The sequence below is a fragment of the Pagrus pagrus genome (assembly GCF_965226575.1).
Source record: "Pagrus pagrus genome assembly, chromosome: 1".
In the NCBI taxonomy this organism is placed as follows: Eukaryota; Metazoa; Chordata; class Actinopteri; order Spariformes; family Sparidae; genus Pagrus; species Pagrus pagrus.
In genome coordinates this window covers 26,702,148-26,773,852 of record NC_140185.1, presented here as the reverse complement: position 1 = coordinate 26,773,852, position 71,705 = coordinate 26,702,148, and the positions used below count along the sequence as shown (strand labels likewise).

The following is a 71,705-nucleotide window of genomic DNA, read 5'->3' as shown; positions in this document are numbered from 1 at the left end:
ATTCAACAAACAATAATTCTGAGAGAATCAAATGTAGCCCAGCTTTGTACATTTATTTTAGCCAAGTTTGGTTCTGGTCTGTTTCCACTACCTGGAACTGCTCACTGACCAAACACATAATATCTTTTCCATTTTTGGGTCAGTAGCAGTGGTCAGATGGTTTGCCACAAGGCAATCTGGGTTTCCAGCCAAACCTCATTATGCTGTAGTATATTCAGGGACTTAACAGAATCTTTTCTATGGGAAAAAAAAATATTGGGCTTTGTAATAACTGGGTAAGGTCTGTCGGAGCAGCATGGGAGGACCAGAGGTCAGCCACAGGACCAGATGGCTGAGGGAACTCTGTGCTCCTCTTGGCATGTTGATGCTCAATCAAAAGGGCAACAGGGTGTCACTTGTTTCAATGTGTTCGTAAAATCTTGTGCTTAAATGTCTCTCTTTGAATGTTAATTAGAGAAGGGATTTGGACAGTTTCCACTCTGCATGCACTGTTTAGTGTTTGGGAGTTTCAATTGATTTTTCTAAATGGATTTGCAGAATTCAGTATGTGGGGTTTTTTCGCTTTGGCCCAATTAGCCGAAAGACCCAGAAGGATCTCTGCTACCTGACGGCTTCTATTTTTAACATTGATTTTTATCTCAAATTATAATAGGCTGGACTTTTTCAGACAGCGAGGCGTGGGGTTTGTGGACCCACTGTAGTTTTTGAAATGTTGAAATGTTCAGTTTGTCGATGGAGAGCAGCCTTTGCTGAAGCTGTTGTGACCGTCCATACATTGAAATGCAGCACTTTTAGCTTAAAGGTTTACTGATACATCAAATGCAAACATTCAGGCTCACATCAGCCACAGACTAGTACTTACATAACAAATCTAATACAATAAGCTCAGCAACTTTTATTGTATGGGTGGACTTGACTGGGAAAGGGAGTCAAGTACATTTACTTGAGTACAAAGTCTGATTACGTCTTTCACCTCTAAAGAGAGTAGTACTGATTCTTTAAATTGATCGTCTCATTGGAAAGGGTGTGTTTTATCGACATGTTTGTAGAAGCTCAGCTCAAGTCTGTCTGCAGTCGTCGCTCCATTAATTCTGACAAACAACAAAAGTTTTAAATACGTAGATTAAAAGTGATCAATCAGTTTGATTTCTCAGAGATGTTATTTTTTATGATAAAATGTCATCAAAACCCCACAGTCAAAAAATAGAATTTATTAATGGTAAACGTGTATCGCATTTTTTTTTTAATGCGAGCATGTTTTTAAGCGTATGAACATAAAGTATCTGTATGTATGTGAAGGATTAGGTGATTCATCATTAGCAGAGTTATTAGTCCGACTCCAATATACACAAAGGGACAAAAAAGAGATGAGCGTGCATTTCTTACTTGAGTTTCTGGAACTCGGCGAAGGCCTTCTCATATACTGCAAAAGGCAAAAACAGAGTTTCACTGCCACTTTGTCACCTCACATTTTAGTTTAAAGTCACACTCCACTGGAAATCCACATTTTAGGTGTAACAACACTCAACCCCAGCCTCAAAAGGTGGCTTTAAAACTGTGTCTGTTGTTTACTCCTTCATGAGTAATGCAAGCTGTGCCCAGCTTCAATGAACGTCTCTTGAAAGAAAATATTTTGATACACTACTTCAGAATTGAGGAAGGGAATAATGTTACGTGAAAGCAATGCACTTATCAAATAGGTGTCAAAAATATAACTGTTGATAACACAATGAGCGTAACGAGAGGGCAGAGAAGAGGTTAGTTATGTTCAAGGACTGTTTGACTATTGAGGAGTTTCTGTGGATATTTTGTCACGCTCCCTATTGGCATCCATCGTAACCAAAATGTATTCAAGGACCGGAAAAAAGCAAACTGTAGACTTTTTACAGCCAGTTTTCAAGCCAACAGCGATGAGTGTCTCATACATAAAAAGGTTGGGGTATCATTTCAAAGTCTTAAACTACAAATTGAAGCCAAGAGCTCCATAAAAGAAAACAAGTGACTGTGTTGTTTCCACCTCTCATTTTAACTGCATTATCAATAAAAAAAAAGACTGAAGAAAGAATGAGAGTGACACTGAGAGAGCGAGAGAAAGAGAGAGGGTACTAACCATCACCACTGAGGTCCAGTGTGCGTTTATGTGAGTTTTCAGGGTCGGTGATAATGATGGAGTACTTTCCTTTATCCTTCTCTGTTGGCTCAATCACCTGTGAAGCAAACAATCAGTTAAGCAACTGTTTATTTCTGCTTGTACATGTTTAATTAATGGTTTAAAAAAGGATCCATTCATCTACCAGGTAATTACAATTATAAAGCTCTCTGCCAAAAAGTAAGGGAAGATAACACTATTTAATTAATTAGGTTTAATGACTTTAAAATGTATGATGCTTTATTCATGAGCTACCTCCTTCTAAAGGTGAGATTATCTATTTAGTTTGTCTTGAAGTTGTCCTGGTATCACCTCTACAAAGGCAATCTGAGCACTCTTAAGCAACACTTATGAACAACAATGCCATTGCCTGAAGGGTATTAAGGGTAACTCCACCGTTTTACACATTAATGTGTGTTTACAGGTCTTGGGGAGTGCTACTGCGTCTGTGAAAAAGTAGTATAAAGCCTTTTGCGGCTCCGGAGGAAGCTGCATGTAATCTGATAAACTGCCTCTCGTGATGTTCATCGGCGGCTAAATTGCATTGTGGGTAATGAAGTCGCTAGGTTTTGTTGTGATCAAATGATCAAGATCTGATGCAGCAGGACCAGAGATATCGCCTTTTTTAATCCGTGCATTCATCTTCCTTTTCAAAACATTACCCACAATGCAACTTAGCCGCTGATTGACACCACTGGAGGCAGTTTATCAGATCATTGCTCCTTCTTTTGGAGCTATAAAAGGCTTCACAATACCTTTTACACATATGCAGTAGTACTCCCCTTTACCTGAAAACACACGTTTTCATGTAAAATTGGTGCAATTATCCATAAATTCAGAAAATGTACCCATACATGACCCACTTAATACTGTTCAGCATCCTACAGGAGAAGATAATACCTCCATTGTTGCCATTGACGGGGTTCCTCCAATCACAGTCTTCTCACCATGGGACAGTTTAGTCTCACTGTGGAGAGGAGATGGGGAGGAGAGGTAAGTGTGTATGCGTGTGTGTGTGTGAGCTGGTGAAGCCTGCTTCAGAGGTAATGGAAAATCATGTTTACATGCCTGCCTAGTGTTACGCATAGGGATACCAATTTCTCTCCCTCCCTGTCTGTCGCTCTTTCTCGCACATTCTCACATAAAAGATGGCGAGAGGTTAAACATCTAATCTCTAATTTTTGTTCTTTGAGTTATTGAATAACAGCTTTGCTACCCGCTGCCATCTTTCTCTCTTTCTTCCTGTTTCTCCTCATTCTTGTTGTCTTTTTATTCTTTCTGTCTGTCCGCTCTCTCTCTCTCTCTCTCACTCCATCTCCCCTCCCTCCACGTTTTATAATCTCTAGGGTAAGGCAGAGTGCTTTTAAGTGCACAAAAAAACCTTGCGTCTTTCTAGAAAATGGCAGGGGTGTGATTTCTGTCACAAAACAGGCCAATTTGACTGCAATAACCAGGATAATGAAAGCACTTCACAAGTTTTATTATGTGGCTTATTGTTTTTGCCCCTCCTGGCAGTTTGTGGTCAGCATGTTTATAGGCAGACTTAAAAGCATACTCGTATTCCCCCTAAAAAACGCTTCTACGACTACAAATACTGGAGTTACTGTTGTCATTATTTTCTTCTTCTCCTCCTCAGTAGTCGTAGTTGTTGTTATTAATAGTGTTGTGTGACGAGTTTTAATGTCTCACCCGTGATTCCAGGTGATGTTCATCTCGGAGGTGTAATACTTCATGTGACACTGCAGCTGGATGCCTGTTGCCGTGCAGCTGATCACCAGCTCTGCTGCGCTGGCTCCTGCAGGAGGTGATGGGAGGTGATAGAGGTTGTCGAGGGCACATTTAAAATCAGAATCAGATACATATTTTCCATCTGCTGCTGCCTCGCTCTGCCGAGAGAGCAACAGGAGGCACTTTTTTGCGCTCAGAACTAATCAGATAGAATCAAACTTCCATCTGCAGCCATTTGTACATGTAGTATCCATTATATGACTTCCATCTTTACCTTTATCTAGCCCGGAGAGCAAAATTGTAATAATGAAGCAGAGTGCTGACTGTTTGTATGCTGCATTCTATACAACGCTTCTACCTAAAAGGGGGTTTTACACTACACTATGACTATGTGAGACTTTGCCCGCTGCACATTACAAGCGTACAAGTGTGTCATCCACCTGGTCACATCACCATGGTTTCCCATTATCACAGTAATGAACCCTCTTCTCCTCGGCAACCACTGCTGTAACAGTTGCTGCAGAGCTGTCAAGTGACTGTCTCTTAAAATAGGAGTAAGATGCTCCTCCACACTGTCACTGTGACAGCGCGGTGGAATATTAAAGTGATTTCACCACATGATGGCATGATGGCCAAATGCTTCCAGCATGACAACTTCTGCCACACGCTGATAAGTGTGTGTGAGTGTGCGTGTGTAGTAGTGGGATTTTAAAAAATGTATCAGCCTGGTGATGGATCTGAATCTCTTATCATGTGTGGTTTGATTGTGCCATGTTAAATTTAGATCAATTGCACTTCAGTGTGTAGAGGATGATGATGGTGAGGTTAAGTACTGTTTTAATATGGATCTCTGCGACTGGGATAATATATGTCTGTGTATTCACCTCTGTGCACATACGTGGGTGTGTGGGGGTGTGAGTGTGTGTGCAAAAGGCAGATACTCACCAGCCAGTTGGCTGATCTTGTTGATGGCATCCTCAAAGACTAGAAGAGAGGCAGAGAAACATGGGGTCAGGGAAAGAGCCAAAAGGATGCAGAGTCACGATGTTGCCCTCTGGTGGCTGCATTGAAATCTCAGTCAGGAAAGGTTTAAATTATACATGTATCGTAGTCTGGGTATCTTCTAGTTATACAGGGATCCCACACCTTCTTAAAAAATGTATTCAATGACTTTTCAAGGATTCAAAGGATCAAGTCCTTTAAAATTCAAGGCCCGAACATGTCAGATTGAGACAGAAATCAAGATGAATTACTTTTACAACACTAGCAGGCGTCACAGAAGCTCAGAGACAACAAATAAAGAGCGAGAGGCTTGAATGTGTGAACATTCCTCAACTGTGCTGTGTTAGGCCTCAATCACACAAAGACTTGAAGCTACAGGCGCTGCCACTGCCACTGTCACTGCGTGTGGAGCAGGGCTATGTGTGCAACCAGGCAATCAAATGTAACTAATGAAAAAACAGATGCAACTCTGCGGGTTGTGCTGAAAAGTTCGGAATAACACTAGAAAAACATGACACGTGATTTAGCTGGAGACGTGTCTTGGTGTGATCATCTGCTTACAGTGAGAAAACTGCAGGAGACACGCGATGACCCATGTCTGTTTATGTTTTGACATAACTTTGAATGATTTCAAGGACCCATGTGAAACCTTTGTGACTAAGTATCCCTGTTGCCATTATTAACCAATAAACGGAATTTATCTGTTCTTTGGTGGCGTCCCAGTTTAGATAAAATGACAAAAAGAGCTGTATCTGTCAGCTCATCACTCCCTTATGTGTGATTGAATACTCACTAACCTCTAATACAGAGAGGATAAAAGATGATCTGAAAAGGACAGTAAAAATGCACACAGAGGTTCAAGCTTGAAGGACAGCAGACTACCAGCTCAAGTGACAAACGTTTACAGCTACATTAAAATTGATTTCTCATGATTAGATACAGCCAGCAGGTGAGGAGGCTGTCACATAGCAAAAACTGTTTTTATACCCGAGTCAGAAAAACAAGGTTGGGGTTGGAGGGTTTGTTAAAAATTCATTAGTTTACCATGTGCAGATAGTGTATATATTGGGATCATTTATCCCACTTTTTAATGAGCATCAAGCTCTTTTTTAGTTTGTACTTGTGATTGGCCATTAACACTGAGGGTTCTAATTTATTCTCAGTTAGACAACCAGCCAGCCAGAAATTCAGCGAATTACTCAATTAATCAGTGAGATAAATTAAGTATGAAAGATATGTTTACCTTTTCCAGAGATGTCAATTTGGCTCATATCTTTTCCTCTGTCATCACTGATAGTGGCCTTATAAACTCCTGCTGTCTTCAGTGAAAACTGCAGGAGAAACAAAACAGAAAATGTGTAAAACTGAATAAGGAACATACAGGAATACAGATTTGTTGTATTCTGACTGTGAACACATCGTGAGATCTGTGTCCTCGTTTTTGGATCCTCAGAGAAACGCTAAAATTATGTAACATTGCAGTGTTTTTGTAACTAAACAAATCACTGAAAAGAAAATCATACACAGAAATAACAGCGTTGTACACTGTTTTATAGCATCCATGAGAGTGACAGTACCAAATTGCAATTACCAGTTTAATTGGTAGTTTACAGACTCCAGATCCCAGGTCAGGCTTCACATCAGGGATGATCTCTGTGTCTTCTTTAAACCAGTGGAACACTGATTCCTTCTTTAAATTAGCAACCTGTAACAACACACAATTACAAATATTATCATTAACAAGGTGTTTTCTTCTTTAGTACCTTCTATAAAGCAGTCCATCATATCCCGATTCAAATGCACCATGCTGGAAAAAAAACTGCATAACTCTGCCTCTAAAAGTCATTTATCCGTCCTGAGTTAAGATGTGTCGCACCTCATCTTTTCATGGCAACCAGGGCTATTTAACACTTGGAGTGTAACCGATCCATTAGAGATGTTCTACGGGCAAAATCAGCAATATAAATTTACTGTAGTTCCACCTTACACAAACCTGTTAGCAATGCCATTAATGCAGCACGCCTCAGATTTTATAACTCATTACAAGATGCAAATCCAACAAGTCAGTGATGTGTGTAAAGTTCAGTTTATACAGCGGTTCATTAAGACAGAGAGATACCTCAACATCTGTACTCAATTACTCTCACCCCATTTCTCCGATAAAAAATGTGCCTTTTCCCTCAGGAGACATTGGCCTGTCGTTCTTTTTAAGGAATATATTGAACCCAAACTATTTTTGCTTGAAAAGATTTTTAGTCACTCACAACATTCACTCACTTTATTCCCTCCATATGTTTGTTGTGTTTTTACATCATTCAAAAAACACTAAACTAACAGATAAAACAGATGTCAGCTTCAGATTGTCTCAAGGGACATGAACACTTCTTTGATTTTAAAATTGTTCTAATTACATCCTTCATGCTAACAAAGCCAAGAATAAATCCTGACTGTCTAATTCTGGTTATTTTCAATCTGGACCTTATTAATATGCAGCATTGTCGCATCCTGCACTCAACCACCAGATAACGGCTCATCAGCTTTTTGCAAGTCAGCCTCCAATTTGTTTAGAGTGTAAATATTCGATAATTATTACGTTCGGCGGTGTTTACCTTGCAGACCAAAGTGACAGAGCAGTCGTCTCCAACCTGGAGTGACAGGAACTCACTGAAGTGGGGACCTGTGGTGAATAAAGGCAGCAGACACAGAAGGTATGAACAAAATACTTGTGGATCTTGACTGTTTGAGCTCTTTTAAATGCCTTGTGCATTAGTTAAGTTCGAATCTCCTCATGCACCTACCATAGCTGTTCTGTCAATCTCAAGTCAGACCTTGTTTTGTCACGTAGCGAGCCATTTGAAATGGTTCCATTTTGAGTTTTAAGGCTCCAACTGCCTACTCTGTTTCTTTTCCTGTACACTCACTGATTAAATGAATTGTCTCCCAGGCAACATAGTGGTGTGCCGCTCAGGGTCGAGTAAAGCTCATACAAGCTTAAAAGTGGATGATGTTTTGTGCTGCTTACCCTCCTTGACTCTGATGTACTCCCTCCTCTGGAAGTCGGCCTCGGCCAGTGCTGCCTTGAAAGCTGTGTGCACATACAGATACACAGAAACAGAGAATAATTAAAAGATCAAAGCGTTGCCAGTGGTTTCTATAGATTCTTTCAGTGAATTTATCTAGCTGACGCGCTTCTGTATGAAGGTGGAATCAAATATATGAGAAAAACAAACCAACCTTGACATTAATCAACTGGAATCATTTCCACAATGCAGTTTGTTATGCTAGAGATGCAGTAAGTCTAAAGTCAAACATCAATAGGCTGTGTTCATTTTGGCGGAGGTTGCTGCTATAGAGAGAAATCGGACCTCTCCTCTCTTACCATCTCCAATCAGAACCAGGGAGCTCTGTGCTTTGCCGCCTCCATCTGTGATCTGGCAGGTAAATGTGCCCTCATTCTCGTCGGTGAAATGGTCCATGATGAACTCGATGATACCTGTAGCGACGTCATGACCCATCTTGTTGGGCTGCAGAGAAATAGAGTTGTTTTTTTTGTGAAAACAAAAGGGCACAATGTACTGGAAGCTAGACTTGGTTGGAAATTGATGTTTTTCACTGCATTTATGGTTCAAATTGGGGTTGTACTGCTGGCATTCGTATCAGTGAGAACACAACTCTATGCACCTATCTGATACCACGTAATGTATCTATCGGAAACAGGACCATGGTACTGCCCAGTAGTAACCCGTACACCTGTATGCAACTTAACAGATTTTTTACTGCACAATAGTCATAATCCATAACATAACATTCATACAGGGGTAATAGTATACATTACACCATTGGTCGACACTGTGTATTGTTGTAGACTAATCGTTTCCTTGCAAGGTGCAGTAATAAGTGACATCATAATGCATTATAGTAGGCTATTCAGAGCCTTTGAGACGGCCTTCAGGCAGCCAAAAGACCTCTAGTTTTAATTTTGCAACAAGGGCAGACATTCAATTCTTTCACCTTGAAGCCAGAAAGTCATTTTTTTTTTCTAATTTCTCTTCGTCCGTCCATGCCTCAAACTACAGTGTATCTTACATCAGCTCCAGACAGTTCCTTGTTGTTGGCAAAGAATTTGTAGGTGACTTTGGAGGAAATCTCCTCAGCCTGCAGCCAGAACCTCATTCTGCCTCTCTCCAAAATCTTATAGGCCAACTCTGATTTCAGCGGGATGACTATAGGAGAGAAGACGAGAGTTGAACGTTACGGCTTCAAAAACATTATTGCACTCAATTACTTATAACTTAACCAAACTATTAGTAAGAGATGAGGAGGGGAAAGGAGAGGAGGCCAAAAGACCAGCAGAAGTGTATTGTGGTTAGGCAGGTGATGCAAAAGCAGGTAAGACTTTTTTTGAATCAAATAAAAAAGAGAAATGCGCTCGTAAAAGAAGAAAGAAATCTGAAAGGTTCAAAGCGAGTCAGAACAAAGCAAAATGAAGGCGTGAAAGGGAGAAAGCGGGAAAGAGAGAGAGTGGGTGAGACAGATTAAAGACACGGCAGAGGAAAACGTGTGCGAAAAGAGAGATTAAAAAGGACAAAGAGAGAGATTACGAGAGATGGAGAGAGTCAGCCAGAGGTACCTACTTGGGTGTCTGATTTCGTAGCTGAGTGCCAGCATCTTTGCCAACTCTGAAAGGTGAAGAGACAACTTATTCATTTCATGCGGCCGTGGGCACAAATAAGCAACTAAAAAACATACAATTTGTACGCAGATGTCATTTTATCTTGATGATGCGATTCGGGCACCAAGTTTGGAGTTGGAGAAGTGAGTACTGTAATTGTGTTTAATAGATCGAGACAGATAAATGCACACTTGCGAAGCTGTAGTGGGGACAATACATTATGGCTCAGCAGTCTTTCAAGCCTAGAACTGGACCCAAAGGTCCACTTTGAAACTGCATTAAGAGTAAGTACATTAAATGATCGGAGTCTTCCCAAGTACCTGTGATATAAGTGAAATATATGAAACCTTGTGTGCTAGGAGTTTGGACATTATTGTAAGTAAGGCTGAAAAACTGAGGGCCAAATGGGAAGCAATCTGTGTAATGCGCACTGAATAACATATTATAGCCTGGCAGCGAAGTGTTGCAATAGCGGGAAAAATATTGTGAAACTTTCTGACAGAAAACCCTTTGCCACAAAGACGTGCTTTTAAAACATACACACTGCCCCAAGCAGGGAGAAATGTTGTGAGCAACTGCTCTGCTAGCATTCATCAGATGTGTAATGAAATTGTTTGTTGCCTGCATGCCCGTGTGATCGTTTTTAGTCACCGTCTCGTCGCTTTCATCTTTATTTCATCCCACACAGTGCCCGCCTCAGTTCTTCGACACATACTTTCCTTTTATATTTTGCTTTTGATACTTAACAGCTGTTCAAATTTTCATGATCAAGGCATAAAAGGTATTTGCATGCAGAACTTTAACAGATGAAGGAAACACATATTCAGTGTTATTTAATGTAATATAAAAGATGTAAAGATAATTATGGTAACAATTCATGTCAAAGTATGCCGACAGGAATGAATGATCTGTCAGCCTAGGGCGTAAATAACACAAATGCATGTAGATAGAAGTCAGAACTGAGTTTCCGTACATTTTGAAAGAGTTTGGCTGGCACCAGAGCCACTCTTACACAGCAAGAGGCGGCGTCATACCTTCAGCAGTGATTGTATGGCTGGATGAGACTCCCTCTGTGTTGGTGACAGAAACAGAGTACGTCCCAAAGTCTTCTTTGTCTGCACTCGTAAAGATCATCTTAGAACTAGGATGCAGACACAGACAGACAGATACGGGGACGATGCACATTTAAGATCTCGAAATGCATTTTTTATGCTATCCAGCTGTTTGTGTTTGTGTATCATGTGTACGCATAAATACTGTATTTGTGTGACTGCGTCTGTGTGTGTGTTCTTACGTGCTGCCTTCAGTCTTAATCACAACGCCCTTGGAGAAATCGGTGATTTCTTTATAGTCTTTCTTCCAGATGAAGTGAGAGCCCTCGTTTATTTGGCAGGACTCGAATGACAGAACAATGTCGCCTGACTTCTCATCCACGGCACAGGACACCTCCTGAGAACCTTGAATACACAAAGAGACGAGAGGAGTTAAAATTTTTAAACTGCACACATTTCAGTCTCCAAAAAACACAGAAGGAATATAGTCCATAGACTTTTATATTTCAGTGGGATTTTATCATATTTGTCGCTCCATTCCCCACTTTGATCTTGCCTCCAGCTCTTTGAAAAAGAGTGCATCATTCCAGCTTGGCAAAGCCATGTGTTCACTATGTTGTGTGTTTTCAAAGACAAACTTGACGATGCCAGATGGAAAATGGTCAAGATGACACACATTTGGAAACAATCCTGCTGTCTATGAATAAACGTTACCTGCCGCAGCCTTGGCAGTCACAGGGTCAGAGGCCATTGAGGCCATACCCACTCCTGAAGCGTTGGCCGCACGCACTCTGAACAAGTAGCTAGTGCCCATCTCCAGATCTGTTACCTATGAAGCAAGGAGACAACCTAGTGTTAGTGAAGGGATGATACACTGGTGTTAATCATAAATTAGGGCAAATTTGCTAGATAAAGTGACTGTCAGATTAACTTTGCTGCAATGTGTTTTTCCACAACATCAGAAACTGTTCCAGATGGTCCAGTTTCTGAGAAAAGTTATGAGACAGTGACAGCAGCAGTAAATTCTGAGATCCAGCAGCTTCTGCAGCTGATAAATGCAGGATGTATTGCCATATACCAGCATCCAGACCAATTATTTTATTTTAGATTTTTGGTGACAAATTCATTAATCAAATTTAATCACTCATAATTAAACTGTACTGTTTTGCAACCCATGTTTTATTAGGCCACTAAATATTAATGGCATTACAGAGTAATCAAAACCATATAATGTTGATTTGTTGACTGACCAAATGAGATTAATCATGTAAAAGCTACTTTTCATTGTAAAATCAAGCACATCCATTTAGCTTCTTATCTTTTTTTTGTACTATTTAACCCGGTAACTGTTTCCTTTATCCACTAGGTGTCAGCATTGCACAGTTTAAGTGTATCACTGCACTGTACAGAAGGATGAATACCTCACAAGAGTAATGTATGTGTCATTTGAAAATTATAGCAAACAGGTGCCAGCATCCTGTTTCTCCACAAAAATATTTTGGCTGACCAACAGGACAAAACCTAAAAATATGAAGTGTACTGTCATGAAAGACAAAAAGAAATCGTAAGTCAGGAAGTTGGAACCAGAGAACTGTTGGCTTTGTTTGCTCAAAAAATCAAAACTGTGGAATAGATTGATTATCATTTAATCCACGATCAACTAATTTGTGATTTTTATGTCAAACTGCAGTGTATCCAGGTAATAAATGGAAGGATTTCAGAGAAATAATCATACTGAAACATAAACCATGTTAAAGATGCTCTCACCTTGTGGAAGCGGTGACTGACAGCTGTTTGATTGGCCGTGGTCCACTCAGAAGTGCCCTTCTTAGCGTACTCAACATGATAGCCTGTGATTGGTCCAGAACCATGGTAGACAGGCTTCTGCCACTCAACCACCACTGAGTTATCTCTCACTTCAGTGAAGGTCAGATTAAAGGCAGGGCCTAAAGGACACACATAGCAAGGGAGACACTTTTGTACATGTGTGGACATTTCAATGACGACATTAACTCTCGTCCTGCTGATTATTATCGAGGTATTTTGGTTTCATGTTTCGTGTGTCATGAATTAGTCAGAGGATGACGTTTACTAACCAGGCTCCGGCATGGTCCAGGCCTCACAGGTGAAGTCAGCTGAATGTTTGGAGGCTGGTCCGAGGCCAGCCAGATTGGCTGCATACGCCTGGAACTGATAGACTGCTCCCTCTGTCAAGCCCTCCACCTGTCAGTGAAATGTTATCATGGTTACTAATATGCCACACACAAACGGATAAATAACACTGACTGACCCAGATATTTTCCTTAGAATGTGGAAAACCAAATCAAACCATTTTTAAAACAAAGATACCTGACTTAAGTGCTTGTATTCAATTAATATGTTAAAAAATAAGGAAATAAGGTAACAACAGACATTATTGTACCTTATAAAGTCTTTCAGAGATTGGTGGGATGTGAATCTCCCTCCACATGGTTGCTCCGCTGCGTCTTTTGTCCACATAGTACTCCTTGATCTTTGATCCTCCAGAGTGAAGAGGTTTCTTCCAGTTCAGAACCATTGAATGTCCGTCACAGCTCAGCAACCCGATGTCGTAAGGAGCAGAGGGATGAGCTAAAAAGGCAGTGTTGAATTTTAAAATGTATAATAATACAACAATCATTTAAAATAGTCGTCACAGTCCGGCAGCGAGATTTTTAAAAGCTGATTATCATCATTATCATCGTCATCATTAATCAGAATGACCAAAAAATATAATATACTGACTGAGGGCAGCCTTGACAGTCAGAGGTGAGGACTCCTGGGATTCATCGCTAAGACCTATCTCATTGATAGCCTGGACACGGAACACGTAGGTTTCTCCTTTGGTCAGACCGCTAACCACAAACCTGCAGAAACAAACCGACACACAGTAATCAGTCAGTAATCAAAGAATCAAACAAAGAAACATTTCTGCACAATACAGTCGGTCGTTGATGGGTTGAAAACATACTTGGTGTTCTTGCGAGGTTTGTGATTGGCCGATTCCCAGTCCTTGGACCCTTTCACACACTGATCAATGTAGTAGCCAATCAGATTGTTTGGTTCCTTTGGTGGAGCCCACTGGATGAGGACAGAGGTGTCTGTTTCCCTGGTGGCAATCACCTGACCGGGTGCAGATGGCACACCTGAAGACATTTCACAGACAATCATAGACACAGCGGCAGCGTCAGTGTAGATTCATTCCACTGGTGTAGAAAATAGATGTGCGTTACACTGTGAAGACATAAAAAGACCTTTGAGTTGCAGAGTCTCAATAGTTGCACTTGGCTCTGATGGCTCACTGTTTCCATGGATATTGGCAGACAAAACTCTGAACTGATAGTGTTTGCCCTCTGCCAGGTCAAAGACAGCATAACGGGGAGACCGAATGGGGACCTGAGTGTTAACACGCTGCCACGCACCACTTTCTACCAGGCACTGTGGGGCGAGAGAGAGAGAGAGAGAGAGAGAGAGAGAGAGAGAGAGAGAGAGAGAGAGAGCATTGTATCCTGAATGGTGATGAGAAGTTTGCTTGATATCAGTCTCTCAGCTTTATTAACAATTAAATTCAGTCAGCTTTGGGCTTGTTCCAGCATATAACACGTAAGTTGATTTTAGAAAAGAAAGTCAGATTGTTGGACCAAATATAGTGTAGCATAGCATTACATCTTGGAGGAAAATGTTGTACTTTTTACTCCACTACACTTATTTGATACATTTAGGGGGAAAAAAATCTGAAAAATACTGAATACAGGATCCAATAATTAGCCAGTTTGACATGAGTCGACAATAATCAGTGAATCCATAGTATACAGTACATACAAACATGTAAATACATGTATAATTTACTTCTACGTACTACATTTGAAATCAGATACTTTAAGGTTTTTACTCAACTACTGATGACTGAATATTTAAACACAATATCTTAACTTTTACTGAAGTATGACTTTCGGATAATAAAACACTGAAGAACATGCATTCTTACACTGATAAGGTATACGTTCAAGTAGTATATACAGTGTAGTACACAAAACAGCACTGGTAAAAGTACAAAATTGTTTGTTACCTTTTCTATGAAGTACCACATGGGAGCCTTGCTGGAATATGCTGGGGCTTTCCAGCTCAGAACAACATATGTCCTGTCTATTTCTGAGACACTGATTCCTGATGGAGAACCCGGAGGTTTTCCTTCAGCTGCACAGAAACACACACACACATACATGATTAAGTATATATTAACACTTGCACTGCGAGACATCTACCATTGTCCTCTGGCTTTACATTAATTCACCGGAAGGACATCGTAGAAGGATATTGAAATGTTTTCATTTTAGAAAACTCTCACCTTCCACTTCGTCATGGTAAGACACAATGTTTAGTTTTCCTCCAAGTTTTTTGGCTGCAGGAAGAAAAAAACAACATGATCACCAATCTGCTTTATGTTGAGGTAACGGGACTTTATCTATCGCTCGCTTGGAAAAATTGTTTGAAATGCATCAAACAGCACATTGGGATGCAAATCTTACTGTTCATCACATTATCTAATCAATTCATGTGGAATTTTGATCAATGGTGACAGGAGGACAAGTCATTTTATTAAATGCACTGACCAAGAAAAGGCATCATTCAAGCATGAATTTTAGTCCAATATGCATTTTTTTTAACTTCCTCTATATCTCAATGATTTGACCTAAACTGTATGAAACCAAACAAATTATTTATTTAGATTCCATCTGTAACATACCAAAACAGCAGCAACATTTGGTACGTCAGAGAACACATTTCCTCAAGTCTTCAAATGGTGTAATATAAAAGGCAGAGATGACATTTCTCTGTACTAATCCAGTTAAACCCACCATGGAGCTTCTCAAACTCAGTGGGGTCCAGCGCAGCGATAGGATCAGACATGCGGGATGGTTTGCTGATTCCGTGCGAGTTGACTGCTCTGACTCTGAAGTAGTAGGAGTGTCCTTCAAACAGCCCAGACACTGGGTATTTACAGATTTTAATGGGGTGATCATTGCATTGGGCCCAGTTTTCAGTTCCAACCTCACATCTACAAAATGAACAGCAAAAGAGACAGGAAGTGGTGTTAGGAAAGTTACATTTTATATACACAGGTTCAGATTAACAAAATATAGATTATCTTGACGGGTATCATGTTGTTAAAGCCTCTGCCTAAATCAGAACCATATACAAGAAGCCACCATCATTATGTCATCGCAAGTTGTTACAACAAATTTTATTATTGACGAGAGTAAAGTTCTGATGTAGTGGAGGTTCAATTTGCAGAGGACATTTTTACAAGGCCGGGACATAAAAGTTGGTGCAACTCGATTACAGCAATTAATCTACCTGACAGCACAAGAATAATGGAGGAACACGGGCAGTAATACAGATGAAATTATTATAGTAATCAATTTTGGGCTGTGTATTAGAATAGAGTGGATTGTCCATTGTAAAAGTAACAGGTGCATCAATTAAAGTTAGCTTCACAGTGATCATCTTTGTCTATTATGGTGCTCTGCAAAAGTGTAAGAGTTAGCTGCATTAAAAAAATATAGACACAGTGATTGCTTGCAAAAGATACTTGGTTTACACTCTAAGAGTATTTAAGGTTGTGTTGTACAGAAGGGGTCAATAATAAAATGAATGGAGTATAGTACACTAACAAGTACATTAAAATATTTCAGTATAAAGTCAAAGGAAGGACTCCCTGTGCCTAAAAGACAAAAAACCCCAAACCAAACAAACTCTATGTGATGACTTACAGTTTGTTTTTATGTTGGTCAGTTTAGTTATTTATGGTGTTTATATCAGTAACTCCTACTTGTCCACAAAGTATCCCAGGATTGGTCCTTCTGTGGTGGTATTTGGGGGCTTCCATGACACAATGACATAGTCTCTATTGGCATCGTGGATCTTGATGTCCATAGGAGCACCAGGTGCCTTGACGACTGGGGGAGGACCATCTACACAGGAAGTGACACAGTGACATGTTAAAAAATGCAAGTAATAATTAAATAACCATAGTATCAGAGTCCTTGTCTTAAGATTTATGGAATTTACAATGCCTTTCTTTAAGGGCCGTTTTCTCAATATGTGTTTTTTTCTCGTACTCTGAGAAATCTCAATTTCATTAGCACTTACATACAGTACACCAAACTTTCCAGTCTCATTCCTTCCTATAGTCTGAGGGACTGTCTAATGATCCAGCACGTCACCTGCGACAGAAACAAAAGCACTGTGTTCTGCGGTGCCTCCTTTAGTGACCATGCGTAGTGTGTAGAGGCCTTCATCGTCTTTGAAGAGGTTGGGAATAGTCAAGGTGGAGACTCCTCTGCCAGTCTCAATCTTCACCCATTTAGACTCAAACAGGCGCTCGTCTGGAAGAGAGACAGGATCCTGAATTCATTCAATTCCCTGCATAATCCCTACAAACCTCCACTGTAAACTGCTGAAGCAATATATTTCTATAAATTATACATGATTTGATTTGCTTTTATACCACGTGGCACCTTTATGTAATGTCTACATACTGTACACACACTCAGCAAATTAAACTACTCATGAACTGGGGTCATATCGCTAGAGTCTATGTAGCTACTTTCTCTATAAGTAATTAGTAATAAAAATAGTGTCCGTAACATGTTCCCATTTTTCCACTACTGTGCCTCTGGCTGCATGTAGACTAGATTGGGTCTGGTAGTCGCCACGGCAGGGAGTATTTATTACCAGCAATTACAGTGTAATTACTTAGTCATAAAATGCTACTTTATAACAATTACCATCTCTGTACCACTGTGCCTCAGGCTGCAGGTTGGCCAGGTTGGGTTCCAGGTTCATGGTAGCAGTCAGACTGGCAGATCCTCCCTCTGAAGAAAACACCGGCCCAAACTTCTCCAGAAAAGTGATGATGATTTTAGTGTAATGGATCTTGGGAAGCATAGCAGCTGAGAGAATGGAGAAAAGGAAGAATGAATGAGAGGGAGATGGGAATACGAGAAAAAAGAGACCTGTTATATCCTGGCAGTGGTACTGATAGTGTAGTTTCTGGACATATTTATGATGCTCACCTGTGAAAGGCAACCATGCATAAGGACAGGACTCATCCTCCATCCTGAACCCTACATGATTAAAAAAAAAACATACCAAAAGATAACCATTATTAGCAGCAGGCATTTGTGAAAAAATAACCGCTTAGAAAGTAAGAGACCAACACACACGAAAGTGCCTCAGCTAAATTTAATGACAAAGTTATTTTGTGAAAATCCAGTTATTGTTACCTGAACAGCGATAACTATAATTTTTCAAGACTTATAGATTCCACAGATCTATAAAAACTATACTACAACATACTAGACAATCGGATATAGGGACTTACTCTTGACCACAATGGAGGCCTGACAAGACACCTGTCCATGGTTGTTACCAGCCACAACAGTGTACTGGGCGGTATCATCAGTCGTGCATCTATAAAAACACAATAAAACACAAGTTAAGCATTCCTTTAATCACATACTCACATACTATTATTGTATAAACCAAAAGATTTCTTAAAACAGCCTTCGGATGTGTAAATAAAACCACAAAGTGGGGTTTTTATCTTAGCGAGTTTCTTCCTCACCCTGATATCAAGCCTTGGATGTTTGTGTGAGTCTTTAGTTATGTTTACAGACACCTATAAAACATGGGAAATGTCTACATACCAGACGCACCGTGTGTCCACAAAGATCTGCTCCGCTGAAGTAATCTTTACAAGGTGTATGAAACTAATGCACCAAATAAGCAATAATTTCCCACATGATTGCATCTTGCTGCGAGAGAAAATCAGCGGCCTGATAAGACAGATTAAGTAATGCTCTGACTTGGCTTTAGACATAATACTTTGAGAGAGTGCTTTAAAGTTGTAATATACACTTTGTGAATAGATTACAGTAATTTTCTTTCAGAACTGGTTAAATTTCACAGAAAATATTATTTTACAACCAAATCTGTTGCAGTAAAATACGTGGCGTGATCAAGTTGCAGGATGCAACATGATGCATCGCCTTCTGTTTCTCTTGTGATTGTCAGGCTTCCTCTAAATTATATATCCATGAGATGTTGCTGCTTTTGTTCCCACTAGAGCCATACTGCCACAAATATTTGACAACCTGATAAGAAAGCACCAAGCAAACAAGTTGCAAAAGCTTCTGATCTAGACAAATCTGTTGTCAGATGGTGCGAGCCAAGAAAACTGCATTTACTGGCTAAGGTGCCTGTTAGAGAGATATCAAGAGAAATGCTTTGAGGCAGAAGAGGGCTTCATGACTTAAAGACTAACATCAACCTCTGAGTTTAACCTCTTACTTGTATCATTCACTCTTTATCCCTCAGTCTGTTCCTCTCTGTATCGCTCTCCCACCCTGATGCTCTTCTCACCAACTTTACAGAAACCTCAAATTACAGCAGTATCATCTAACATGGGAATTTCAGCCCATGCAGAGTGCGGGGAGTTGAGGGAGAGCAGCAAATGTTTTTTGGATCATAATAGCATTCAGTAAATCCTTCAAATGCACAGAATTGTTTGCACTGCTGCAAATGTGTGTGTGTGGGGGGTCTACATGAATACTGTGGTGTAAGGATCAAGGATTGAGAGGTTGGTAGGGATTCTGCATTTCGTCTGTCTGTCATGAGCCTGGCTTAAACTTATGACAGGCTGCTTGTAATTTGCAATTCAAAAGAGATTTCTCCTCTACGGTCTTCCAGCCTATTTTTAAAACTATCCCAAGCGCTTCATGGTAGCTGTCTTTTTGACCATTCTGCATGTTTTTTTTCACAGAAAACACACAACCTTCTATGTAAAGGGTAATCTATGTCAAGGTCTTGTGAGTTTAAGTTCACTCAGGAAGATGATGGGAGTATTACGGAGTAATGGCCGTTGGCTTATCTGTGTGTATGTAACAGACAGAAGGAGCTAAAGGTGACTGGATCCGAGCGGAGAGTGATGACTTAAAGAATCCTGGAGTATCACGTAGCACTGAGGTCAGCAGTCGAACAGCTGAGCTTCCTAAGACTGGAGGGAGAGGGCTAGATGCCCCCCTCCCCTCCCCACATATCTGTACTCAAACAGCCTCCCCACACAGTCAGTCAGCTGACTCTGACGTCATTACTACCTCTGTGAATCTGTGCGGTGATCCTGATGAGACTCTGGAGGCAGATTTTCTCATGGTTCAAGAGGTAGTCTTGGGATAGATGATTAGCCAGTCAGTGGCCCAAGTGGGCAAGAGTCATGAATCACACACCCAATAAATGGACAATTAATTATGTCCTTAAAGCCTAACGAACATATGAAATATACTTCTCAACATATTAGCCGCTTGGAAAACCTGTTTTACGTATTTAGACACCTACATTGTTTACATCAGCTTGTAGCCTTTTTATTCTCTTTTATTACTACTGTTTCATGTACCTCACGAGCTTCTGCATGCATAGCAAAAAGCAAGGTACAATTAGGGGTTACTCTAGTAATTTATTCTGACACTTAAAGTTGGGAAAATAAAAAAAAGATAACCTGACGTTGTGACGGATCGAGACCTAGAATTTGCATAATGGAGCTCAACAGCATCTCATTTGACATTTTTCTGCCTGTTTAACACCCTCATGTTTTAAACTCCATATCTGCATTTTATAATGCGGGTGGCATGTTAAATACTGTAGTTTGAACTTTACAAGGCTCCCTCCAGAAGACATAAGACGTGTTTTTTCAGAAGCAGGGTCGTTCTAAAACTGTAAAAAATACACTGACCTTTATGAGTAAATATGTGTTGTTGTGCGTTGTCCCTTTTAATATGAAAACCAGCTTATCGAGTAGTAAAACACACGCAATCATTGTAAAGTCTGTGTTCTCTGACTTGCCATACCTTGGGATCTCCAGAGAGTGGATTCCACCTTTAGATTCAACGACGTACTTTCCAGAGGACACATTCAGGATCACGTCATCTTTATACCTAAAACATATGAAAATTACAGCTCACAAGCATCAAGACTTTTGGAACCTTAATAAATGACATTGTTAGCAAAACATTAGTTTACACCGATACTAAAATCTGTTATCATGTTACTTTCATATCTAAAAGAAAGAAAAGAAGAGATGATAGGCCAATCTATCAAAAAAGTGTTAAACAGCCAGCTTTTGATTGATACATTTAATCAGTTTTAGTATTGGATTTCCATGATTTAGACCTCCCTTACCATTTTACAATGGGCATGGGGAAGCCATCAACAGTGCAGATGAGTTTGACAGGAGTATTTTCATACACGGTGTGGGATCTGACTCTTGCTAGGAACTTTGGTCCCCTGATCATCGGCCCCTCACGCACATACTTGTCCAGCATCTTCGCCTTCAACTAGGTAGAGAAACAGGAATGCCAATAAATATTTGAAAAATGAATAATATTCACTTCTCTCTCCCACACGTCTCTGTGTTACCTGATTGCCCTATTACTATAGCACATTATAACAATTGTCATGAACATTAACATTTCTAAAGGTCAACTGTAAATGACACACAACATGAAACACAATATTCATCCAACGTTTAGTCTGGATGGATAGACAAACGTCTGGATGGACAAACTTCACAGATTCTTACCATTTCCTCCACGTGCATGCGTGTTTTGTGCTCATATCTTTCCTCCATCACCTCAGAGCTAAAGACAAAAACTGAGTCAGTTCAGCGGCTTCAGGAAAACAAGGTTTTCAACAGGCCGAGAATTGAGTAAATTATATGTGATTTTGATTATAAATTACAATTATATGTATTATTAGATGTGATTTTGGAACATGTACCTGCTAGTATGTAGATACTGTAAGTGTGACATTAGCCTCATTTAAGGATGCTTTCAAGAAAAATAACATTTACAGTAAGTAGCAGTGTTTTGGAAACAACAAAAACTCTACAGTATGTGTGAAGACTGCAACAGGCTGTATGCAATTATCTGAAAACTCTCTGAAAAGATAAAAAATAAAGGTTATCTATCACGACCTTAGTTCTATGAGCAAAGGCAGAGGCCGCTAGCAAGCTCTGCAGGCCAGCTCATTTTTCTCTGCTGAGCAGCACGCTGAAATGTGACATCATCAGTAAAGGCAATCAGGACTGATCCACCAATCCCTCCTAGTACTTGCTGGAACATGGGCTGTTGTAAGTTTACAAGTTTAGAGGTAATTTCTGTGATTACTGTATTAGGATTACTACGAGCAGAACTTATTTAGTTGTACATTTTCTCACAGGTTTTTTCCTTCGGACAGGCATTAAAAACATAAGGAAGTACAGCCCCATGCTTTAATTAGAGTTGGGGCAGATCTGATATCAGTATCATGTTCCGATACTGACGCAATTCACTCAATCCGATATCTGATGTCACCGATCCACGTACAGATCCAGATTCTATAAGTTTGATGTTTTTATGAATTAGAAATATGTAATAATGCAATTTTACGCTAATAGCCAAAAGAATTGTAGCAAAATGTAATTAATGTATTATCAATAAAACAGTGATACAAATATAACCAGTTTCCACCTTTTTTGTCTCCCAGAAATCTATTAGTTGGACACACAGGCAGAGCTCGCACTTGATCATGAACTACCTATACTGTTACATGATATTGTCTGCAGCTGAGGCAACTAGTAACTCAGCATGTCCTTAGTTTAGAGATATTGCAGTCTTGAAACACAGAACAGCATCAGGCAGATAGCTAACTTGCAGTATCAAAGTCAGATCAGAACTGTGAAACGTGGATCTATCTATCTAAGTGGGCTCACATGGTTGACATTAGAGAGGCTTGAGCACTGCAAAGACAGGCTGCTGTACAACGCTGCATTGCAGGATTTCACCTTACTGTTCTACATCTGTGTTTCAGACATGGTCGTCTTTGCCCTCTGGAAGATTTGCACTACAGAGGGCATTGTTGTGTCTGAGTCAATTGTTGTGTCCATTTTTGTCAGGAACCATCATGACTAACAATGATTAATCACAACATTCGCCCTGTTTTTAATTGCCATACACAATATCTTTGCATAAAATCCTTGAGCCAAATTCCATATTCAGCAGACTCTATGCCACTAAAGGTCCAACCCATGAGAGGCTGCCTCAGAACTGGCAACAGGCCTGTGGCCTGAGTGCCGAAGATTGCCAGCAGCAGAGACACAGCCGGCACTGGAAAGCTCTGAGTCTTTCATCACTGCAGTCCAGAAAGCCATCAGGCCTGAATTGTTCCACCCCTGCCACTGGAAAATTGAGGGGAGTGTCCTGCCGTCCAGAGAGTTGGAGCAATCCTGAAAATCTGGCAGTGACAGACGAAGCAGTTGGTGTAGGGACCACTGTGATGACACTGAGGCAGGAGGGGGCTGGGTTGCATATTAAGGGATGATGATGAGACCATCCTTGACCAATAACTGTCTTGGGACGACCATTTACAAAGCCTGTGGGATCTGTGGGTAATTGGTGAAATAAGTAAGGTGCACATTTCAGTGTGCTGCTCTTTAGATTCTCTAGAGTGGGTAAACCTGTGGAAAAGCCTGGAGTTGTTTTGTAGTACACTGAGCCATGATAATTTTGAGCACACGATTGGCAAATCAGTCAGTTTGTGGAGGGTAATTACACAAAGACAAGCTTCATACTTACTTGAGGTTGAAATAGAAAAGAAGGAAATTGTTCAGGTAAATAAGCTCTATATGAGTAGAAACACTACCACTACATGAGTAAAAATAAGTCAACACCTTGTTAAAATGGTGCGCTGGTTAGCAGCTTATTAGCAAAAAAAAAGAGAGAGGCGAGACAAAATAAGCAGCAGCAAGAATAAGGTTTTTAAATGGTGATTAAAGACATGAAACACAGCAGCAAGAATACCTGTTGGTACTCCTCATAATTCACACACACATAAACAAACACACACATAAACACTCTATAACTGCTGTGAAATGTGACAGAAAATCTGTTAGCAAAGACATTTTGTACCAATGGTGTTAGACTATCTAGAATTGACGTCAGTCAGTTTGTTACAGTTAAAACGTAATCTTGATTCAATCAAAACCAAACATTTTCTATTTTTCCACATAATATATGTTCCCAGAGAGGGTTATGTTAAAATTAAGTTATTCGTCAAGAAAAATCTTGTGTTTTTTTGTGTTTTATCTTTGGAAAAAGGCAACAGTATCAGATTCTTGCTGCTCGGAGGTTTGGAAAGCTTCTCTTAAGCATCAGAAATATACCAAAATTGAAATGCAAATCCAGAGCAGTTTTTCTGAACCTGCTCACTGATGTGTGGTGTCAATTTGTGAGACCCCCATTAAAACTGTGCAGTTGACTCACTCGCACTTCTGTGCACAGCAGACAGGTTTCAGTGTTTTAACAGAGCACAATGGGGGCGAAAGAAAGTAGTAAGTTACTGTGTGCTGAAGTTGGATTTGGCTTGATAATGATTAATGTAAAGAATGCTTTGTTCAGCCCTGATATGGATTTTGAAGATGCTTGTGAAAACTATTTTCATGTTTAGCATAGGGTTAGTTTGGTCTTGGTGTAAGCTTGATGTTAAACAGGTTAGCCTTTCTATTCAAAACTAGTCTGGGTTTTTAATTTGTAGGTTTAGTGATGAAAAAGCTTACTACTGTTACAATACTATCATTAGGTTAATGCTTTAGTTCTAAGTACGTACGTTAGCATTAGCCTGTTACATGTATCATATACCTGCTGTATTCTTTAACCACATATCGGCTCTGTTTGTGGTGGTACTCGTGGTTGTAATCGCCACGTTTGATCCACGCTGACATGGTGACACTGTAGATACTGACCTGTTGGACCAGCAACACACACACATACATACACAGGCCGACATGGTAACAAAGTACAGCAGATCGTTGCTTACAAGTCAGACCAGCAACACAGTGACAACAACATACACAAACACTTGGGGCTACCAACACTAAAGGATTATCAAAGTGACCTTAGGAATTAGATGTCGTCTTCAGAGGAGCGTTTGGGGCTTTTAAAAACAAAGTTTTTCTCTTTAAAATGACTTGGTGCTTTGTTACAGTGTGCAGTAAGTATAGTGGGCTCTATATTTGTGTTGACAACCTCGCCCCCCATAAAAAAACAAAGCCCTACAGGAATTTGGACACATGGAAACATTGTCACGCGCCCAAATACACACACACACACAAACACAAACACAACAGTCGACTATAGGAATGACAAGGTGACACTATATTGATTTAAAGACACCAGCAACACAGACACGTGTACACATACATAAACAAAATGCATATGAACAGTGACTGAGAGTACAGCTGCACCACAGGCTGTCCATCAATTTGACGGCTCCAAATTCAGCACGAGCAGTTGTATTCAACATTGATGGACCGTTAATATTTTCCACTTTAAAGACAAGTGAATGAAAAAAATACTGAATTAATCATGAAAGAAAAAAATACAGCTCTTATCATAATCAGTTCCTATTATCCACATACCATAACCTGCACCAGCTACAAAACATGAGACATAACATGAATACAAGACTGATGATATTACCACTGGTACAAAAAAGAGAAAGAAAAAAGAAAGCCACTAAGGTATCATTGACAGTCAGGTTTCCTCAAATGTGTCATCAAAAACATTTAGCTCATAGCTATAATGAGTAAAGAAAACTGAACCACTCAGAACCTTAAAAAAGCTTTCGGTGGTGTTTCTAACCCATCAAAATGCATCTTCTTTGTGTCATAGATGTTAAATGCACAGACTTTAATTGCACCAAATACAGTCAAGTAAAGGGGCATCATCAGCATGTTTAAATCTCAGAGAAGAGAGTTTATAAACTGGTCTGTGTCCATAATTTAACAGCAACGCGTTTATTAAATACAAAAATTCGAAGTGTTTTATTTTATGTTAATGATGGCCTTCACTTTTCAAATTATTTTTAGCTGTGTGTCTGACATAAATACATTTTACAGTTCACACACCGAAGCAAGAGCGTAACTTTGTCTTGCATCATGCACAGCGGCGTTGAAACATAATTGCCTTATATCACCCAAGTCTTCAGAGACCAGAAATAAGGTCAGGTGCAACATAAGACGACTCTGTCTACCCATCCTCAAAAGACATTGCCGTTTCCATGTCTCTGAATCACTAATCCCAGCGTCAGGGTCACCCAACTCACATGTAATGCCCCAAAACTGCCATTCGATTGATGACATAATCCCTTGACCTCTTACCCAAGACCCCTAAAGTCAATAATGTTGAATTCCATGTCGTAAAACAGAAAAGCCCCAAAAATATTAATCCTTCACAGGAAATGTTCTGTTGTTCACACACTTCACCTTACTCAGGGATCAGTCAACAAGCCTTTCCAACAGTGCCACAAATAGGGCTGCAGCTAATGATTATTTTCATTGTCGATTCCTTTGTTGATTATTTTCGATTAATCGACAAGCTGTGCGGTCTATAAAATGTCAGAAAATGGTGATAAAGTGTTTCCCAAAGCCCAAAATGGCTTCCTTAAATGGCTTGTCCACAACCCAAAGATATTTAGTTTACTGCCAGAGAGGAGTAAAGTACAAACCTGCCAGAAAATATTCACATTTAAGCAAAACTAGTTATTTGATTATCAAAATAGTTGGCCATTAAAATAATAATAAACTAATTGATCAATTGTTGCAGCACTAGTCGCGGAGCTGTACCACCAAAAGCACTGATGTCCCAACTCTTCCTTGTGAGTAGGTACAGTTTATTTATAGAGCAGCTTCTAGCGCAAATATTGAGAAATCAAAGCAACAGACATTTCAAGCCATTCCTCAGAAAACAAGCATTAACTCAACTGCCCTCAGGCAAATGGTCGTTGCAGACAGGTCATATTCTAGTCCCATCAGTCCTACAGCCCAGTGGCCAATACTGTAACAGCACAAATGCCTGCCAAGTGACATCTGAGCCTCTCTGTCTGTAACAGTAGACCTCTAAAAACTCTCAGCCATAACCGTACAAAGCTCTGAAATTTTGCAGCTTGATCATAAACAGTTGCCATTGAGATAAAAACACTTGCTGTGTTAACTAGTGAGAAAGCCAATACAACAGATTAATAATGGCTCATTTGCATTGTACATTTGTTCACTTAAAATTCAGTCAACACATTATGAGTCCCAGAACTGCACACCAGCAATTTGTCCAGCAACAGTCCCGACCAAATTTGACTGTCCAGCGGGAGTCCATTTAACCAATTAGAGTCTTACGATGATAAACACACAGAGCAACAGGCTGTCTATCAGTCGTGTCTCAAATGAGGCAATTACGCCCATTATCCTCCAGGCAATGGTAAACTCATTTATTTCAACTGAATTGCTGCACATCCTTCATAATTCAGACACCCTATCATTCATCACAGTTAAGTATTATCAGCTCTGGCTAAGGTGGCCCTGCCCTAATCTGCTCTCTGTATCTCCATCCCACTGATTCCACCTGCTACACTAGGGTTGAAAACAAAAGGAGATAGACAAGCTGAAGACACAGAGGGGATAGAACAGCAAAAGAATAAAATTGCAGTTTTTCTTACCCCTTGAGATATCCTTTGCAGCGACTTCGGTTGTCAGCCTGAATCCACAGGGAGTCAGCCTAGACCAAGTACCAGGCCAACAAAACCACCACACTTCTCAAACCGACCCCCACCTGCCTCTCCCTGAGGCCTTATAAGGAGAGAGAGCTGCCTATATATAACCATCATCCTTCAAGACCCGGGGCCACTACAACCAGGCAACTATTTGATTAACAGAGTTTGCCCATTACAGTTTTTAGGGAAAGCCATGTTAGCGCAGTTGCCGATTTCTGGCTTGTTATCTCAACAACTGGTGCAAACAACCAGTTATTCAAGTATACCAGCTGATGTAGACAATGCAGACAATCTGACCATGGTGATGTCATGCGGGGGGCAGTGTCAAGTTTACGAGAAGCATTTTTAGCTCTACAAAATAGGCGGCGATATGGTCGAAGAACCGTGTTGCAAAAAGGCTGGTCACTTGTATTTCATCCATACACCTAGCCACACTACTGGTGAGGTGAAGTCCTTCTCTAAGATCTTTCTCCATATACACTCAGAAACATCTTGAGACACTATGTCGCATGCTGAACTTTGGCCACAGCCTATTTATATAACTAGCTACAGTTACAGCTCGACTATTCCTGACACAGTGGAGAGAAGCTGTGAAACACATTTCACATCTTAGGCAAAATCATATGATGGGACAACATGAAGTTACATTTGAGAAGAGGAGAGAGAGTGAGAGAGAGAGAGAGAGAGAGAGAGAGAGAGAAAGAGAGGGAGGAAGGGTGGAGGCTTGGGGAGGAGTGTGTGATGTGTGAGCGATGTAGACAGAAGAGTGTCAAAGAAAGCAACCAAGAAGGCAACAAAAAAGGAGAAGCGGTGGATGATTTATTTAAAGCTAAAATCTGTAACTGTCTGAACTTTGTGAGAAACATTTGGCTTTTTCTAGTTAATGCACCATCATACATCAAATTCATGTACGTTTGAATGGATATCAACACTGGCTAAGGGAGCTGAGGTGTGTTTTGGAAGCAACAGTGGTGTTGTAATGGTCTTTTAGTCAACCACATTAAAGCTGCAAGGAATATTCATTTCTTTGTTGATTCTGGCGGCCCCTGGGGACAAAAGCGGTATGACGACCACAACCTTGTTTTTGGCTGGCGCATGCATTTGTTTTGGAAGCAAGTGAAAGAAAGATGGACCAACTTCTTTAAACTATTTCTTCCTTTTTAAATACAGCTGTTTGCAGAATGAGACAGCGTGGGATAATGTATCTATCTGTGGCTACGTTACATTGATAACCGTAATATGTTGACTTTGTTTTAAAACAGCTCATTACAGCTAACAGATTTGGTTGCTCTGCAAGAATGATTTTGTTGATAAATCAAAAGTCATGAACATTCCCTAATATTGTTATGGGTCTATAATAATAAGCCAAAAGGGTTCGGTAGCATGGTGAAACATTACGTTATGAGACAGTTAGGGTTAGGTCTGGCAGGTGCTGTACCACGAGACTACAGAGCAGCTTCTTTCCTCAAGTTGTGAGGCTCCTCAGTTCATCCTTAGCACGTCACCATAAAAAATGGTTTGAATTTTATGACTTATCATTTCATCAGTATTAAATTAGGACAGTTTCATAACCAGTTAGAAACTCTGTGCAATACATTTAAAGAATACATAGAAGCACTATATAGAAGGAAAATCAGAGGCTGACTTCTACAAGAGCAAAACTCAGCTTGAGTCCTTGAACTAACATCACCTTAAGTCTCATCCCCATCACCAGCCAATAACAATCAAGAATCTTACTATTTTTTTATGATCTACATTAAATTCCAAATAATGTCATACATGCATGCATGTGAAAACAGAGAAATACAACATATATTAAGAACATGAGGTTAACATTTTGTTGAGGTAAAAAACTGAGGTCAGAGTCACTAGAAGTCAAGATCTAAACTATGCATTAATAAATCTTTAAAATGTCTTACATTGGCAGATTAATTATATTTTTTTCACAACTGTAATCTTTATCTCTTTCTCCTTTTCTCCTTTATGTGTGTTTGTGTGTGCGTGTGTGTGTGTGTGTGTGAGAGATGTCTGTGGTCAAAAAGAGCCCTCTGTCGGTCATGTGGTTGAACACTCTGTAACCAGAGCTCAGTGATAACTTTAGGACATTATGTTACTGGCTGACAGTGAGACATTGGTAAGCCAGGGATTCAGTTTAATGAGGTGGTGTTAAATTTTCAAGCCCAAGGGAGAAATAACATTAAAAATTAGAAAATATATGTACTTTTTTGGTTGCATGATCATACTCTGCTTCTTCCAATAATATATTTAATACATTTTGACTATTCTAGGCAACACCTTTTGACACTGCAGTCCCTGAAGACATAGCAAGATGAATTATTCTCACATTTTAGTCTCCTGCCATGCTTAATTTTACACATTGGCTTATAATGAGTCATGAACCCCTGGGCATTTCATGCATTCAATAATTGAGGCCTGTCCGATTAATTTTAAATTGAATCGTTAGTGCAGAGCACTTTACACAGTGTAATGTCTGTCTGAATATTTGTCTTTAATTGAAGAAACATGAGGTATGCAATACCTTTAGTTGACGGATTCTCTATTTATGTAGATTATTTGAATACACCAATTTCTGCACAAAAACAAAAACAAAAAAACATACTTTAAAATGTACTCATCAACAACATATAATCCTTATTTGATCCTGGATGTACACTGACTAGGATCTGAAGCATTCACACAGAAAGTTATATAGTGTTCCTTTCCATTAACTGCTGAGTGTGTTTATTCAGGGTTGGTAAACCTCTGTTTGGGTCACATGATTTCTGTTTAGCTGAGAGGCATAGAGGGTGGCAGCTTGCCAAATACTGCATCAGCAGCAAGACATTAATGCACAGAGTAACAATGGAGAGACACGGTAAATCCCCCCAGCATAATCCCACTGCTCATGTCCCCTCTATCAGGACCCTCTGAAGAGTCATGTAATAATATTTCAAAACATCTAGCAAATACATACATACATACATACATACATTTAGAACTATAAGTCTTTATTGGTTGTTAAACACCCTGTTAATATAACTGACTACATATTGATTAAGACATTTTTGAAGAAAGCATTGTCTAACTGCCTTATACATTGACACATATTATTGTCACAGCTTCTACATTTCACAAATGCTGTTGGTAGGGCACTGAAGCTGTTCATCAGGCATATTCTCTCAAAAATCATGAAGGTGGTGTTATCAGAATGCAGTTTTTTGCTGAATGCTGACATTTCCATCAAATCAGAGTTAGACAATAGCATTTCTACCATCAAATGTCTCTGTTTAGTGTTTCATTATTTATCACTTTTTCTTTGTCTATCCAGTTAGCTTGACATTGCTTAGTTAACAGGGCTCTTAGGCATGAATGAATGGATGTAACATATTTTTAAATATGCATGTTAATACATATCATATAATACATGTCATTAATTCATGTCAGTGTCTTTACAGGACTCCATCCAAAAAATCCATCAGACAGCTGCAGCTGATTCAGAATGCTGCTGCTCGAGTCCTAACAAGAACCGAAAAAGTAGATCACATCACTCCAGTTCTTAGATCGTTACACTGGCTTCCTGTTTAGGGCCAAAAATACATATTTCGGATCTGCTGCTACGTTATGAACCATCCAGACCTCTGAGGTCGTCAGGTACAGATCTGCTTTCAGTCCCTAGAGTCAAAACTAAACATTGAGAAGCAGCGTTTAGTTATTATGCACCACATATCTGGAAAAAACTCCCAGAAAACTGCAGGTCTGCTCCAACTCTCACCTCTTTTAAATCAAGGCTGAAGACCTTTTTGTTTGCCACTGCCTTTCACTGAAGCAATTTCAAGGCTTTGCACTGCACTTAGACTTTTATTCTTTAGTCTTGTCTCCTTTAAACCTATTCTATTTTAGCTTATTTTCCTATTTCTTAACTTGTTTTTAATGTATTGTAAATGGATTTTTTTTTAAATGTCTTTTAATGTCATTTTCTGCCCTGGTGAAGCACTTTGAGTTGCCTTGTGTCTGAAATGTGCTATACAAATCAACTTGCCTTGCCTACATGTATGTACAGTGTATATGTGTGGATACGTATGGATAAATATGTAGACATTTTTTGTTGTTGTTGTTGTTGTTGTTGTGTTGCTGTTTCTTGTATCACTGGGTGTGTATAAAATAAAAAGGGGGAAAATGCAAATGCATGTCAATACAACCAACATGTTGTTGCTGTACTGAAAAATGAATTCGCTGCAATAAAAGTATGTATTTTTAAACTACGCCAATTAACGAGTTTAGTTCACGAAGAGCTCCAACATGATCATTGAAACTTACTAATATAATATCCTACACTGTCATGCAAGCTGTCTTGAAAGGGACGTTTGTACATTGTTACATTTGCGAATCCTGTTCGAGAGCCCCACTGTGAGGCTTGAGGAGAAGGAGCAGCCGGTGGCATCCGGTCAATAAAAGCAAGCTACCCACGCTACCACGTGATGACGCACGACGTCTACGGCGCTCACGATTGGCTGAGCAGACAGGCAAGGTGGACAAACGGTAGTGAGAAGTCCATGGACGTAAACAGTAGAGAGTTTAAAAGCCTGCTGTCTGTGTCCTGTGTATTTCACTATCTGAGATAAAGTTCCTTAACAAACCATCACAACTCTTTGTTGCAACAAAGGTGAGACCAGTTTAAACGTTACGTTTGTTTAACCAACGGCTGTTCGGTTAAAACTCCTAAGTTCAGTTTTGACCTGTTGTCCTTTGTAGCTAGTTGTAAGGCTTCTTCTCAGACTTAAGTTTCCTGACATTACTTGTTTTAGCTGACTTGTTATTACTAGTTTAGGTGCATACTGTAACCTTAGCTTCTTATCAACTTCATGCTAACGAAAGAAAGACGTCAATTTGTTGTGCACGACCCAAGTTGCCCGTCGCGATTTGTTTGTTATTTTAGCTAAAGTACAGTTCAGTCTGTTAGCCCTTCTTCTTGATCGACCGAGACAGGTCGGGTCTGTGTGTTATCGTGAAATTGTTGGACACCATTTTCTTTTTCTTTCTTTCTTACTTTCTTGCGGTTATTGCATTGTCGTCTTCACTGTAGCGTCAGAGAGCTTCTGTGTTTCTAGGAAGTAGTTTAGAGCTAAATGAAAACGTCTCCAGCACCGTTGCTGACTCGTGCTTGTAGCAGGACACATTTCAGGAGTGTTTTATTGACACAAACTGATTATTTTCATCATAAAGTGTGGAGCCTCACAGCCAGAGTTAAGGCACAGAACTGCACATTTTAGCACAGTTTAATGGAAATGTATCCCGAGATAATCACTCTTGTCAGTTTTAGAATTAGACAGTTTAAATTGGATCAGTTTTCACCTCCATGAATGATGGGTTTTAGGGCATAGCTGTGCCAAACTGGACAAAGTAATGTGTGTTCAGAATGTCACTTATGTCGTTAAATATTAGTGGGTTGAAGGTTTTTGTAGATTGCCCAATTAAGTTGTCACATGAGTTTATTATGGCCACATGCTTCCCCCAGTCAAAGCAACTACCTCTTTTTCTTGCTTAGTGAAACTGTCCAACATCTGCAATTTTTGATGTACCGTGATGATAATATATAGTTTTGATCAAACTTAAACTGTGGGTGTTGTTTTTAATCTTTTTATACCATAAGTGTTATGAGGTCTGCATAAAAAATCAGCTGTTAATTTATAAATGTTCTGTCTTTTTAGGTCAGACATGAGGCTCTACTATCCTCTTCTGTTCTGCCTGGCAGCAGCTCTGTCCTCTGCCTATGTGATTTCATCTCCGTAAGTACAGCTAAACGATATACTGTATGTCTGTTATGGTTGATGATGGTTTAATGAACTGCTATTTCCTGCTTCTCCATTTGTATGTCTATAAAATGTCATCGTCTTTTTCTGTATGAATAAAAAATGAACTGAAAAAAATTGACGTATGTGTTCTTTCATTTCAGACACATGTGGACCAAATTGATCCTGACCCACCACTGGCCAAGCACCTTCTGCAGTGTGAGTTTCTTCCTGCTTTTCTAAATGTATTTTGCATTGAAAATTTTGACCTTTACAAAGATGCTATCAGACCTTTTTACAGAACACAATTTGACATATAACGGTAAGCAAAGCACAGATGTAATTTTAAAATTGATCATTGTCATTCAGCTGCTTGAATAGCACAGTGCTATTGTAAATGTTATAACACCTGTGCTTTTCCTACTATGACAAGTCAATATATCTGCAGTGAATAAGGACAATGTGGACTTGATTGGACCCACATACAGATCAGACTCTTTTTAACACAGTTTTCTGTTATTCTTTATTTTTTAGGTTGAAAAGGCGAAACTTTCTTCATTAAAAATTATCAATCCCTTTTACTCCAACCATGTTACTCATATAAGTTGCTATATAAATATTCAACTGAATCAATATTAAATTTCCATGAGAAAGAAGTTTTTCATTTTGTTATGTTGCACCAGACTGTGGTTGTTGCACCAGACTGTGGTTGGCTAGTCAGGTTTCAGTTTTCACTTCAAGATCCGCATAACCTTTAGTGTTTTATGCCAGTCAAACACACATTTAAAAAAAAAAAAAGGAAATGTAATCACTTATCATTTCCGGGATACTTTTCATATGTTTGCATAAATTTTATATATAAATTTCAGGCAGCATGGATAGTTCATAATTACCAACAATTTTGATTAATTCTTTAATGTCATGGTTTCCCATCTTAATACTATGATGCTCTCCTATATTGCTTGCGAATGTTACCTATATACTGTGTCACTGAGTCAACATCTAATCCTTATGTATCATGTGATGTCTATGAGTCATGAGACAGGCGGCAGTGTCAGCAGTCTGGTTAGATTAGGCAACATTCTGTTCAACACGTGAGGATGCAGTTTTAACGATTCCATAAGTCACAACACCAAACACACATCCCTTATTTTGTGCTTTTGACCGCACTTCTGTCACATTTTCTGCTTTCCTGAGAACTTCTCTGACGGTACAAACCTTGAAGTGACAAGTGGTTTTGTATCATGTGCTCGGCTGTGTGTCGGAAGCAAAGGCTTAATTTGGCAACATTGTGTTCGTGGTTTGACAAGTTGAGGTGGAAATTATTTGTGCAGTGTATTTGCTCAAGATATCACTTGCTATCACTATCACTGCTTCATTACTAAAAAGAAGTTTTTTGAAATGTAGGTACACTAAGACTCAACTGAGGAAATATAGACCCTAAACTGCCACACAGTTTCTGCAGTTCTCCTTTTTACTCAACATTGTGACATTCCTCGTTGGAAAAAAAGGAACTTTCGTATTTTAGGTAGTTGGCAAATATGCTGTAAATACAAATTGCAAGACATACTGTATCTTTGAAGTGAATGTTAATTTATTAGGTTTATTAAGTCTTTATCTGGTCATTATCTACTCACCATGCTGATAGAAAGTCGTTGAAGCTTCATAGTACACCAAACATTTCTGGAGCTGGAGTAAATAAACCAACCCAGAAAAAACAACATACAATTTGGCACAATTTAAGTATCCTGAAGCTCCTCAATCCCAAATTGATTTGGAAAAAAAAAAGTTATTTACCTCCTTTTCAAAGTTGAAATCTTTACTGTAGCTGCTAAGCTAAAAGCATGACGCTGAGTGTCATGGGTGTAAATAATGTTCCTTTAAAATCAGTTTGGGATCTGGGTATTTGGATCACATTTTACGAGCTGAATGAAGCCATTTATGTTTGGTTTCTTTTTGGTTTGCTTTTTCGGTTGATGCAACGCTGTTTCGGTGTTAAGCTCCAGAAATGTTTTAAACTACAAAGCTTTGTTTTTGTCATTCAAATTAAGAAATTTTAACAGTCTCTTTCAGCTCCCTTAACTGAAACTTTTGATTATATTTGATATTGCATAGACCAAGCAATTAATTGGTTCATCTGACAATAATGAAAATGAATGATGGGAATAATTATTTGCGGCTCCAAAATGTCAAATCTAATCTTGCACCGTCATTGAGGTTGGGACGGACTTCAAGTCAATGCACTGAAAGCTGATTATTAATGAATATTAATTACTAAAAACAGAAATAAGTTTTAGATTTTGTATGTCCAAATGGAATAACAATGCTATTTTTATATTTCAGATGGAACACTGCCATCCCAACATTAGCTACTGGACGCTGCATGGACTCTGGTATGTGTATTTGTGTTTTTGTTTTTTTGTTGTTTGTTGTTTATTTATAGTGATCGTGTTAGATTACTAATATTACTTTTTGTTTTCCAGGCCAGACAAAGGGATTGACTGCAATTCATCGTGGCATTTCAACTCCTCTGAAATAGAGGTGAAGCACTGAGCATGTCTTTTATATTTGGCTGTAAAATTCATAAATCATTTATGTTCTTTCTGCAGCCAGTTGTAGATCTGTAGTCATTTTAATTCACGGAGAAGGAACAAACAGATATTGGCAGACACCTATCAAAATTGGCAGGACAAAGAAAAAACTGGAGAATATTTAATTCTTCAGAATAGAAAAACTCTTTCATCTAAAGCACACAAAATAGAGACAACAATATTTGGCATCACAGAAGTAGAGAGGATAAAGTTGTGATTTTCCCCTCCATTTCTCCAGTTGGTACAATTCAAGATGAAACAAATCTGTTTCGGGATGTGTGTTTTTTCAGGACCTGCTTCCAGACATGATGAAGAGTTGGCCTGACTTGCTTAACCCATCATCTACTGGATTCTGGTATGTCTTAAGCTAGGTGTTACTGCCGTACTGTACTACTACCACATTGCTATTATCTTAAGTGACTGCTTCTGCATTGTTTGTCTGGCTGTCTGTTTCTTTAACACATTATCAAATAATATGATATAGCAATAATAACTACTGTATGATTGTTGTTGAGATTTATTGTTGTTAAGCTTTAACCACAGGATGGTATTCAGATTTCTTCAAATTATAGTCATAAAAAAATAAGCTCAAAAATAATTTATCCACCGTTTTACAGAATGCTTCTTTCACAATGGGTCTATTGTTTTTTCTCTTCTGTTACAACTCTTTCTGGTGCATTTGTGATGTGAAACATGACGTCAATGACGCTTTTAGCGGTTTGACCTGTGTTTAAAAATCCTGTGTGGACCCGCTAATTGTGGTGGAAAAGCAGTATAACTGCCAACTACCTGTGGTGACCTCCCTATTTTGACCAGTGAAGATGCTCCATGACCCTGAAATCAGTCATCTCTAGCCAAATTTGAGATAATTATAGTGTCGTGTTTTCCCATTGTCAGTTGTACGTGTTAATACTGAAATCTATTGCTACTTGTCTTTTTCAACAGGAAATATGAGTGGCACAAACATGGTACATGTGCAGCCAAAGCACCTTCTCTGAATAGTGAACATAAATACTTCAGCAAGGCACTGGAGCTATACCATAAAGTGGATCTGGACAGGTACAGCACATTTTCCCACAATCGCAGCCTCACACATGCACATACTGTACATACATACCTCTCTCCTAGCTTTATGTTTGTTTATATTTCAGTCCTTCTAAAAATCAATAAAATGTCAATGACAATAAAATTGTAGCACAGGACAGAGAAACTGACTTCTTATTTATTTTAAGTCAAACAAAATGAATAAAAGCTTCTCGTCCTGAAAGGATCACATGTCAAATATTTTTTCTGTTATTGCAGCATCCTGAAGAAGTTTGACATCACTCCTTCAGACAAATACTACACGGTAGGTTTAGTTATAGTTCAGCCTTAAATTATGGTATATGTAATCTCATATTAGTGTTATGTTATTAATATTATGTGGCGCCTCACTTTTGATCCTCTCTCTGCTCCTGATGTGTTTGTGTATAGTTTTCACAAGTTGAAGGAGTCATAGAGAACTTCTACGGTGTCACACCTAAGATCCAATGTGTCCATCCAAAGGTATATAAAATGTCTTGTCAATTAATCAAACTATAACGTGCTGTTTCTGTTTTGCATGGTCCCACTTTCAAGACTGTTTACCTGCATTTTTTGTGTTTGACAGAATGCTGAATTCCAGATTTTGGGGCAGATTGAGATCTGTTTCAACTCTGACTTCACCCTCCTTGACTGCGAGAGACATTCAACCATGGAAACCATATCTAAGGGAGACAATTCCACAGCTGTTAACAAAGCAACTGGGTTCAGTGTGTGTGATCACGATACACCAGTTTACTACCCGCCTCTTAAAAAAACGCACACAAACTGAAATGCAACACACACTACAACCCTACTTTTACATACACACACGCAAATGTATTCTTTGTTTGCCAGTCAATTGTACTGTAGCACGCACGTACACACTGACTAGCTATCACTTCATTTTTCTCAGGCTTCACAATTAACATTTCCTCAATGATAATTTATGTCAAATATAGCCTCATACAATCTGTGCGAGATGAAAATATTTTTGAACTGCGTGGAAATTCTCACTGGGACAAATACTTGAAAAAAAAAATCTAAGTGCATTGTTCTTTTGATATGCTGCAAAAACTAGGACACACACATACACACTCCACAACTACTTAGTGCTTTAATGGAATTACGTCCCTTCCTGACCTTTGCTAGTAGATGAATCCGATCCGCAGCTCACCAGGGCGCATCATGGTGAGGTGAGGTTAGGGCAGGCAGACAGGCAGTTTACTGTGCCCTAATCTTGTTGGCACATGAGTGGAGCCTTTGCCCGTATTTGCAGGCAACTCCTGCTTCATGTTATTTATTGTGCTGATTTTAAATCTCTGTGACTCTGCTGGTCATAATTCATATGACTTTTGTGTGCTGATGTGCCATCTCTTTTTTTGGAGAATTGATATCATGTTTTTTATTTTTTATTTTTATTAAATAGATTGTTTTTCAACTTTATGGTAAAAAAGAATGATCCAATAAATCAAAATAGCTGGTTTTCTTTATAATGATATCGCAATATGCATATTTCTGAGGTTTAAGGGTAAGGGCATTCATTTTAAACCAACACTGCTGCTTTGTAACAACATTTCCATCTTTCAGACATTATAAACTAATACATGTAGCACGTTTGCCAGGTACAAAAGCAATGATATAATGTTGTGCTGCAGGCCTGGTTAGGTCTGTCTTTGTTAGTCACATGTGAGCTTAAACCAATCGTCTATATATTATGTATAGACTAGAAAGTAAATGTAGCAGATAAAGTTAGGAGTAAATGCTTCAGTTTGTTCTACATAGTACATCTAAAAACTTGAGACTCATCCCAAACACATTACAGTACAGTACACAAAATTTGTTCAACATGCACCAATCTTGCATGTATAGATAAAATGCTTGTTTTCAAGGATGTAACGTGTTTTGGTAGTTATACTCCCCACTCATTTGTACTATGATTCGTTTCCATTGGGGCTGTTTGGAGTTGTGCCTCGATAAATCAAATCAGTGTTAGCTGAAAGGTAAATGACCAGTGTCACCGAGGACAAATGCTGTGGTGTGAACTGTGAAAAGACTGAAATCGAACATTTGTATGGTCCTTTTTTTTTTTTTTTACTGTCAATAAAACACTCAATAAGTAATCAATCTGCCCTCATGTCATCAGTGAGTTATTATGTAACATGCAATATTGATTAAAGTGCATCTATTTGCATTTTTCATTTATGTAATTGAAGGTGTACTCAAACTATTAATAGAGCTCGAATAAGTATAGAAAGACCATCTGGCTGAAAATAATCGTGTCAGAACTTAAGTCTTTATGCCGCTCTATGCATGTTGTATAATAGTATAGTAATAGTGCTATATTTGAGCCTGGCTGTCTTTATATCTGTCCAGATCCACTCCATGTGTATGAATATTAATGTCGTGATCTCCTTACAGAGCCATAATCCTACCAGGACAAAGACACCAGTCCATAATCCTGAATCTCCTCCCACAACACAGCTAGGCAGATTGACTGAACACATCTGATTACATATTCAATAGTGCTAAAATGTCCTGAAACTACGTGCCAGCTATACTTTAAATGAGATCCAAATCCTGTCAAACACATGAAAACAGCATTATGAGCTCTGTTTTTAGTGACGTTCCAAGTTTGGGGATCACAGTTTTGAGCGTTTTGAGGTGAATAACCTCCGGAGGAAAGAAACCGTACTTTAGAGAAAATTAAACCCAGGACAGCTACAGACACTTGACCCAGGTAGAGCAGCAGTCCCTGAATCACCCGCTGCTTCCACCTAATAAAGCCCTTCCCCAATCTCCCCCACTTCCCTTGGTCTCTATTTCCATCTCCCTCTCTCTCCCTCTCTCTCTCCCCTTATGTAACACTGCAGTTCTGCAAAGCTGCTGATGTGACAGATCCAAGTACCTACACACACACACACACACACACACATGCTCAGTGATCAACCAGATCACACTGTACTCTCTGTGATTGCTGTCCTTGCTTCTGTCATCATTATTGATTGTAACATTGATTGCTGTCCCCAAATTGAGTTCTGATTCAATGTCACTGAGCTACAGTGTTTTTGCTTTACATTCCACTTTAGTTCATCCCTTGTCATAAATGTGTTCTCTCTGTATCCATGTGTGTTATTGGGATGTCATGCAGAGGAGCAAAACAGAAGGGACAGAGGAAGCGAGGGAGACAGGGGAGAGGTAGCTGGGTTGCACCATGTGACCTCGCCAGCTGTTGCTGTATGCTGGTGGGAGAAACGGAGAGGGAGGTGAGGTGAGGGGGGGAATAAATGGAGGGAGGGGTTGGTTTGAGCCTTGCCGGCACACAATGTGACTGGTGACAATCCCTTGTTCTGCAGAGAGAGAGAGAGAGAGAGAGAGAGAGAGAGAGAGAGAGAGAGAGAGAGAGAGAGAGAGAGAGAGAGAGAGGCGCACACACACACGCTCAGGCAGAAATGTGAAGAGGGAGCTCACACACACCTCTCCTGATTCAGCGGAACAGATTTATTCGTCACCTCTCCCTGCAGCCTTTACGCAGAGAGCCCTGCTGCAAAACAAAACACAGCAGGACCTGCCCCGTCAGTCAGCCTGTCCATCTGCGTAGATTAACGGCTCTGTTACAACTCTGACGGACTGCGTGCTTACTGGCGTTCACTGCAGCTGAGAGAGAGACAGAAAGAGAGAGGAGAGAGAGGAGAGAGAGGAGAGAGAGGAGAGGAGGGGGGGCAAGAAGAAACGACGGGCTGAAAACCTTCCCGGAGAGACGAGCTGCGAATGTGAATGATGGGAAAACTAAAAAACGACGGCTGCGTTGAGGATGGGCCAATGGATAAACAGAGGGGCACATAGATAATCAACAAGGGGAAGAAGAAGGAAAAAAAAAAAGCTCTTGTTTCTTCAGCTCTACCTTAGGACCTCCTGCAGGGAGATGTTCATCATTATGGGATAGGCGCACAGGTCTGCTCCATTGCCATGGATACCAGCACGCGAAAATTCACAGTGCGGAGATGGTTTTCCATCTACCTGAAGAACAAGGCGGCGAGGAACAAGAACACTACCGGCTTCTGTCAGCTGGAGGTGAGTCAACCCCGGGAGCAGTGCACAAACTTGCATCAACTAAAGAGGCGTGCGTGTGTGTGGATCTGTGTGGAGCTGGCGTGGAGGTTGCATCATAGTTGCACCATGTGTGTATGAATATTAAGGCCCCTAGAAGAACAGCCGCATTACCCGTGATGAAATGATGATGGTGTGTGTGTGCGTGTGTGTGTGCACATGGGAATGGGTGTGGAGAGGGATTGTGTGTTATTTTGGTTTGTGTTGTGGTGTGGTTCAGGAGTCACTGCAGCATCGTTACAGCTGTTGCTCTGCCAGCCCGTCAAGCATCCAGGAAGCAGAGGAAGGCGGAGGGACACTGTGTTTTGACTGAGACAGAAAGACAGGGAGACAGGCTACATGGAAATACAATCCGACAGACAGGAACGCTCACAGGCAAACGAGCAGCAAGCAAAGGCAGGCAGGTTGATAGATGAATGGATACAGACAGATTGACTCAGTGGATGGCAGCAGCAGCAGCAGCAGCAGTGGAGGTCTATTTTTAGCCCAAACAAACCAGTGGAGGAGAGAGAGGAGGTGGTGTTGCTGTTTGCAGCACATCTACCTGTATGTCTGAGATATAAATAGAAACTCCCCCTCCCTACTCTGGTCTTTGTTGTAGTGACGACAGCTGATGAATCAAGCTGACAGGCTACCTACCTGTTTGTGTGATGGTTAGTCCTCCTGGCTGGCAAATGTCTGCTTGTGTTTGTTTACCTGTTCGGCTGACTGTCCACATCTGTGAGGCGGTGCTTTGATTGCTCCATGTGGGGGAAGTCCTCTCTTACCTCGCCCCCATGGAAAGGTCAGAGTTCAAGCACAGCTATGGATCATCCCTCCAGATGGCCTTGAACCTCCTGTGTTTTCTCTTCTTGATGGACGTCACTCAGTTCTGCCCTGTCGAAAAATAAAACAGCAGTGAAGCACTTGAGCAAGCTGCTACCGCACAACTCTCCATGGGCTGAAACTTTCCAATCACTGACATCACGGCAGGCGATTGCCGTTTAAAAACTACAGTCATAATTAAGCTCTGACTGTTTTAGAGTGCAGCTTTTAATTACACCTAACATTACACTCAGAGTGTAAAGCCTAATTCAGAGGCTCAGTAGATTATAGTTATCTCATATTAGCAGTAGTGCTCCAAATTACTGTTATTTTAATTCTTGATTAATCTGCTCATTATTTTCCCAATTAATCATTTAGTCTATAAAAAAAATGTGGAAAATGCTTGTGACAAATTCCCAGAGCCCAAAGTGACACCTTCAATTTGCCTCTTCTGTCCAATAAACAGGCCAAAGACTCTTAATTATCATAAATTACAAAGAAAAGCGGCAAAATGTTGAATTTAAGAAGCTGGAACACGTTTTTGCTTGAAAAATAACTGAAATGATTATTGGATAATCATAGATTATAGTTGGGGATGAATTTTCTTTCGATTGACTAATGGACCAATTGTTGCAGCTGTTGTTAGTTATGAAGTTATTTTTTTGCACAAACTTTTGTGAGAGAAAATCCTTCAACATCTCTGACTGTTCATGTGGGGTGTGGATCTGCACTGTTGCTATGCTGTCATGTCATGTGCTGTCAGGTTTGTTTCACCGAGGGTGAATGCGCAGCTCTGCTTGGTTCAACACTTCCTGTAGGATCTAGACCACGATGAAAAAAACCTATATGTTAGTAATCATCCCCATTATTGAATACCACAAGGCACTGCCAAGAGGGTGAGATCAGTGCACTTGTTTCCTATATGAATCTATTTATATTTAAGGAAATATTAAGACAACAACTATCTCTCCTGCTGTCAGATTTTGGTGTTGCTGTAATAAAAAAGCACATCTCAAAGACTGAATTTGAGACCTAATAACTTGCTCAGCAGCTCGCTTTTGATTAAAACTGTAACAGGAAAACAAATGTGCCGCTTTGTTCACAGACTCGATAACACTGTCGCTGAAGAGATGGCATCAAATAACTTTCTGTCTCAGCAGAAACAGATCTAAGTGACAGTTTGATTATTTTTAGCTTCACATGAAGCTTTGAGTCTTAGAAACTACTGTACTCTGAAGCCCAGATAGAGGGATTGCTCTCATGCCGTTACAGAAACACTGTATATCGAAGTGATTCTGTCCTAATAAGGCCTCGAATGTTCTGACAGTCAATTCCTCACACAACAGTAGACTAGAAAGTACATTTAGAGAAATAAGCTTCAAATATCGAGAAATTCACGCAGTATTTTCTGTGAATAAAGCTTCAGCTTAACTACAAACCTTGTTCCCTTTATTATCACGTGAACTGGACGAATTGGAGAATGTGTCCATGGATATGACGACAATATTAACCTCCAATTCAAAGCATGTTATATACATTTTCATCCATGTCAAGCTGCACATTTGAACCTCTCAGTGCCTCCTTCCGATACAAGCACCTCAGGGAAGGCAGAATTGCGACAGTTGCGACACAATTGTGACTAAAAATTACGTTTTTTGTGAGAGATTTCATGAAAGCTATCGAAAGAAAATATAATTTACAACCATTACCTTCCTAGATTTACGAACTCATATTTGAGAGACTGACAGCTTTACAAAATTACAGTGTATCGTCACACTGACCAATCTCAGGTTAGTTTTTGATCATCTGCTTCACTGAGCAGACTGAATAGGCTGAAAAAGGCAGCTTAGACTGTGCATCTATGCACCGCCAGTGACCTCGGCCCATACCTTCACGGCAATAACATAATGGCTCATAATTAATGACCACCTGTCTGTGCGTCTATTTATACTTTTCATTTGTTTGTTTTATCAAAATGGATGTTACATAAACATTATTTCCTGACGCTGAGTTGTTGCGAAATGTAATTCATCCCCTCTTAGACAGACTTGACCTCTTTATCTCCTCTGTTTTTCTTAACTTCTCTGTTCGTAAATCATTAAACAACATACCAACACTGACTGTCTGTCTCTCTTTCCTCAGGATGACAGTATTCTTAAGGAGATTGACATCAGCCACCATGTGAAGGAGGGTTGTGAGAAAGCAGACCCCTCTCAGTTCCAGCTGCTTAAAGTGCTGGGACAGGGCTCCTATGGAAAGGTACAGGAAACACATTTTTAAACCATGACCGCTAAGACCTAAATTCCACAAGTCATGTAAGGGACATCTGAGCCGGAGCAGGTTCTCTTAAATCCGTTGGAACATCGCACTGAGCCAGGGATCCTGGAATAAGACAAGAGATCAGTGTTGACACAAAAGATAACCCATGAGACTACGCCCAATGCTGACTACTACAGCTGACCCAGTAGTTTATTATGTTTCCTCAGCTGTACTATATTTTATCCACTCAGTTTCGCTGGAATATTTCGTCTTCACACGTACACTGTATGACCATAAGTGTGCGCACACTCATTCATGGACATTGATATGCAGCTATAATAGCCTCTGCTCCTCTGGGAGGTCTTTCTAGGAAATAATAGACAGCAGGGATTCACTCACATTAGGACACAGGAGCACTAACATCTGACAGTCAGTGATGTGATTCATCCTGAAGGTGTTAGATGGGTTTGAGGTCAGGGCTCCGCTTGAGACAGTCAAGTTCCTCCACACCAAACTGGGGAAAGCATTTCATGATGGGCCTCGGTTTGTGTACGAGGTATTATCAGCTGAAACAGGAAAGGGCCTTGCCCAAACTGCAGCCACAAAAGTGGAAGTGCACTACAGCCAAGAATATTAATGTGTGGTGCAGCATTAGATTTCACTTAACCCACTAATGTCCATAATGGAGTTTTATAATTTCCTTCACAGCACTTGCAGAACTAGCTGAGCTTAGCACAAAACCACTGACAGTTTTCAAACTGGTGAAAGTATGAGACTAAAGTGCAGGTTGTTCACAAATGTATATTAAATTTATATTTGTGATTTTAAAAGAAAATCAACTTTGTCTCCAAATTAAGGTGTTGACAGTTTAAACAGCAAATGTTGTGTTTCCACCTCTTACAGAAATACAAATCTGTGGGGCTTTTCCTTAACATATTAACATTGAATATAGTCTTTAGGTGGAACCAAGGAGCCTGGTTCAAACTGTGAAAAACAGCCTGAGACCAGAGTACAGAAGAGTGTGTGGGATGGGGTGTCCACTTACTTTCTGTCATATAGTTTGTGTCTTTATTTAGTGCTTTACTAGTCATCATTAGCTAATAACGAGCTGTCCATTTTCAATTGTTTCTACACTAGCAGTATGTCACCTCATGCCTCGGATCACAATGTCTATTTAAATTAGCAAAGGTCCGCTGAATTGTGACAGTGTTACGGTCCGAATGAGGCAGACATGAGACCGCAGCAGATGTCGGCGGGTGGATGATTTCCCCAAAGCGACAGGCCGGCTGAGCCGAGTGAGGTCAAAGTGTGGCCTGGTTAGCATGTTGACATAGCTAGCTAGCTGTTGCTTACACATGGTTAATTAGCATTTGGCAACTCCATGCGAATCATAGCTGTTATCAATACTGCAGTGAAACAGCATTTATGTGACTCTCTTATGAAAAGTGAAAATAACTGGCACTTACTTATTATTGAATATAGGTTGGCAAACCTCAAAACTTTTACAAGGAGGCCTTTTTACAGTAAAACAGTCTACTTTCTATCCCTCTTCTATCACTTATATTTTACCCGTTTTTTACTACACACTGTTTTATCAGGTCTTATGTTCTGTTTTTATTTATGGTTTTGTGGCTTGTGTGTATTAATTTATCTAGTTCTGTAAAGCATTTTGTAACTGTGTTTTTTTAAGTGCCACACAAATAAAGTTTATTATTATTATTATCATCATAGTATTATCAGCAAAATTCACTATAAGTACCAAAAGTAGGCCTAAAAGCAGGCTAGACCTACTTTTGCTTTACTATGTTTTACTATTACACAACTCAAATTAGTCAGGGATATTGGGATATTTTTGTGTTTCACTTGATTGTTTGTTCTGTGACATTTTCATTTTGTGTTTTGTGAATATTTTTGGTCCCCAAAAATAATGCAACACATTTCATATGACTTTTATTCCATATTCATATATGTATCCCAATATCCCTAGCCAATTTTGAGTAGTGCATACAGTACAAGATCTTCTTTGGATTAATTTTACTGGTGCATTAATGAGCATGTTGCATTTTACTGCAGTGGATGTTACTATATCACCTATTCTGTTGGTATAGTTTAATCTACAGCAGTGCAACATATTCTGTAAGATTATCATACATTTGTACTTCCTGTGAGAACCACACATCTTTAAAATGTCAATTGTCTATGAGCTAATATAAATAGCCGTGTTTTGAGTTTTGTGACAATGCATTTACCAGCTAATCCAACAGGTTTTTGAATGGCCTAGGTTATTAAGCTTAAGAAGTAAGAGAATCTTATCTCATAAAGTAATCCTTCACTTTATCAGAAAAATTATTCTACTTTCTCATGTTTTAATTTTTACCATATGCTACTACAAAGGGTCTTAAAAATGTTAAACTAGTGTTTTGAATTGTCACAAACTGTTGCAAAATCTCAGATAAACACGATGATGACAGTGATAAACGGTGGTGATGATGATGATTCCAGGTGTTTCTGGTGAGGAAGATCAGAGGAGTGGACAGAGGACAGCTGTATGCCATGAAGGTCCTGAAGAAAGCCACGTTGAAAGGTATAAATGAAAAGCTGAAATGTGAGATGGAGTAAATTAAACTACTAATACTCAATATTTATCCCTTCCATATTGTTACAATGGCTTCAATATTTCGCTGATATATTATAATTATCAGGCTGCATGAGGCACAACTGACTGGTGATGAGTCAGGACAGCTTTTTTGGACACATGAGATCTCTTAGAATTAAGAAAAAAATAGATACCTGATAACTCTTTCCCCTTTTATATTGTGTTGGAAGGAAATGTTTAAAGATATAAAATATTCAAAATGCAGCATCCACAGAGGATGTTTTTCTTGTAATGTTTTTGCTTCTTATGCCAAGCAGTACTTTTTAAACACTCTAGTTTAACCTGTGTATGTGTCTGTAGCATCCAGAAATGGACTATAATGAATCTTGACGGAAACACACTACATTGCAATAACAACTTTTTTATTTATTGTCAGTTGATTGGTAATCTGTTAAATGTAATATTGGTCATGTGCAAGAACGCTAGGAGATATTTGATTGTCAGAGTTTTCAGTGTCCTACATTCAGGAGGATTTGTGGTAAATGAGGTTAGTTTGTACTTTTGATGCAGATAAACATTTTTGAGTCGAATGAGATTATTGTAAACGAGGATGCGCTGTACAAAAGCGGTTGAGATGTCATGTGCTGATTTAGTGTCTTTGTACAAGCCTTAATCCTCTTAACCCACACCCCTGGAATTTAAATAGTTATGGTCTCATCCTGTCAAGAAGACAGATGCTGCAATAACACTGTTATTGTAGTTTCCACTGCACTATAGACCAGCGGCAACATGAGATGGGTCTAATTCAAGTGACATTTTTCAATTACGTAAATGCAGTTTCATCCGACAGAAACCTACTGGCTACTACCTAATGGTATAAGAGGCTTGTCGTGATTCATCTCAATATAGATAGAAATAACAGACTTGCATTATTAAACAGGTTCTTCTTGTCCCACTATCTCTTACTCAGTCCGGGATCGTGTGCGATCTAAGATGGAAAGAGACATTCTGGCAGAAGTGAACCATCCATTCATAGTTAAACTGCACTATGGTAAGTCTGACTGTATGATCTCTGATATCTGTCTTTCTGAAATCACAGTTTATTCTCATATATAACAATCTAGATCCTCTTTTATGGAGAGAAAATAGCAGAAAAGAAGGCTTCCATAACTTTTTAATGCCCAACTTGTCTATATTACAAGCTGGAGTTTGTTTTTTTAAGAGAAGCTCTTTGGAAAATTAATAAATGTGGAGCCTAAATGCCATTACAAACAAAAAAAACACTTTTTGGAGTTGGGAGTGAACTGAGCAAACATGACTCATTTATAGCAACCCACTACATGACAATTATTAGTGTGCAGACTTTACTGTTGGGTGCTGAACGATTCCTCTGGAGCGATCAGAGCTGTTCCTTGGCTCATCACTCAATATGAACTATTACATAAAGGGCAGGTAGGGGAAATAATTGTTTTGATTGGATACCTAACCGTTCACTGAGTGTGTTAAATTCTGTTATGATGCTGATTTTGTTCGACACCTGTACCCAGCTGAGGTTGGATGTGCACAATATATACCTATTCTGCTTAAATACACCCTTAAATCCCCAATATAGCTTCAATGTATGTGTGTGTGTGTGTGTGTGTGTGTGTGTGTGTGTGTGTGTGTGTGTGTGTGTGTGTGTGTAGCCTTTCAGACAGAGGGAAAGCTCTATCTGATCCTAGACTTCCTCCGTGGAGGAGACCTTTTCACTCGCCTGTCAAAGGAGGTAGGATTGCTACTCGCTGGCTCTTTTCAAGCCTTTGCTTTTCAAGGTTTATTATGGGCTGTATAACACTGATGCATAATCACCAGGAGGGATTATACCTGCCACCATTGTCCTCGTTAACGCTGGGTTGATGTGACCCTCGCCTCGGCTACTTTTATGCTGATGTATTGTCAGTAAACAAAGACCACACAAGTGTGTTGGTAGTGAGTTATGTTTTCCTGGATAAAGTTTGAAAACGATTAGTGCTTTTTAGTTTGTTTTTATAACACGTTCAAGTAGGCTGTTCATATTTGGTTTTACCATCCATCCTGAGTGCTCCGATCACAAGTGGACAACTTCAAGCCTTCGATTTACACCTGGCATTAAATATGTCTCGACATGTGTTTCAAGTGGTCAGATCTCACTTCCCCACTATATACGCAAATATACACCTACATCACTGGAACAAACAGATATGTTTTTTACACAGAGAAACAAATCTCTCCATCTATAACATTTTGCCAATTAAGTAGTAGTAAGCCCAAATAGTGGAAAATGCTTGTAGGCAGTGTTTCACAAAGTTACTAGTTTCTCCTAACGCAAAAAGTCTCAAAATTGGGCAGTTTTTCAAGGGAGTCTGGTGACTTCCATGCGTCCCTAGACTACCTCGGCTCTCAAATGTGTCCTCAATGTGTCCTGGAGTTGTTCACACCTGTCCACTTGTGATCGGATCACTCAGGACGCATGCTGAGACCAAATGTGAACAGGGCCTTAGACTCTAAAGTCTAAATCAATCAGTGTATTGAATATCCCGCTGTGGGAAGTTATTTTTGGCGGTTGCACTGAAACTTTCCCAACTACTGGAAATTACTCTTATGCTTGAGTGAAGGAAACACCAACAAACAACAAATTAAAAAAGAAAGAAAGAAAGAAAGAAAGAAAGAAAGAAAGAACAAATTCCTTCGTACATCTAAATGTCTTTATTTGTTCTAGGTAATGTTTACAGAGGAGGATGTGAAGTTTTACCTTGCAGAGTTGGCCCTGGCCTTGGACCATCTACACAGTCTGGGCATCATCTACAGGGACCTGAAACCTGAAAAGTACAATCTCATAAAAGCTTCCTTTAATGTAACTATTTATTTTACAACATTTTTTTTTTTTTTAAAGACGATTTTAATGTTAATTTTTCCCAACAGTATTCTTCTGGATGAAGAAGGACACATTAAGATAACTGGTCAGTGTATCCAACAATTTCCTGCCTTTCTATTCATCTTTTACTTCATTTCAATCCTTCCGCTGACCTTTATCCCCTCTCGTCTTTCTCGCTGCCTCTCCATTTCAGACTTTGGGTTGAGTAAAGAGGCCATCGACCATGATAAAAGAGCATATTCCTTCTGTGGAACAATAGAGTACATGGCTCCAGAGGTCGTCAACAGGAGAGGGCATACACAAAGCGCAGACTGGTGGTCATTTGGAGTGCTTATGGTGAGAATTGTTTAATCGTATGACAGTCTTTTACTTTACAGCCTTTCATGTGCACTTGTGTTCTTTACTCTGAGTACACAGTCAATTTTTGTCTGATCATGCTGACAAAACCAGCTGGCATGAATTTACTTTATCTCATGAGCCAAACACTCAGCTCTTGGATAATGCGCCAGTGCAATGGTTTCTTAATTTGGCTTTCTTCTGGCAGTAAAGCTGCTTAATTATCGTATCTGGCAGATTAGGTCCCATCACTTTTAGTAATCGTGCATCTGTTGGATTCTGCTTGTTTTGTAAGGCTGGTGGCTTATTTTACTAATACTGAAAATGAGGTTAACGTTCACTGACAGCTTGCAGCTACATCAGGGCAACAGAGAAAAAGTGTCATCCCTGTCTGCCCTTGGCTAGTATTAGGGATAAATATTAAAATAAACAAACAGCTGAACTATTTACAAAAAACACCCTCTAGACTAAAATAATTTGTACAACTAAAGACAGTTGTGGAAGGAGACAAGTCATTTTTATTTAAATAGCTCAGTATCACAAATCACAAATTTTGCCTCAAGGGGCTTAAAATGACACCCTCTGTCCTTAGACCCTCGATTCGGATAAGGAAAAACTCCCCCCAAAACAACTTTGACAGGAGCCTGTTGTTGAGCTTGTGTTGCAATATAACCTTTGTGTCAGGTAAATACTGTTGAAATCATCCTGGAAAGCAGAACAAACTGTATCATTGTGCATTACATGTATTATTTTGCATTTGGATAGTTGGGTACTGGTTCTCTGTTTTAAGATTCATTGGTCAGTAATATATGAAACTAATGAAATAAAAATAATATCTTATTGGATTATTTGTAAATGCATTATGATCTACTTCTAGAGCTACTATTGTCATTACTTTCTCTTTGATCATCATTACTGTGAAAATCTGAGCTTACTGTTCATAAGAAGTGGTAGACATGTAGCTTCCTTAAAACTTTTCATAAAGCTGTAGTTGTGTCGCTGAGGTTGATTAAGGTCTCAGATGAATAATTATCATCTGTTTTCCAGTTTGAGATGTTGACAGGATCGTTACCGTTCCAAGGAAAAGATCGGAAGGAAACAATGGCGCTTATTCTAAAGTAAGAACACATCTAAACTGTTTATCGTTGCTATTATTCTTAAAGCCTTTTATTTAACTCATAATGGTCCGAGTATAGGTTTAAGTGCTGTTGTGTGTTATCTGTAGATGAATGTTTAACAATGTTCATTAGTGCCTTGTTCTTAGTTTATGTGTATGAGTGATGTAACACTGGTTTCATATATAGCATGTGCAGGATGTTTTTGCATTTCTTTGATTCAAGTACTTACTGAATAATTTTTCATTATTCAAGATAAGCTGCTTATATGAACCGTCAGCTATCAACCTCAGAGTATCCCACTATACCTGATTAAACAGAACTATTTTTTTACTTTAAAATCAAACTTAAAATGATGTTGATGTATCAAAGCATTACTAAACATCTCTGTGTGCATTAACATGTTTCTCGCCCCGTGTCTGTACAGGGCAAAGCTGGGAATGCCACAGTTCCTCAGTCCTGAAGTGCAGAGTTTATTAAGAGCACTCTTCAAGAGGAACCCTGCGAATCGACTAGGTACAGTATACATAAACCTTGATATGCAGATGTGTTGGAAGAACCTCTAAATCTTTGTGTCAGTAATTGGATTACCAATTACTGAGGACAGTTCTTACCTTGAGGGATACAAAATGGGACAATAAGGCTGCAGATTATAGCAGCAACCTTAATAAAAGCAATCATTTTGAACACTTTGCACAGCAGCTGAGTCACACAAAAGACACATCACACAGCCCTGATGAGCTGATAATACTGATAAACGTCATTCCACAGTCTTCCTATATTATGCTACTTGTGTTAAGCGATATTCCATTGTTAATTTGGCAGTGCACATAAAAGACTTAATAAAAACTGGCTGTATACTTGTTTTATATCATTTTTAATTACTTGGTGTTTTTACTATGCTGTCTGTTTGCCAAATAGATGTGAACAATGTCTCAATCTGTGTGACGAACAGGTGCAGGACCAGATGGAGTGGAAGAAATAAAAAGACATCGCTTCTTTGCATCCATAGATTGGAACGTAAGTACAATGTGTGAAGAATATTTTGTAGTCTACATCAATTAAGCCTTCCAATGTTGTTTTTTTCAGGGGAGGACACTGTTTACAATGGTAGTCTTAACTTGTATTCAACCCTGGTGTACTTGCATTACACACATGCTGTTAACACTATACTGAAGAAAGTGATTACAGACTAAAACAGTATATTGTTTGCAAGTATGTAGCACAGTTGTGAAAATGATCTGTAAGTAAATACCCTGTCCTACCACCGACATCTACACCTGCTGCTCATACATACTGTATATTCATTTTATGTGCACAGTTGCATCAAATGTAATGGTTTCTATGAAGTCGTACATCTGAGATTCACTGTTCGTATCAGTGTCCGGGGTTAAATTTAAAAACGTTTATTTTAAGAGCAGCACGTCTGAATGACATTGTGGTGTTGTATCCTGTCATCGAAACCCTGCAGCTGTTCATCCACTTCCTCAAGAGTTGCCCACATTCATGAATCATTGAGCATCCTTAGTGTGAGATTTTGCTAAGTGGCAAAATCTTCCCTTTCTGCCTGTCTCGCCCAACTTTATTGGAATTAATCCTCTTATCTACGTATAATAGCCTTCCTCATGGAAAGTTTGCTCATACGCACGTGTTCTGGCTACAGACATTACCTGTGCTATCGTAATCTAACCTTGACATCCACTCCTTCTTTTAACTGCCTGCACTCTCGCCCAAAGCTTCTTTTTAAGTAGCCTGTCAGACACCACTGAATCCTGCTCTGAAACGTGAACGCTTTGCCTGCTGCCCCCGGGTTACATGTGAGTCCTTCTATTGCGAGCCCTAAGAGGAGAAGATAAAAGCAAATCAACGTTCTTTCGCTGATGCAAAGCAAAGCACTTATGTAACGACTGTATGTGCATTACAGAAAATTCAGGCCAGATATAAAGTTGCAACATGTAAGAATTTTAGTTCAAAACATTCAAAAATTAACTAAAATAGAATCTAGAGGAAATGACAGGACATCACTGTCCAAGATGGATATGTATTGTGTTGAAGAGACATCTACTGAAGGTAGCATGCTGACCAGCTAGCTCATGAACTGAAAACCTCTTTCTCCCAGTGGTCCAAACCTCCTGTGCTAGTGGTGCTAACACCAACACTCCGCTGGTAGTCCAGCTAGCTGCACTGCTACCTGAGCTAACAAGCTAACAAAGCTACAGTTGTGGCTATATAAACTTAGCACAGTAAGCAGCATTTAGCAGTTACTCTGGTCATATGCTGACCATATTTGTTGGGTGTCTGAATTCGAGGTAGCTAATTCTTACATATTGCACCTTTAATGTTTGGTGACCTTGAAGGAGAGAGGAAGACCAGCTCATTTGTAGCTTTGTCAAACTTAGATGTACACACCAGCAGGACAGTTGACTGTGACTTTGATAGCCAAAAAACCTCATCAAAGTAATTACTGATTAATTGATTGCATTATTGATTGAGCAAGCGCTCCATGGTCACACTGTTGCACCCGTTCCTTTTTATCAGAGATGTTGGGAAGGCTTCCGACTCGTGTTTATCCGCTGCTGTGAGTAGCAATGCTCTCGTCTCTAACAAAATCCACTATTATCTGCTTTGCATGCCCACTAATCTCTGCCCCCACTCTTACACCTCACTACATCACTACCTATTCGCCCCTGCCAAACACCACATTTTCCCATTTACAGATGGTGTTGCTGGCTTTGAGGCCACAAGCTATCAATAAGAGGCTTACGTTCTCCTCCACACTATGCTAATTAAATCACTGTGCTGTATCAGGCCTGGTGGATCCGCTGTCACCCATCAGGACCTTGTTTGACTTTTCCTCTGTGATCCCAAGTCTGTCGTTAATGTCCTGATCTTTGAGGAGATTCTCGCACAACAAAACTGACATTAGCTGCATCCTCACCTTGTCAGCAGGCATGCATCACAAGGAATGCTAACTGCAAATTACATAACAAGTAGGAGTGTTTAACAGTCTCACCATAAATCAAATCAGTTAAAAAAAGAAATCTGAATGCTGCAGGCCTGTCAAAGTTATTTAATGTGAAACTCTGCCAGACTGCTCACAGCAGGCAATGGTGACACCCACAGGCCACACTCAGTAATACACTACAGTAAATAAAAATGTGGTGTGTGCATAGTCTGTGTACTGGTATACTGTAGAATGGGCATTCATTCATTCAATCATTCAAACTTTATTATTACATTTAAATATACATTACCAAATTAATATTTTAACACAATACTTACTTACTTTTACTCAAGTATGACTTTTGGGTATACAGCACTGCACTTGTTATCGTTATCACTGTCTATAGATTGAGAATCCATGAATTGAGGCCAACCATTATTTTTCTATCTATTTGTATATTCACAGACTTTATTTTGCTCTCTTCTTTTAATTTTATGAGTAAAATTTCAAGATCAGGCTGTGTCACTGATGATGCAGCTCATGTTTGCATTAAACCTGGATCTATAAGGGATCAGTTTGGTCATGTGAGACAAAAGTTGTAACATTTAATTTAACAGTTGTGGAAGCCAACCTGTATTTCATTGATTATACTTGATGACTTTTAAAAATAGTAGTTTAATGAAATTAAAGTTTGTTGAAACAAAAAACACTGCTCACTAACTTAAGATGTATGAGCATGACTTTTGCATTAAGTTGCATTGTAAATTTGCACCTGATGACGTGTCATGTTGTGTTTCAGCCAGCTGTTGCTGCTCAGTGCTGATATTGATGAATGTTGTTGTTTTCTGTAGAAGTTGTACAGGAAGGAAATGAGGCCTCCATTCAAACCGACGGTTGGAAGACCTGAAGACACTTTCCATTTTGACCCGGAGTTCACCTCCAGAACACCCACCGGTAACTAAAACATACAAAAACACACACATTGATATATTAACACACGTTAATCAGATCGAATAAGATGAGTCCGTTAACCGTTGAGAATAATCTACTTGTTGTTATAGGTGATGATGTATTTGGACTGTACTTTCCATTAGAAATCACTTGAAGTAGTTTGAGCACGTTTGTATCTGTGTGTCTTTGCCTGTCCAGATTCTCCCGGCATCCCTCCGAGCGCAAACACACACCAGCTGTTTCGTGGATTCAGCTTTGTTGCAACGAATCAAATTCAGGAACCTAGTGTTGCAACGGTAGCTCCTTCTCGCCAGGAGGTGAACAACATCAACCCCATAGCACAGGTACTGTATGTGCTGTATTTCGTTAAGCAAACAGCTAATGTCCGAACTCCACATCTAATTAAATGATACACTCACACACTGATTGGAAAACAAATTAACTGTGTGAATAAATCACCGAATTGGTCAGTTTTATGAGCCAACTGACAGATAAACAGGTTGAATAATTAAGAGATTGGCTATTTAATGACGCTGACCTTTCTCAACATCACTCCCATAAATCACCATCAGCTTTATTAAAGCAACTGGCTGCTGGATGAAGCAGTTATTCTCTCATCTAATATATGACTCTGGCACATTTGGCTGTGGCAGATATATGAAGTAAAAAGTGTGTGTCTGATTATTTGTGTTCCCTGCAGCATCTTCGTGGTGACGTGGCCTTTAGTGATGTTTATGAGCTCAAGGAGGAAGTTGGACAGACGGTGACTTCTGTCCGCAAGAGATGTCTGCACAGAGTTACGGCTGTGGAGTATTCAGTGAAGGTAGTGGACACTAAACCTTTATTAGTACTTTTTTTAGATTTACATTCATATATTAATATTACAACATATACAAAGTATTTCTGAACATACATGATAAGCATTCACAGCTTTTGTCATAGCATTTCATTCACAGTCTGTCACCCACAACATTTTGGAGGCAAATATACTTTTCACTCCACTATATTTATTCAGTTTCTTAAGTTACTAGTTACTTTGCAGATTACATCCTGCGTAAGAACCAAAGAAGCAGATTTTTGAATTAATGAAATTTATTGGCATTGGATTTTAAAAGACACTGACATAGAAAATTGGAAAAATTCTAGATCTATCTGATCTGATAATCAGCCAGACCGATGATCGGTCTGTCAGGAGTGTTGTCACGATGCTGGAATGTCTAACTTTAATACAATAGACCGGATCACCATGGCGTCGTGGTAACAACAACCGTTACTTCCCGGTAGAAAAATGGCCACTGATTTGCATTGACGAGATAAATTAAATGGGAAAAACTTGATTTTTGTGTTGCCATTTTAGACGTAACTGACTGTAACATATATAGTAAAACATAATTAGTTATTGTATCAGAATACATTTTTAAAGTAACCCTCCCAAATCTGTGACCAGTGCATCGCAGTCTAACTGCTAGTTTCAGGTAATTTTCTGTAGTCTGTGGTCCCACATTATGTCTCCAACCTGCCATTAGTGAAAGTTTTGTTATAATAAGCTATGACAGCATTGAACATGCAATTTAGATGAATGAGATGTGCACACTTTGAAACAGCGTCATTAAAAAGGACAAATAAACGAAATAAATTCTGTCTATTGAGAGATTTAGACGTTGTAATTGTGTCTTTGTGCGTTTCTGTTTTTGTGTCAGATTATTGAGAGAGCGAGGAAAGACCCATCGGAAGAGATTGAGATTCTGTTGAGATACGGACAGCATTCAAATATTATTACCCTGAAGGATGTAAGTGCAACACACCAAAACCATGATAAAATGACGAGCAGCACTTCCTCTTCATCTTTATAACAGTTTTGAATAAGCCTTGTGTTGTGCGTTTTTGTTTTTTTTACCATTAGGTGTTTGACGATGGCCAGAGTGTGTTTCTGGTTCAGGATTTATTGAGAGGGGACGAGCTGCTGGACAGAGTTCTGACGGTGCCAAATTTTACAGAGAGAGACGCTTCAGACATCATCTGCACTCTCACCAAGACTGTGGAATATTTACACTCACAGGGGGTAAGACGGAGGGACGGAAAGGCTTCCTGACATCACTGTTTTTGAGTGTTTACACTTACTTGCATAATACTGTTTGGTTTTAAAGATTCAGTGGTAGTTAGAGCAACCTTTGACATTTTTTTTTTGCTTAAATTTAACAAACAAAGACTAATAATGTGTGCTTTTTTGTTTGTGTGCGTTTCCTTTTTCCAGGTCGTGCATCGGGACCTGAAGCCTAGTAACATTCGCTATTCTGATGACTCTGGACTCCCAGAATGCATCAGGATATGTGATTTTGGTTTTGCCAAACAGCTCAGGGCTGAGAATGGCTTATTGATGACCCCCTGTTACACAGCAACCTTCATGGCTCCTGAGGTACAGTATATTGATAATCACAATAAAAAGTCTCTAATGTTGCACCAACATGAATTATTGAACGGATATCAAAAATACACTTGAAAATAATCCCACCCTGCACTCTATTAAAATGATTTGTATGTGTGTGTGTGTGTGTGTGTGTGTGTGTGTGTGTGTGTATGCACGCAGGTTCTGAGGAAGCAGGGTTATGATGCAGCCTGTGACATCTGGAGCCTGGGGATCCTGCTCTACACCATGATAGCTGGGTAAGTTGATGTTAATATAACCATTTTGTGCAAATGCTCCCCCTGCTGCTTTAAACAGGATGTTTTTTCAATGAACTCCCCTGGTGTAATACCAGTGAAGATAGTAAGAGACCGCGTGTTTTTACCCCTGTCAAATCAAAAGCTTATCGCTTCTCATCTTTTATTGTCTCTAGATTCTATAACGTCAGGGCTTTTCATTTATCAAGGGATTGTAGATTTTAGAAGACTCCCTATGGCCGGACTTATTCTCTGTTATTGTAATTCATCCAACCATTGAATTGCTCTCTGTAAATTTTTATTTTTATTGGCCAGTTTCAGTCCGTTTGCCAGCAGCTCTGAGGACACAGCAGAGGAGATTCTGGCTCAAATCGGCTGCGGCAAATTCGTTATCACAGGAGGGAACTGGGACCTGGTATCAGACACTGCCAAGGTAAAATTTCATTTTTGGAGAGGGGACATACATTTGCACATAAAATGGTTGCATTGTTGAGCTATAAATATACTAATATCCCCCGTGTATGTCTGCATATGTTTAAACAGGACATTGTGATCAAGATGCTCCATGTGGACCCTCACCAGCGCCTGACTGCCCCCCAGGTACAATTACTCCATAATATGCTGTATAAGACAATAGGTCCCTCTTGATACTGTTAAAGGTTTTTACTGTGGTATTAAGCATTTTCTGTTGAACTGGAAACATTAAATTTACTACAGATGACGTGTTTTTAGTCATTTATACAGAAACAATGAACAGTAGAGGAAATCATTTGACACCATTTCTCTTATCCCACATGTACATATGTTCTCTAAACCTTTGAGTTAAAGTGAGGATAGTATGCAGTATTTACCCTATCTTAACTTGCTGTTTTGTTTGGAGCAGTATTTTGAAATGTTTTTTGCTGTGATGCACTTTAGGTTCTCCGTCACCCCTGGATAGTAGACCGAGACCAGTTGTCTGACAGAGCTCTCACCAGACAGGATGCACTCACTGTCAAGGTTAGCCCTGTGTGCATGTGTGTTAACAGTAAATATCATCAGAATATTAGACCTAATACAACTGTGATGCCAACAAATTTGGGACATTTGTAAATAAAAACAAAATGCAATGATTTAACAGTCCTTTTGAACCTATATTCAATTTAATTCAGTACCATTATATTGTATTTAGGTTATATGTAATATTAAATTGATGTATTTAACAGTTTATGTCAGTATCAGTAAAATGTGTTCCTCTGTCTGTCCATCAGGTGGTGCTGTCTGCCACATATTTACTTGTAGGACATATTAGACCAGTATTAACATGTTATAATACAGTCTCCTTTTTATTCCATCAGGGGGCACTGTGTGCCACCTACTCTGCTCTGAGGCGCTGTGCTCCAGCGCCGCTCCTGGAGCCCGTTCAGTCCTCCAGTCTGGCTCAGCGGCGAGGAATGAAGAAATTAGAGAGTCCCAAAGTTAATCCTGACCCCAAAGAAAAGGAGCGACCCCAACAATCTGAATTAAACACAAAATAAATTAAACGTAGGCCCACATAATTTTAAGAAGATGTAGTCTTTCTGAAAAGCACAGATCTTAGTCATGATGTGCTTAAGGGCCTGTAACCTGAATGTAGCAGATCAACAAAATAAAATCCCAAATTGAATTAATGTTCATCTAAATTTTATTCTCAGACAACATTTCTCATTGTTCTTTCATGGATGCAAGGAATTGGACTGATCTGAGTGGACGTTTACTTTGTTTTTGTCATGCAAGTCGGAACACAGTTAGAGCTGTGGTGCAATATAAACAGACTACTTGTTACCTGCCTTGATATATATCTACTGTAGCACCAGCAGCTGAAAGTGGGACACATTATTCTGCAAAAAGCAGTATTCAGTGCCACAAACAACATGCAAATAATCTGTTTACTTTAGTTTTCATTATAAGCACATACATGTTTTTCATCAGGAGTTCGTGGACAGCCATAACAATACCGTCTCTCACAGTCTGTACTCTAACATCTCATCTAAAATTAGACATGCAGTAGAATGACTTCTATTTGAATGAGGCACTGTCAGTCAGATAATAACATTTTTCCTCCAACCAAACTTCTGAATTCAGAGTTGTGCATGTTAAAAGTGTAAATATTCTACCAAAGGGAATTATTAAGTTAACAATGCCATTAAAGTCTTTTTCTTCATAATAGGCTTAATAATTTTACTGTATGTATTGCCGTCTTCCATAAATGCAGCCTTTGACTCTTATGAAATGTATTGTTAAATGTGTCACTACTGCACTTCCTACATCAGACCGAACAGTGAGATATGAAGATGTTTATGTTGAGCGAAGTTTGTTGTGTTTATTCATAATTCAAAATGTTACTTGGCTTTACTAGTAGTCATAGAGGCAGGGACACCTGGAGAGCAGCATATTGCTCTCTGGTAAATGTCACACTCCTGTGCTACTTTGTATTATTAACTCTGCACTCAGTGTGATAGTTCATCTTTCTGCGTGTGCTCAAGTGTGTCAAGTCGCTGCCAGTAGGCTTCTGTTAGCTGAACGCCAAAACATCTGAGAACCACTGTGTCAGAGGATTGTACATACTGTCTACTGCTGCTGCCCTGATTGTATCTAAAAATAACTTCAATCACAAATACGAGGTAAGACTGAACAGGGTGTTTTGCAGATATGAGTAGCACACTTTATGTTGTACAATTACAGTGTTGTTACCAGTAGAAAATCATGATATTCCACAATTCTTGCACATACTTCCTGGTCAGGGGTAAAATAAAACGTATTGTGATGTGTAACCAATAGACACTGTAGCAGGGATACAGTCATTCTGTACATATTATGTTTGCTGATACACATACTGTATATGTTGTGATGCATTGCACAACTGTGAGAGGTGAAGCCGGGACTGATGCAACTATGAGTATGAAGATGAGGTTGTAGATATTGTGTTGTACAACCGTGAGGACGAGGTGAAGCTGTAAATATTGTTTACTAATCTAGATTGTACATACTGTCACGCAGAACCACCAGTGAAGAGGTTAGATTGTATATACATAGTGTTGTACAACAAGCAGTGAGACTGTATATATTGTGTTTGCAGATCTATTGAGATTGTACATATTATATTGTATTGTGCATCCATTGCTCAGAGTGTACATACTGTCTATACCTGGCCAATCACTGAGAATATTGGCTAGAATGCCAAAGTTTTACAAATAAAGGAAAAGAACAGAAACGGCACAGAAATGAGTGAAGTGTTTTTTTTTTAAATCATACCATGCCGGTACTGATATGATATGATATGATGATGTGTGAATGTATTTAAGCATTTACCTGAATTTCCTACCAAGGGATTAACATTAACATTTTGACTCGTCTCAGCAGTAAAGCACATATTTTATGCAGTCCCTCTCAGATTTCACAGGCTTTTTGCCTGTCACGTTATTTTTGGCCTGAAATGCCTGATTTTAAGGTGCACTATGCAGACATTTTACAGGCTTAAACCGACAAAGAGGCTAAGCTCTGGAGCTAACTTTATAGCTGTATGTTTACATTTGTATTTGTAAACATCTGAGCAAAACAGGCTTGTTGAACTGAAAGATGTCTGACAGTTCAAAAATTGTAGCCAAAAAAAGTTGCATAGTGCACTTTTAAAGGCAGACTATTTTTTAAAAGAACTGCAATGCATGTGTTGGTGTTATTTATGCAAAGAAAATGCAGGAGTAAGTGAAAATTGCAAAACTAGTTGTGATTTTGTTGTAGAAAAGTGTCTTTTGTTTGGGTGTGTTATGATGAGCAGAACATGAGGTATTGCCTTGCACGATCTTTAGCAGTAATTTTTGTTGGTAAATGTGAGACAACTGTGTCATGTCTGCATCTTCACAACAAAAAACAAGGAAGTGAGTTTGGCGGTGTACATGTAAGGCTTAATGTTTTACACCTGCTATGATTGGCAAAATTTGCGGAAAACCTACAATGAATGGTCGAATTTGCGTTGCAGTTATTTAACAAAATTGCAAGGTCGTGCAGAATTTTTGTAAGCTGTCATGATCACAACACTGCAACTTGCAAACTGGAGGAACTGGTTATTAATAACATTAACAATGTTATGTTCAAGTGTCCCTGTAAGCCGTGACAGTGAGCCAGCATGAACAATACTAGGACCCTGAAAATGATGAAGGGATTTCTGCCCCAATCAATTTTATTATTCACATGCTTCACTTTCCTTTAATCGCAAAGCATGAACTAAACTGATAAAATGTAATCAGGGCTGTTTGAGCACTGTAAAGAAAAAACTATGAGAGGCAAAAAAACAAGATCAACATTGTCAAGATAACCACAGATTATTAGACGACATGTGACACTTAAATGCATTTATGTTTAACAAACTAATCAATCTTTGCACAATAACTTTGAATACCGCAAAATGAAACCCACATGCTTCATATTCAAGTAAATGTGAAAGGTTTTAAAGATTTCACCACCTTTACATCACAGTGCAAAATAAAGTATGAAAGGTGTCATACAGAGGTCACTGTGCTTAGTCCGGTGTTTGCAGTCAATCACACATCAATGTTGTTTTATATTCAATAGAAAAATAAACTGTTTTCAAACATGAATAACTCACTCACACTGCACACAAAAACTCCTTTTTAGATACTTATGAAGGTAAGCAGTCCAGAAAGAAAATGATTTTTACCTACAACATTAAAATACCCTTAAATACTATGAAACATTTTTAGATTCCCTGATTTACTCAGACAACAAAAAATAACAATGAGTTTCTTTCATATAATCTTTTTTTCCCCCAAAATAAGCAGCTCGCCATTTGAAATTCAGGTAACGTGTTAAACTCAATACAACAGGATAATTAATAGCTATAAAAGATGGAGAAAATCTGTCTCATTTGCTTTGATTACTGTGAAATGTAATAGTTTTAGGCGGTGAGAGTTCAGTACCGTCTTTCTCTCCATCCATCATAATGTGGCAGCAACTTTCCAAAGCCACTAGATGGCAACCAATCATAGGCGATGCTCCGACTCTCTCTCTTTCGATTTCTTACCAGAAGTTGTCCCTTTAGAGCCATAATCTTTATAAAAAAGAAGAAGAAGAGAACGCTTTAATTTATATCAACCACCAGGCTCACACTCTGTTCCATAAAAGCTTTTAGCAGGCGCTGAGCTGATGTGTCAGGTGGGTGTGGCAGGCTCATCAGCCCTGACATTTAAGTGCAGTAGTGCTCAGAGCAAAAGGGATTGGAGGATATGAGTAGATACAGATGACAAGCCCCCCTGCGAAGATGATTGCAGTGGAGTGACAAGAGGAGACCAAACAACAGATAGAGGAAGAAGAAGGTGTCAGGAGGGGAGAGATGAAAGGCAAAAGAAAGAAAAAGAGCTTCGGGAAACAATAACTCAACCCAACAATTACAGCTTTGTCAGAATTTAGATTATCTTCCATAAAGGGAGAACTTCAAAATTACAACTCTTTAGGTTCTTTATATTTTAAAGTTAATATCATCACACTAATCATTTAATCTTACTTTGGTGTGCAATCAAATAGTTTTAGTGTCAGGTTCTGGTGCTTAGTGTTCCTTAAAAGTCAGCACATACGAGTGAAATTGATGAAAATATTGAGTAGGAAACTTGGTTTGCACCTGGCCAACCTTTAACTGGAAAGCCAGTGATCAGGTCGCTGTAATATCAAACTGCCAAAGTGTCCTTAAGCAAGTTACTGATTACTTACCCTCTCTGGAGATGCTGTTTTGTAACAGGTCTGCAGAGAAAACAAAAAATCATCAGATCAAATGAAGAAATGTTTGGCAGAGCTCTAAAGACTCCTGTTTGTAGGCAGTTATCTTGGTGATAAGCTGACGGTGAGTGCAAGAAGTTGTGCATTCATCAATTTTTATGTGCTGAGAGACAAAAATATTGTCTTCACTGTAGCATAAAATATGTATAATAATGTTGAAAATTCAGGACAAGGTGTTGAGCACTAACAACGGCATCCAAAATACAGGAGAAATGGGAACTGTTGATGCCAGTAGGTAAAAGAAAGCTTTGCCCCAGAGGTGAATACAAAGATGTCACGTTATATTTTGCAGAATTAAAGACTGTGGAAGTCTCATTTTACGACATTTGCACATTATATCTGTATTTATCTTTGGTTTTTTTGGGGGGGGGGTTTTCCCTTAGATGACATTTTTATATTTCAAATGACCTTTTGGTAACACTTTATAATAACCATCATTAATAAAAAAGTATACTTATATTTAATTAAACTTTAGTAAATAGTTATTTCACTGTTAACAAACAATGAAATGCTTAATAAACCATTGATTAAGTCATTTTAAAGGTTTATTCATAATGTATATAGATGAACTACACAGTATTCATGAACCATTTACAAAGTATTAGTCATTCATTCATTCATTCAAACATTAGTTTAAGTCTCTGGGAATCAATGGAGGGAGGCCTTTTTCAACGATGCCGAGCGTGAACAGGGACATCAAGCAAACAAACAGAAAAGAAACCAGATTAAAATAAAAATGCAAACATACTACTACAACAACAACAACAGTGTCAATTACAACAATTACAAGCTGGTAGCGGATGATTATTTAATAAGTTATACAGGAGAGACTGCAGTAAAAGCAGTCCCGGAAGAAGAAGCCAATCACCGGAGCAAGTTAGAAATCGACCGGGGCTCCAACGTAACATGGATGTAATATATAATGGTAACTTTCGAATCAGAGCATTAAATAAAAACAGACAAGTGATTATTACGTCTCTCTGACAGAGAAGGCCAACCAACCTTATCTTAGAGGACGCAGTGATGAGTACTGTAGCTGACATCAGTAATAAATCTCAGGGCTAAGTGGTAGACTGAGTCTTAGGGCTTAAGTGTGGAGGACAGCATGTCTGTAAATTATGTCACCATAGAAATGTTGAACAATCTGTTTCCTACAGAAGAAAGGTAAGTTGGCTTTATTTCTAAAGAAAAAAACCTTTCTTTTTTGAGGCAGTTTACAAACTAGATTACTGATTTAGCATTTAAAAGTAAATTTGTCATCAAGCCAGATGTCAAGATACGATTATAAACATCAGTTGCAACTTTACAGTAAACAGCTGACAATGGCTTGAATTTTTTTTTTTTAAATGTTCGTTAACAGTGAATAAACTATTAACTGAAGTTCAATTAACTATACATTTACCATGTATTCATCATGGTTATTGTGTCAACAACCTTTTTTGTCAACACAGATGAGAAATGATTTTCAATGTTGCTTTTTCATTTATGGGCAAAACAACGGCATTAGACGTATAGGCAGAGAGCAGAGCCATCTAGTGGGAAAGCCATTTCCAATTTAATATTTTCTCCAGACATATTGGCTAAAGTAAAGATGGATGCAAATGAACCATGAGGAACAGGTGATATTAAAATTCAAACTCTCTCTTGTGTATCTGTTTCTGTTCCTCTTCTGCTCAACATTTCTCTTCCGTCACAAAACAGAGTTCACAAGACAAGTGACATACACACTGTGACAGGGACGGAGATCCCACCACCTATGGCACTGGGTGTGCGCACACACACACACACACACACATGCACGCACGCGCACACACACACACACACACACACACACACACACACACACATGCGCACACGCGCAAACACACACACACACACACACACACACACACACACAGACACCCTGTGGCACTACAGCTAGACCTGCCACTCGGACGTTCAGCGAATCAGACGGACAAATCTCTAACAGACGGCTCCTGACAAAGAGATTATCACCGTGACAGGAGAAGTGTGTGCAGCTGTGGGTGGTGGAGTTTACAGCGGGGAGGTGGGGGTGGGGGGGGCGAACTCTTTGTACATTCACACATTTGGCTCCTCTCTCTCACCATACCAGTGTTTGGAAGTCAAAGTCAAACTTACTTCAGTCTGTACAAGATATCGTGTTGATGCGCTGACACTGTCCATCATGTGTACGTGTGAGAGTGGTGTATGGAAAAAAACATGACAGGGAGGTGATGTACTTTAAAGGAAGATGACAGGTGGAAAACTTGAGGAACACATGTGTAACTAGAGGATGTTGTGAGTTCAGAATAAGACATCTGAGACATGAGGGAGGTTATTCTCGACATACGCATGCAGACAAGCCAAATTCATTTTTATGGATTAGACTGAACCTTCAACGGACAGATTGTACATATCAAAGCCAGTTTAGTCCAAGACAACAGTTCATCACAGCTCTCCTTACCAACAGTTAGTAAGGATCATATCAAACATCTACATAAAGTATGCAGAGCCTAAAAGGTGCTCTATGGACTTTGCATCCCAGTGCATCGTCATACGTGTGCAAATTAAAAAATTGCAGTGCTACGAGTATTTAAATCGTGTAAAGAGAGGTCCCCTTTCTGTCATTCACTTTTTCCTTCACCTACACATCCCTGCAAAAAGGACATGTGAGCAATATACTGTATATCCAACACACGGACAATCTTTATAAGATATCAGTGCTCACTAAGCTACATTGCTTCCTTGCAAACTCCTCAGGACTTCATAAAGACAGGAACAATCAGGTTTTTTACTTTGTTTCCTGCAGCTGCTGCGAGACATCTTTGACTGTTTGTAAATACATACCAGCTAGTGGAAATGGTAATTTAGTAATAGTGACTTCAGTAGCACTTCACCCTGTACGGTGTAATTCTTCCAAATTCACAGAGTAATTATTTGCCTACCAATATGTACCAGTAGGTACAAGGGAACAAGATGTGATCCTTGGTAATAAGAGTGCAACAGTTTAAAAAGAATCTTTGGAAGTTTTGATTTCAGGATACCCATTTTAAGATGAACATGGTCACCCTCGAGAGCTGCACACAGGTAATAAACAAGCGTCCACCTTTGACGTTTGCTGGTGAAGTGAGTGGCAGCTGAGATTGGAGCTGTTGTGAAAGGACGCTGTAGAGATGTTAGCAGAACTGATGCCAAAACCACAGACAAACATCTAAGTTTTACATGCACGTTGAAATAGTTTTAATATAGTTTAGTTCTAGGAGCGATTCCCTGACATCACTTCCCTTGTACCTACATGTAAGCCTATCTATTGGTTATTACTTACTGAACTGATACAACAAAAATGTAACTGGTAATTGGGAGGAATTATGCTGTACATCGCAGGCCATAAAGTGTTACCATGACTTCTAATAGTCAAAACAAAAGCAAGTGAAAAAAACATCTTCATCACCTTGACCCAGACTGCTCAGATTTAGAAAAAAATGATGCAAATAAATTAAATACAAGCAAATTTAAAGAAGTATACATGGCACAATTGTGTATGGAGTTGCACCTCTGCACCTCCTTGTTTTTGTGTGCCTTTTTCTATGAGCGATAAAGAGTGAGATGAAAGAAAACTGACATAATGAGCAAATATACAGACAATAACAGAACACAGTTACAATGGGGTTTGATGAGAGCGGCTAGGGTGTGTGTGTGTGTGTGTGTGTGTGTGTGTGTGTGTGTGTGTGTGTGTGTGTGTGTGTGTTTGTGGTATGTTTGATCAAAAGGTAGTGACATGTAATAAATAAAGTGCTTTTCTGCGACGCAGGCAGTATGCGTTGTCAAACTGGTAAATGCGTATCCAGATTTTTGTGCGTTTTCTTCAGTTACACATTTTTTAAAATATTGTCAAATTGCTGCAGATGTTTTCTTCAAGTGTTTTATTTACAACTGCTCCTCAAAATGAGATGTTTTACAGCTATCATGGGACCGACAAAATCAAGAGATAAAACCAAGAAAGAGAAGATGACAGAAGTAACCAATCTGTTTCACTGTGACTCTTTATAAATAACCATTTAACTGTGCAAATTTGTAAATCTGCAAGAACAAATAAGTTCAGAATTATCTTTATTACATTAATAATTTATAATCACAAAATATTTTAGCAGCAGTGCCACCGACAAGATTCGCTCTAATTGCATAAAGGTACCAAGCAGCCTCTGTGGATGAAATGCTTGATGGGACACAGTTTGATATTTCCTGACACAGTTTTGAACCACAAATTGCTGCAATAATGGTGATATAATCATGTAATCCAAACACAAATACACTCACAAGTCAAAGGTGGCAGTGGAGGATAAGTGAAGCTCTGCAGAAAGTCAATTAATCTTTTCAGCGGTCCCCCTTCCCTCCACCCTGCTTAAAAGCTTCATTTACCTCCTATGGAGAAGAGATAGAAACACCATTAGTGAGATGATGGCAGGACTGGAAAGGGGAAAGGAGAATCTCACAGTTGGATGAGCTGAAACAGTATAGGCCCCCATCTCCTCAAAAAGTGTGTGTGCGCGAAAAAGGCGAGAGCATCTTCTGCATGGGTGAGCTCAATTAGTTTCTATCTTGATTATCAAAAGGTAGCGGTGGTGTACAACTTTTAAGGCGGAAGTGTGCCTCAGATCCTCGGGGTGGCGATGAGTGGGCTGACCTGCAGAGTCGAGCAAGAGTTGGACTGATAACAGGGGAGACGTCGCTGAGGGGTTTTCTGCTGCACAGAGGTGCTACCGAGGCGTACATTAGGGGATAAGACCCCAACCATCATTTCCATATCCAAGCTGATGTCTGTGTGCATCTCTGTGTGTGTGTGTGTGTCACATGGGACCCCAGCTGGATAAATGACATTCATGTGTGTTTACATGCACGCGTTTGGGTGTGTGAAATGCCACTGAGCATATAGGCTCTGCTTCACTGAGCTCGGCTGGCTACTGGAGCACAATTGGGGGTCTCTCTGTGTGAAAGAGGTCAGAACACACACACACAGACACACAGACACACAGACACACACACACACACACACACACACACACACACACACAGAGGCACAAACACAAATAAGGAAGTTTGGCTGAATACTCAAGACCCCGATAATCAAACAGTATGCAAATCAGCGAGAACAAACAATCCCCACACGAGTGTCTGAACTGGAATAAGTCACACAGTATGGATGCTATTCAAAGTCATGTCACATGTATTGTTGCGTTATTCTGTATATTTCTTGACATTTCATTTCAAGCCTCCTGAGTTTTAAAGTTATGTCAGTCAAGGTGTAACGCGCTCCCTCGTCTCCCTGCTGATCTTCATCACTGTAAGTCTGATCTTGCTGCTAAAGGAAGGTCAAGTTGAAGCGGAAACACCCCGGGCTGAAGACATGAAGGGGTAGCTACAGGCGGGAAGCTCACTCTCCATCGTCTTAATTACGAGGAGCTGTCGACCCCGAGCCTATAACACGCATGCCGTTCAATATATGCTCTATCACAAGATTCGTGCAGCTCTGACTCCTCCAGGCGACAACAGGCCTCAGGCTGACATCAGGACTGTCAAGTTATCGCCAAAGGACTAGCTTCTCTTTGTGAGAATATAACTCTACATCTCCTGCCATGTGAAAGCATCTGTGTGCCTGTTTGCACTAGCCTAGTGTGTAAACAAATGTTTTGTCCCAGTTAACTAGGTCCCAGTCGGACCAAACCTATTTGGCAATGGTCCGCTGATGCTGGTGTGCATGCATTTGTGTTGCAGCGATATATAGAAAATGCGGGCATATGTGTGTGTTGTGAAAGTGGCAGCCAGGGGGATAGCATGCTGCTGCTGCTGACACTGGGCCTGTCTGCCTGGTGTGCCCCTTTCTGCACCAGTAGAGCTGGCACTGCCTCCTGCCTCTGCCCAGCCGATCCACAGCGCGCCAGCTGGGCGCTACCAGGAGAGGCCCTGCAGAGAGAGGACGCAGGTCAGCCGTGACAGAGGGATTCAGAGAGAGAGAGAGAGAGAGAGAGAGAGGTGTGGAGTAAAGTGGAAAGGTTTAGATACAGAGCAGGGATGCGAACAGACTGGCAGAGGGAAGTTATGGAGGGATTTAATGCAATGGACAGAGAGATGGTGTGAAGGTAAAGAAATCTATCAGAAAAGGAGGGCTGCAGTTACAAGGCAGCCTGGTGAGATAAGCCCTCATTTTTATACTTAGTGGAATCATTCTAAACAACTCTTTCTTACATTGCACCTGTATTTTAATTGGTAACCCACTGTAAATACACTACGCAGCAAATGTGATTAGAGAGTGAATTAATTGTACAAGAGCAGCACTTTGTGATGAAAAGTGGAGGGGACATAAGGGTCCAGATGAAAAAAATGTTTTTTTAAAAATGGTCCTCAACATATACGATTTTAGGCAATGTAATGAAGGGATCGTATATTATAGTAAATAATTCCAGTAGGGGAAAAAAAGCAAAATGGTGCATTAAAGTTTAATCTTTCTTGTAAGTTAACTTTTCTTAGTGTAAGCCATTTTTAAGCACTTTTTCATACTAATTATGCCTTTAAAAAGTGATGGGGACAAAAGTGTAGATGGCACCTTTGCAATTATAGCAAAAGAAGCAAATGCTGAGGTATCCCAGCTGAGGAATTTTAAAAATGTATGATCGAGTGCTCTACCTTCCTTGCTTCTGTTTCAACTGCAGAGAATCAGGGTACATCTAAAAAAAAAACTGTTTTACCTCCACGGGAAACTTATTTAAGGAATTACTTCACATATACTGACAATACTTACCAGCAAAAATCAGAGGATTTGCACCTATTAGCTTCCATTACTTTACATTTACAAGTTTAATTGTACGATTTTAATGATGAATTTTCACAAAACATTATCTAAACATCTCTAAGTACACTATAATCCACTGAGTGGTAGTTTGCCAAATTGGTAAATTGAAGTCAAATTTTTGCATATGTGACTACTGTACACACACACACACACACACACACACACACACACACACACAAGCACACACAGATGTTCCTACACGGATCACTGGATGCATTAAATTGGGTAAGTAAAAAGAAGAAAGAGTAGATTAAACATGACCTAAACATGACTATTACACGAAAGTGAGGAACATTTTGTTTTGTTGTTATGAAGTCATTTATTCATTTGTCTATTTAAATGAAGTAACATTTCTTATGTGAACCTGTAATAGACACATCAGCTTGCTCTATCTTGATGTACATGGATTGAGCAATAAGTGAGCTGGATTTGGTCCCTGAGAAAGATGTTTTGCATTGTGGGAAAATATTGTGATGAATATTGATTTTTAACTCAAAAACAATAAGAAAAGTAAGACACATGAGCTTTTTTTTTTAGGTTGGCAAAACCTCAAGAGGAGTCTGGTTCTGTGTTCCTCTTCTTCATGTGTAAAGAACACCTTCTGCAATGTACAGTGATTAGGGGAATTAGAGACCTTCTTTAGGAAATCACAGCGTGCGCCCTCCTCCAGGATGTACTGTTTTAGCAAAGTACAATGTCAGACATTGTTGCTGGCCTGTGTGACACACAGTGCTCCTCTGAGATCACAGATTAGGAGAGCGTAAAGTCATGTATTAAAATTGCCAATTTACTGTGATTACATATTGCATAGGTAAGAGGAAGCGAGTGAAGCTCTTTAGCTTTATCAAAAAGGTTTAACAAACACTGCCAGATGCAGTAGAATCACATAAGCGTCAACCACTTCCAGGATGGTGTGCCATTCAATCTCTTGTGTTCCTTTTACAATCTATTCAGTCTCAGATGAGGGGTGTTCAGTTGGTTGCAATCTATGTAATAAGTAAGTAATTAGCACCTACTTCCCATGAAATTTGCAGACCTGTAAAATGAAGTGTTACCCAGTCTGCAACTTCACTGCTAGATGCCACAAAAATCCTAGACAGTGGACCTTTAACAACATCTCTTAAAAGTCAGTATAGTGTACCTGACTGCAATCATGTGTGGGGGACCACAGCTAAAGAGGCACACACTTCCAACGCAGCCACTCACAATTATATATTATATTATATTATCCACTATCACAAGACAATAGCTCACACTGATCAAATCAAATCAATTTTCACAAATATTACAGTTTGACTTTGATTAAGTTTTGCTTAATTGACTGAGGTTAAGAAAAGGGTTGCACGAGTATCTTATTGAACCAAGTAGGCCTGATTTATAGGAAATGTGTTTTTGTCTTTTTCTCAGCCCTCTACTGAATTATTTCAAAGTTGCATAGCAATATTTGGTTTTTGGATGTATAACTGTTTTTTCCGTATTCTTGTTTTTGTTGGCATTGACGTTCCACTTTTTAAATGATTCAACCAAAAAGGATGTTTTGAAGGGTCAAGTAATGAACCAAACTTAAAAAATGTGAGAATGAACTATCAAAGGAGGACAAAAAAAGACACTAAGCAGGAGGGAGTGTAGCTTAACGATCCTGATGTGGATTTAGACACTTTGGTCCCTCTGGTCACTCTACAA

At 39.4% G+C, this 71,705-nt stretch overlaps 3 protein-coding genes across 6 annotated transcripts in view; 2 read left to right on the top strand and 1 right to left on the bottom strand.

The window, feature by feature from the left end:
• myom2b (myomesin 2b) overlaps positions 1–27,324 on the bottom strand; it is a 33,062-nt gene extending 5,738 nt beyond the window's left edge. Inside the window, exons 1-34 of one of the 3 annotated variants that reach the window (XM_084349024.1) lie at positions 27,206–27,294; positions 24,355–24,458; positions 21,261–21,318; positions 20,861–21,015; positions 20,530–20,616; positions 18,009–18,097; positions 17,701–17,751; positions 17,413–17,577; positions 16,849–17,010; positions 16,455–16,596; positions 15,481–15,680; positions 14,970–15,023; positions 14,691–14,818; positions 13,876–14,059; positions 13,593–13,767; positions 13,367–13,488; positions 13,026–13,213; positions 12,700–12,826; positions 12,371–12,549; positions 11,318–11,432; positions 10,846–11,008; positions 10,586–10,692; positions 9,514–9,558; positions 8,966–9,102; positions 8,259–8,403; positions 7,902–7,964; positions 7,489–7,556; positions 6,471–6,584; positions 6,123–6,210; positions 4,823–4,861; positions 3,839–3,944; positions 3,050–3,116; positions 2,111–2,207; positions 1,387–1,423 (exon numbers count right to left, since the gene is read on the bottom strand). In XM_084349024.1, the coding sequence (XP_084205150.1) occupies positions 1,387–1,423; positions 2,111–2,207; positions 3,050–3,116; positions 3,839–3,944; positions 4,823–4,861; positions 6,123–6,210; positions 6,471–6,584; positions 7,489–7,556; positions 7,902–7,964; positions 8,259–8,403; positions 8,966–9,102; positions 9,514–9,558; positions 10,586–10,692; positions 10,846–11,008; positions 11,318–11,432; positions 12,371–12,549; positions 12,700–12,826; positions 13,026–13,213; positions 13,367–13,488; positions 13,593–13,767; positions 13,876–14,059; positions 14,691–14,818; positions 14,970–15,023; positions 15,481–15,680; positions 16,455–16,596; positions 16,849–17,010; positions 17,413–17,577; positions 17,701–17,751; positions 18,009–18,097; positions 20,530–20,616; positions 20,861–21,015; positions 21,261–21,318; positions 24,355–24,437 (3,740 nt within the window). In that variant the 5' untranslated portion in view covers positions 24,438–24,458; positions 27,206–27,294. Of the gene's footprint in view, positions 1–1,386; positions 1,424–2,110; positions 2,208–3,049; positions 3,117–3,838; positions 3,945–4,822; positions 4,862–6,122; positions 6,211–6,470; positions 6,585–7,488; positions 7,557–7,901; positions 7,965–8,258; positions 8,404–8,965; positions 9,103–9,513; positions 9,559–10,585; positions 10,693–10,845; positions 11,009–11,317; positions 11,433–12,370; positions 12,550–12,699; positions 12,827–13,025; positions 13,214–13,366; positions 13,489–13,592; positions 13,768–13,875; positions 14,060–14,690; positions 14,819–14,969; positions 15,024–15,480; positions 15,681–16,454; positions 16,597–16,848; positions 17,011–17,412; positions 17,578–17,700; positions 17,752–18,008; positions 18,098–20,529; positions 20,617–20,860; positions 21,016–21,260; positions 21,319–24,354; positions 24,459–27,205 lie in introns of all 3 variants that reach the window. The other 2 variants (XM_084349025.1, XM_084349026.1) reach the window with 2 other exon arrangements.
• Positions 27,325–31,756: 4,432 nt separating this feature from the next.
• Positions 31,757–38,830, top strand: rnaset2 (ribonuclease T2). Its single transcript, XM_084362631.1, has 10 exons — positions 31,757–31,922; positions 32,968–33,045; positions 33,213–33,267; positions 35,392–35,441; positions 35,532–35,589; positions 35,930–35,994; positions 36,585–36,698; positions 36,942–36,987; positions 37,113–37,184; positions 37,288–38,830. The coding sequence occupies exons 2-10, from the start codon at positions 32,975–32,977 to the stop codon at positions 37,489–37,491; spliced, it is 735 nt and encodes a 244-aa protein (XP_084218757.1). The 5' UTR covers positions 31,757–31,922; positions 32,968–32,974; the 3' UTR covers positions 37,492–38,830.
• Positions 38,831–40,133: 1,303 nt separating this feature from the next.
• LOC311260496 (ribosomal protein S6 kinase alpha-2-like) lies at positions 40,134–60,602 on the top strand. 2 transcript variants are annotated; one of them, XM_084358357.1, is made up of 22 exons: positions 40,134–40,772; positions 43,755–43,871; positions 46,374–46,455; positions 47,438–47,518; positions 48,153–48,232; positions 49,205–49,311; positions 49,408–49,445; positions 49,554–49,696; positions 50,744–50,814; positions 51,239–51,327; positions 51,767–51,831; positions 54,607–54,709; positions 54,905–55,050; positions 55,407–55,529; positions 56,407–56,496; positions 56,610–56,768; positions 56,961–57,122; positions 57,294–57,370; positions 57,683–57,800; positions 57,911–57,967; positions 58,286–58,366; positions 58,705–60,602. In XM_084358357.1, the coding sequence occupies exons 1-22, from the start codon at positions 40,668–40,670 to the stop codon at positions 58,882–58,884; spliced, it is 2,274 nt and encodes a 757-aa protein (XP_084214483.1). In that variant the 5' UTR covers positions 40,134–40,667; the 3' UTR covers positions 58,885–60,602. The 2 variants fall into 2 exon arrangements, with proteins under 2 accessions (XP_084214483.1, XP_084214482.1); XM_084358356.1 differs by having other exon boundaries at positions 49,408–49,696.
• Positions 60,603–71,705: the final 11,103 nt, after the last annotated feature.

Coding starts and splice junctions, on each gene's coding strand:
- rnaset2 (XM_084362631.1), top strand. CDS start 32,975: ATGAGGCTCTACTATCCTCTTCTGTTCTGCCTGGCAGCAGCTCTGTCC. Junction 33,268..35,391: donor GGCCAAGCACCTTCTGCAGT/GTGAGTTTCTTC, acceptor TTTATATTTCAG/ATGGAACACTGCCATCCCAA. Junction 36,699..36,941: donor CATAAAGTGGATCTGGACAG/GTACAGCACATT, acceptor CTGTTATTGCAG/CATCCTGAAGAAGTTTGACA.
- LOC311260496 (XM_084358356.1), top strand. CDS start 40,668: ATGGATACCAGCACGCGAAAATTCACAGTGCGGAGATGGTTTTCCATC. Junction 50,815..51,238: donor ACAATGGCGCTTATTCTAAA/GTAAGAACACAT, acceptor GTGTCTGTACAG/GGCAAAGCTGGGAATGCCAC. Junction 56,769..56,960: donor AATATTTACACTCACAGGGG/GTAAGACGGAGG, acceptor TCCTTTTTCCAG/GTCGTGCATCGGGACCTGAA.